Genomic DNA, 72,089 nt, shown 5'->3' with positions numbered 1-72,089 from the left:
GATGCTTTAATAGATGAGAAAAGGTACCTTTTTCCAAATTTTTGCTAAGAGCTGGAAGAGTCATAATGATTCTTAATTTTAATATATCTTATTCCAGTCAACCATCCTGCATAGTTTAATCCATTGTTTCACACATACAACCATTAATTTGGTGTAGGCTATTCTCCAGTTCAGTTGTGCTACATAATAGGAGTGAAAATCCAGCACTTCAAAACATACTGGATCATTTGGAGTGAGCTCTATAACTACTTTTTTTCTCTTTCATGCATTTGTGTTTCATTTCCCTTCACTAAATTGAATGCTTTGAAAATACCATAGAAGTTTGCAAAATATTTATGTATATACATCTATGCTAAAAAAGACGCATCTATCCGTACACTCTAAGTTATGTCAAGGGCATCAAAATATCACAAAATCGCTACCTAAACTTAACTATAGGGCAGCAATATAATTCAGCATAGGCCACTACTAACATAACCGACAGTAATGTAAAACTCTGCAGGAAGTTCTTGGTGTAACTCCCTACAAATAATGGAAATCGGATATTGAAAGCATTCCAAAACCCCGATATGATAAAATATTGCAAGTTTGCATACATTAAGGAAATGCTACATTTTGAAGTTTTATGTGGGGAAAAATGAATCATGTTCAACATTGCTTGTAGTGCTATAAAATACACAGAAGCGAGGTTAATTGAAAACCTAACGTAATATAAAAATATGCTCAACCTGTCAGAAGAATAAATATGGTGTGTAAATCTCTACTTAGCCTGATGGGATAGTGAAAACTTTTAATGAACATCAGTTAAAGAAATGAATGAGTAAAAGCATGTAATAGGTAAAAAGAAAAGGAGTACTTGTGGCACCTTAGAGACTAACCAATTTATTTGAGCATGAGCTTTCGTGAGCTACAGCTCACTTCATCGGCTGCATCCTGTAGCTCACGAAAGCTCATGCTCAAATAAATTGGTTAGTCTCTAAGGTGCCACAAGTACTCCTTTTCTTTTTGCGAATACAGACTAACACAGCTGTTACTCTGAAACATGTAATAGGTATTAGCCAGTTGGCATATCACTACGTCTTGTCCTACCTTCAGTGGACATGGAGAACAATTGATCACTGTCCTTTTTATAACAGTCCTTTACATATTTGAAGACTTAACAGGTCCCCCCTCAGTTTTCATTTCTCAAGACTAAACATGCCAGTTTTTTTAGCTTTTCCTCACAGGTCAGGTTTTCTAAACCTTTTATCATTTTTGTTGCTGTCCTCTGGACTCTCTCCAATTTGTCCACAGCTTTCCTAAAGTGTTGTACCCAGAACTTAACATATTACTCTAGCTGGGGCCTCACCAGTGCTGAGTAGAGGGACAATTACCTTCTTTGTCTTACATATGGTACTTCTGTTAATACACCCCAGAATGATATGAATCTTTTCCACAACTGCATCACATTGTTGACTCATATTCAATTTGTGATCCACTATAAACCCCCGATTCTTTCCTAGAGTACTACCGCCTAGCCAGATAGTCCCCATTTTGTAGGTGTACATTTGATTTTTCCTTCCTCTGGGAAGTAGTTTGCACATATCTTTATTGAATGTCATGGGTCTCCAGTTTTTTCCGCCAGGTTAATGCAAGTGTCAGTGATGTTTTACACATTTCAGGGATATTTCTGATGGGCAGCTAAACTGAGTTTATTCACCTAGTACCAAGCTTTTCCAGGTGTTCCTTCCATATCCAGTGATTTATTCCACAACATGACCACACCTCAGGAATTAATCCTTTCCCATATGAAGTAGCTGATTTAGCTTTCATCTCTAGCACTTTATCCCAATAGGTGAGATCTTCTGCCTCTAACTACTACTTGAAAGTTAATGCAACTAATGTGCTAGTGGCCATTTGCTCATAATCCTGAGAGTACCCTGAAGACATCAAGGTGGGACATTATTGTGAAGAGGAATTCACAATAGTCTGTCTTCATCAAAATTAGTGGTCCTGCATTTGGAAGGAGTGGGCCTACATCTATACAGAGGCAGTCTGTGCAGAGTTAATCACAAAAGGGAAAGCCGATTAACAAAAAGGATCAAAATCGCACTTTATACTGTACACTTTTATGAAGCCATTACTTGCTAAAATTGGCAGAACTCTGGGATAACATACTATAAGTTATATTTTTAAATGATAGCTAATTGAACAGCTTTTCTTTTATCACTCCCATATCAAAATATCCTTCACATCTTATAGAAATATTATTCTGTCTTACTTTTGTGCCTACTAGGCAATCGTATCCTTTTTCTATTTTAAGAAAACAGCCTAAAAGCAATAAGGACCGAATTTTCAGACTTTCATGTGTGTAAGAGTGCATACACATACTTTGTGTGCTCAGTTACAAAGATCTGATGTACATCTTTGCGTATGGAATTGTGTGCCTCTACACATCCCCATAGTCTTGGAGACGGGGCATAAACTGATGGCATGTTTTCTGTGCTCTGTCACTGAGGTGTTTTTGTCACTCCCAATTTACAGTGGACTAGCCTGATTCTGTTATTTAGAATGACAGTGTAACTGTCAATCTATTAATGGCATTTACCATTCAAAGCATCTGCAATATCTATATGGGCAAAAACATCAGCACCTTCCGAGATCCCTTTAATGATCTTGAATACCTCAAAGTCAGTCAACCCTACCCATTTGCTCTCCTTTCCCCAAAGCAGAGAAGTACACCCCCTAGACTGCCCAGTCAGCCAGTCTACACACATGTTGACAGTCATATCCAAATTATAGCAACACTTAATAAAATGCTGTCTAGTTAAAAACTAGAGAAAAAACACATAAAACAAAGCAAAACATTTAAACTTAATTTCATCTAGTCATGGGCTACAAAAAGTTGCATTAGCAGACTATAAAACTTAGGTTTATAGTTATAAACCTTTAAACTTGATAGCTAACACACTTGAAGGAATCTTTGTTTCCTAGAGCATGAACCTGTACCAATAAAATCAATGGAAATTTTGACATTTACTTTAATAGGAGTAGAATTAGGCCCTTAGACCCCCTAAAGCTGCCTGTTCCCAAATCCCAGCTCCAGTGTGGCAGTGTGCCAGTTAGTTGATTAACATCCCAAATCCATCTTTTATAATCTGAATCTATGGAGCTATTTATACAGAATATATATATTCTTTTGCTTTTGGCAGAGAGACATCAATGTTTTCAGAAGTGTTTAGAGCATCACTTCAGCCTTAATAAAAATAGAACTCTAAGTTTTAAAATTAAATTTCTACAGTAACATCAGATCTTCACAAATACTCCGTCTTTCAACTCCCCTCTGTATATTTTATTTGAAAAGACCTTTCCTCCAATGTAGAATATTCCTTTAAAAATGCAGTTGGAAGACTTCTGCCTATCTCTATCGATGTTTGGGTAAATATTTTTGATCAAGCAATTTTGTTTAGAATGGTAATGCAATCTCTACCCCGGGGGGCTCTTTCTGCACAGGATGCCTGCCCACAGCTCTACCTGCAAAGTTACATTACAACAGGCTTCATATTCGCTGCTAACTTACAGAGAACTCTAACTCACAAAGCAGGCACAATCATCTGTCATAGCCAGCCATAAAAAAATACAGTATAGATTTTTTCTTACTTCAAGCTAAAAATTGCATGTAGCCACTGTTCTTCAATAGTTTAATATCACACTTAATTATCGACATCATTAAGTTAGGAAATATGTTTTATTTTGGGATCAGTGGGCACAGGCTGTATTTGTCAGCTCATTTAAAACGGATAACTAGACTTGGAGTGTGACTTTCATATAACAGGACCAAGTAGAGAGTGTTACTGTATTCAAAGGAAAGGTGAAACAATAGTGATCATGCTGTGAACTGAATAAGCAGAGAGTCTATGAAGTGATTTACAATTCTTATTGAAGTCAGCATGCAACGAAGTCCATCTCTTTTGTTGTAGTAGTGATTAGTGAATATAGTTGACCTACAATACGTACTGTGTTTAATCCAGTGTTTTTCACATAAAGCTAAAGGCTGAACTCACAATGTATTTATTTCTTTGATACCATTCCAAGTTTTTCAGAGATATCTCTCTCTACACACTGAATTAACTGAAGGGGTGTATATAATTTAGAAGGTAACACAAGTAATTATTAGGAGAGTAATAGTACAGACCTAGTCCTGCTTGTCTTCTGATGCAAGGAATACTAGTAAAATGGCCCCAGATCTGAGAATAATAGAGCCATTGTAAAATAAACTTGAAAACAGTGTCTCAGATTGTCCAAGCCACCAAAGGGATTTGGATGCTCAACTCCCATTAATTTTAATAGGAAGCTGGCATCCAAATCCATTTTGCAGCTTTGAAAATCTCAGTGAAAGTTCTTTTCAATTTACATCTTTTATTTAAAGATTAAAGATAACTGACTGTCTTTGGAGAAACAGAAAATCTACAGACTCAACATTTATTAGCATGTCAGTCATAGTACTGGTGATTATTATTATCATCCTCTTCATTCATTATTTGTTTCTGGTAGTGCCCACAGTGTGATGGGTGCTTTCTGAACACTAAAGAAGGCATGGTCTCCATCCTCGAAAGTTCACGCCCAAAAAGGACAAAATAAAGTAAGAGACAGATGGAGAGAAAGTGAAAAGAAGACAACAGACAAGGACAGCGGACAAGTGGTGGAATGGCAATGGCCATGGCCCAATAACAAAGGTTTAGTGACATTTTATATATTTTAAATAGATACACACACAGAAACACACAAATTTACAGGCAACCCCAGATACAACCATTGCATTATCTTTACTTTTAGGTGTCGCAGGTGAAATGGGCTTTCGGGAGGGATTTGATTGACTTGGATCACCACCTCCCATGGAAATACCCACTGGAGTAGGTCTGCATATGTCATGGCAGTGCTCTCGCCCCCACTCTCTGCACAAACCTGTCAAGGCTCCCCCCATACACTGCTTCCTTTGTAATCCCTTCCAAAGAGAGGTGGGTTCCCCTATGGGAACCAAACGAGTTAGTATAGTCACAGGGTGTATTAACTTTCTCCTGTCTTTTTGCAGAAGTGTTGGGGTGGGGGCACATATAGGGACAGTGTTGTGGAGTTGGTTAATCCCCCCTCTCCATGTGGAAAGTGCCGAAGCACACAGAGGATGCCCTCCAAGCCTTTAATATCCAATGTGAACACATGTATCCTAGGGCTAGTCTACACTGGGAATTTATATTGGCATAGCTACATCTCTCAGTGGTGTGAAAAAGCCATGCCCCTGAAAGATGTATCTATGCCAATCTAACTCCAAGTGTAGATAGTGCTAGACTGAGGGAAGAATTCTTCTGTTGACCTAGCTACAGCCTCTTGAGGAGGTGGATTACCTCCATGATGGAAGAACCTTCCTGTCAGCATAAACAGTGTCTAGACTGAAGTGCTACAGTGGTGCAGCTTCAGTGTTGCAGCTGTGCTGCTGTAGTGGTTTAAGTGTTACTCCTGGGGGAATTCTGCACCACTGCATATGCACAGAATTTATGTCCCCTGCAGATTTGTTTCCCCGCAGAAAAATGACTTTTTGATGGGGAAGCAAAGGGAAACCATAAAAGTGGTCATGCGACCCTCCCCAGCAGTATGTTTTGGGTGCCCAGGGCAGCCCGCAGAGAGGTAAATCATTGTGCGGTAGGGGTGGGACTGGGGAAAACACAGCTGGTGGCTCCTATCCTGTGCCGGGCTCAGCAGCTAGTCCTGGCTAGGCTGGGAAGGATGGGGCTTCCTCTTTCCCTGCACAGCATCCAGGGCCGGGTCAGACACTCCCGCCCAGATTTCTATCCTGGCTATAGGAAGCTCTGCAAACTCCCCCACCCCACACTTACTGCACCCATCACTCCTCAGCTGCAGGAGGAGGGATCACTTTACGGGGAGCTGCTCCCCCCATGCATCCAGACCCCCTCATACCCAGACCCTCCCACTGAGCCTCACCCCCCCTGCACTGAGGCCCCACCGACAAGCACCACTCCCCCTGCACACAGACCACCCCAACAAGCCACCCACACCCAGATTCCCCCCCGCAACTGAGCCCCAACCAGTTGCACCTGGATCCCAACCCCACTGAGCCCCATTCCCCCAGCATCTGGACCCCCCACCACTGAGCCTCCCACACCCAGACCACCCTGCTGAGCTCTATCCCCCCCACACTCAGACCCTCCCACTGAGCCCAAACCACTTTCACCTGGACACCCCCCACACACACATTGTCTCATTACCATGGCACCAAGAACCCCCCCAACAAGCCTCTGTGCATCCAGACCCCACCCTAGCTGGATCCCCCACTGAGCCGCCCACACCCATATTGCCCCATACAGAACCCTCTCAACCTATATCTGGATTCCCCCCACACTATGCCCCTCTACACTGGCGGCTCATAATCATCCTATGATCAACCAATATTCCCAGGTCTTTCTCCTCCTCTGTCATTTCCAACTTATAAATCCATAGCTAATACCAAAAATTCTTGTTGTTAGCCCCTAAGTGCATGACCTTGCACTTTGCACTATTAAATTTCACCCCATTTCTATTACTCCAGTTTACTAAGGTAGCCACTTATCAAAAGAAACCACAGTTCAGTGGCAACTGTATGGAAGGAGGTCAACCTTAAGATAAATTAGAAGGGAAAATACATAGATTTTAAAAAACCCTGTTGAAACTAATTATTTTTGCTAAAAGTAAAAACTTTCACCTCACTTGAACTTTGTGCATTTTCAAGGGGTTGTTGTTTTTTTTTTTTTTACTAAAAGTCCCGTGGGTTTTATTTGTAATATAAATTCAAGTTGAATACTGTATGGTAACTCTGTACTAGAAGTAAAGTAGCCAAATCTTTACATATAATGGGCCAAATTCTGCTCTGAGCTATTTCGGTGTACAGACAGTGTTTCAATAGATTAACTCTGTACTTACACTGCGGAAATTTAGAGAGGATTTTAGCCCACCAATGTTCAATATACACATAGATTGTTGTGAATTTTCAAAATGTTGCCAGTATTTGCTTATATAGATCTTGGGAACTGCACACAAAAAGAGATCCACAGGATTTTTTCAAGATATCCCAAATACAGGGTCACATCCTGGACCAGGAAGCAAAGCATGAGTAAATGGGCTTTGAAATGTAGGGCAGCAGTAAATAGCCTGCTCAGTTCCTCCCATATCTCCAATACCCTCACTTCCGCCACCTCTACAGTCCATCTGACAGCTGTATGCAGAGGACTGCAAATGCATTGGGTGTGTTCTGCAAACTGGAAATGCACCATTTCCCATCGCTTCTGACCCAAAATGTCTGATTAAGTGGTCATAGCATGCAAATGCTACATGGTTTTTTTTCAACCCTGTTAAAAAATGGATAGGGAATGGGTGCAAAAAAGTTGCACAAATTTTGTATTGAATATAAGTCGGCTACCATGACAAATGAAATTTTCACTAAAACAGGTTTGGTGTTACAAAAGTGTTTTTGTTATAACAACAGTGCCTTCCTTCACTTATTTTTGCTGCTAAAATATCTTATTGTTTGGATTATTGGAGGATATTTATAAGGCGAAAGAGACTGGGTACATGATGGCAAATTGACAGGAATCCTGTAGCAAATTCCTCCAAACCTCACAGGGAATTGATTTTTAAACAAACACAATTTGAATACCCCATTTTGGAATAATAAAGAGATTTTGGAAAGTAAAACACAGGATCACTACTTCTATTCCAAGGCTTTCAAGATTAATTTAGAAAACACCTAGCTAAACTGGCCAATGTGGGATAGGAGGTTGGGTTCTGAACTGCGTGGGATGGGACTTCTGTGAAGCCAGTGCACTCAGTATCGAGGGTGCAAGGCCTTGCATTGTTCTAAAGAGATGCTCTCTGAGTAGCTCAGGTGTTCGTAAGTCTGGAGGGAGTTGCAGCCAATGGGAAGTGCCAGCTGGGCATGAAAGGCCTGATTCTCTGCTGCCCTGCACCTTGTGTAATCATTTACAGCAGGGTAAAGGAAATGCAAAGTGGGTGTACAATGCTACCATTCTGATTTAGTAGTATTTACACCCTCTTTAAACTAATGTCAAATCCTACATAAGGTGTAGGGCACTGGAGAATTAGGCCTGAAGGGTTTTTGATGATGGCATAGTGAATAAATAGGGGATCTGATCCCAGAGATCCCTCCCCTGCAACTCCCTTCAGTACTCAGTTGTTATCATCAACAGCACACTAAATGTGACTAACATATGATTATGTGTCATATTTCTTTGAAATAAGCAAATAGAAAGTAGCCTAGTGGAATTCCTTACTGGTGACTACACTAATTGAATGACTTATGACCTATTTCCTCTTATTAATTTTTGAATACTTTATTTAAAGTCCTGTTTGTAATGCAAATTATATTAGTGGGAAGATAGAAAAATACACATCTATCTAAAAGCTTGGTGAAATATTTGCATGACTTCTAAAAGCTACTATATATGAGTCTGGACATTGCCGCATGAATTTGGAGGTAAAGTATTGTAGTCTGGTACTATGAATATAATTGGTCAGCTACCAAAATTGACTGATCACCTTTCCGGCTTGAAAAAGCTATGATATATCTCATGCTATAATCAGTCTTGACGCATTCCAGAAATGCACAATAAAGAAACACAGAAAGAACAAATTATCTTCCATAGAATGCAAAAATATTTTAAAATGAAAATAATTTTGCTAACCAACCGTAATTTTGAAGTAGATAAATGGGAAAAGAGCAAACTAGTGTATATATTACCAGCATTTTAACCATGTATTTCATGTTGGACTTCTTCAACTGATTCTTTTTGAAGAATATCCTTATTCAGTTCTATAAAACAGCAATGAATGAAGGAGCAATGTGAATCTGAGTGCCTTGTAAGAGTTTTGAACATCCACAGAGCAGTTAGGGTTTACGTAAGGAGCGGATTCTGTGAGCTGCTGAGAACTTTTTCAGAATGGTGTCTTGGTATCTTCAACTCCCATTCATCTCCTCACCAGATCAATCCCTTACTCGCTTGGAGTCTGATTTCCAGAAGTAATGAATGCCAGCTGCTCTAGTTACAGTGAAGGAGTGCTGAAGGTGACCAGCTCCTACAAAAATCAGACTCTTACTGTGAGATAGCAACACATCTGCATCAGTAGTAGAAACAGTGCAGGTAATGTTGTCTATAGTTAAAGCTGCCCAACGCTTTCCATTATAAGATCTCGTTTTCAGTTGCTTATAATTTTGCCAAAATTAAACCATTTTCTATCCCAGGCATCTGCCTAAAGCTGAACTATTTTGGAAAGTTTCAGCTAAAATAGTTCAGTTTCATCCCAGAATGGAATTAGGGAGAAGCACATTGTTTTTTAAGATGGGGAAAATAACATTCTTACAGCTGCGAGAAACCTAGCAGCTCCGTGGGTTGGAGCAGCGCCTTAAATTTGCAGGGGAAATTGCCCTGGGATCAAGGATGTGCCTTTTGCTGTCCCTGTAAAAAAATTACCCAAATTTGGACACATCATAAGCCTCTGAGAAATCTCAGTTGACACATGCTCAGTGGAGACTTAGAGTTTGGTAGCTAAATTCTCTGAAGAATTTGGCTGCACAGTGCAACATCCCTAGGATGGAGAAGGATCTTCCCTGAAAGTGATTCTCACATCTTCCTGGGAATGCTATGGAACTGGAACTGAGAATAGGGAGACAGTCTCCCCTGCATTCAGTGCTCCCCTGGCAGAAGATAGGGGAAAACAGGAACAAGTGGGAGGGCAGAAGCAGGGCACATGGGCAGGAGCTGGGAGGGCGCTGAAAGGTGCAGTGGGCAGGAGAGGGGCAGAAGCCTTTAGCAGATTAAAAGCAAGCTGGTGTTTCCTTTATGGTAGGTTAGACCTAAATGAAGAAATCATCCCCACGGTCTTAGCAGCCTGTTGCATGCTCCATAATATCTGTGAGGCTAAGGGTGAAAAGTTTCCCCTGGGGTGGAGTGTGGAGGCAGATTGTCTGGCTGCTGAATTTGAGCAGCCAGTTACCAGGGCTATTAGAAGGGCACAATGGGGGGTTATTCAAACCTGACTTTTGTTGTTATTCAAATCAGGGAGGCTTTGAGGAAACATTTTGATAATGAGCACCATTAATGTGTCTTTCTATACAGCACTCTGCCACGCTTTGTTAATTTTCTGCCTTGCATGAAAATTGTGATGATTCCTGACCGAGATTTGTAGTCAGCAAATGATCAAACTGCCATTATGTATTACTATCAGCAGCAACCACAACGTACAGGAGACACATAAAGAGTGGTTACCTTTCAGAGAGTTTGTTTTTATTAAATACCAAATTGACAACACATGCAAAAGGCTTGGTGGGAAGGGAGTGAACAGTGCAGGGCAGCATAGGCACTCATAGCTGTGTATAAGTCCAGCTATCATTTTGGAAGCTGTCCAAAGGGATGGAGTGAATGGGGTACTGAGATGTTCTGGGAAGGAATGTGTGGGAGGAGTCTGGGGACGTCATGGAAAGAAGTTCTGTATCGGCTGTGGGTTTGAGGGGGAGGCAAGTATGCATGTGTTCTACCGGAGCGTGACCAGGGACTTAAACATCTGTTTGCTTCTCCATCACTTTTGTCATTCGCTCCTGGTCCTTTACAATGCACTCCTCACTCTCCTTTCTGTCCTGCCTTTCTAAATTTTTCCTTCAGGGTCTCTCTCCACTCCCTGCATTCTCTTTTTTCAGCCTCTGAGGATTGGAGCACCTCTCGGAACATGTCCTCTTTACTCCACCTTGGTCGCTTCCTTATCCGGCAGAGGTGCTCTGCTGGTGTGTAGGGCATTCTCCTAAAGGCCACACCTACAGAAACATAAAAAACAATACACAGAAGCATGATTGTTAGTTCATGCACAGCATTGAATCATTGTAGTAAAATACACCACTTTTAACATACCAATCACTTTGTGTCTGTTTCTTGGCAAGCACCCATCTCCGTGAATACCTTGAACATGGTGAGTTCAGCCTGGGTGGGATTTGGATGTTCCAGATAGGGAAAAGGGTCTAGGTGTTTTTTTAATGGGACCACTGAAGGCGACTTGGGACAATATCGTAAATTCTGCTACCATTTTCCACAGGCGGGGGTCATTGAAGCAAATATCTCACTCCTGAGGGTAAGCAAGGATGCAAAGGTGTATCTCCTGCAAGAGTGCAGTTTCAGACCCGGTCCCTATGCTGCTCACCTGTGTGCTGCTTTGGTCCCTGCACAAGTGGCACGGGAATGTTTCCTAAAATGGGGGAAGGAACAAAGTAGCTCTGCCAAGGAACCTTCAGCAGAGGTTTGGCAACTACCTCCAGGAAAGTTTCCTAGGGATATCTCTGGAGGAGTCCCATGAAATCTTGGTGTGCATTAACATGCTGTTCCACTGCACTGCTTAGCTGCACAGGGAAACACAGCTAGTCTTGTATATTTCTATCCCTTCACCCACTTCTAGACTATACAGAGTAAAGGATGGCACTATCTCATATAACTAAGCAGCAGCATCTCAAAAAGATCACTTACCAGGGCACTCCTCTCCTGCATCATGTACACCAGAGATGGACTGCTGGGACTGGCTAGACCCTTCCGGAAGTGCGAAGTCCTGACTCTCCGCATTACTGAACAACCCTGCCATGTGCTCCACATCATCCTCCAACTCAACCTCCTTGTCCACGATTTCGTCCTCGGGGTTAGGTCTACTGTCTGCCACCTTCAGCCCACCGAAGTATCCACAGGGGTTGCCGCTAAAGATGGCGTCCAGCTCCTTATACAAGCAGCAGGTCTTCGGCGCAGCACCAGAGAGACCAGTTTGCCTCCCTTGCCTTCTGGTATGCCTACCTCAGCTCCTTTATCTTCGCATGGCACTCCTGTGCATCCCATTTGTAGCTCTTATCCAACCAGCCACGAGAAATCTTCCCATAGGTATCTAAGTTCCTATGGATGGAGCGGAGCTGGGACTGTACAGCCTCCTCTACCCATAATGCCAGCAGATTCAACAACTCAGCATTTGCTGCATGGAGCCACCATAGTCAGCTGGAAAGATGCAATGTAAGCTGTCCACACCGAGCAAGCAGGAAGTGATATTTCAAAAATCCCCATGCCTTTAAAGGGTGAGGGGCAGATGCATGTGTACCTGGGTGCAGGACAGTGGAGTTTGAACTGCGGAACAAAGCAGTCAGGATGGGCATTGTGGGAGAACTCCTGGAAGCTATTTACAGAGACATAACCAAGTGTGGGGTCTACCCTGACACTTTGTCAATATAACTTTGCCACAAAATGCTCTACACCTCTCGTTGAGGTGGTTTTATTTTGTCAGCAAAGCAGGAGAGTTTTGTTGGCAGAAGAAGCATAGTAGTGTATACACCTCCACTGTTTTGTTGACGAAACCTGATGTTTGTTGACAAAACCGTGTAGTGTAGACAAGGCCTAAGGGCACATTTAGTATTTTCCTGGTGATTGCCTTGTGTCCAGTTGATATATATGTGGCTATCAGGTTGGTGCAGTCTGCGACTCAATCCTGGACAGAGAGTGGGAGGAGTTTGATAAGCACAAACTTAATTCAGCCATCTCAGAGTGGGAGTGCTTCCTCCTGATGAGTAGAGGAAACCTCCACAGCTGCAGACCCTTAACACTGCAAAGTGCAGGAAAGAACCACAAAAACAATTCGAGAGCTGGAGAAAATGCCTTACAGTGAGAGACTCAAAAACATAAAGAACTCAATATTTAGTTTATCAAAAGAAGACTGAGAGGTGACTTGATTACAATGTGCACCTATCGGGTACTAAAGGGGTTTTTAATTTAACAGAGAAAGGCATAACCAAAACTGATGTCTGGAAGCCGAAACCAGACACATTCAAATTAGAAATTAGACACACACTTTTAACAGTGTAAGTGGCTGACCATTGGAACAAAACTATCAAGGGAAGTGGTGTATTCTTCATCTCTTGATTTCTTGATGTCTTCAAATCAAGACTGGACGCCTTTCTAAAAGGTACATTTTAGTTAGTAAACACAAGTTATTGGGTTCAATACTTGGTAAAATTTTATGGCCTGTGATATAAAAGAGGTCAGCCTAGATGATCAACAAGTCCCATCTGACCTTAATACCTAGGAACCTATCAAACTGTTGATGGCTCTGTGCTGTGGATGCTCCAGGGCTCTGGATTGATCCCTAACTATTTGACAACTGAATGAGACTCCCTTAACATTGTATAGACATTTTTATATGTGTTACATTTTTTTCCTTAAAAAACTCATGTAGGAAATGGACTCTTGTGTTAGGAACTTCACCTTTTTCAGGTTTTGACCCTTAATGCTCACATTTCTATCATCTTTTCTCATTACTGCTTCTAGAAGCTCTGGCTATTTTGGGACATCCATGCCTGGTCCTCTTGGGAACCTCTTTCAAATATTTCCTGATTAGGACAAATATCCTTTCTGGGACATTACATAATAATTTAATCTCATTCCAACTGTTTTAAATACTTGAACAGAAACAGCCAAATACAACTGACTCAATAGTGGTTTTTTACTTCTATTACAAAAGTCGAATAGGATCTATTCTTTCCCTGCCACCCTCTTCCCCTCAAACCCCTCTTGTTTTAGAAGTTAAAGATAGTAAGTATCATAAATTGCCAGCATTCTGTTGACCTGACATATTGCCAGACTGGTCTTGATCAATGAAATTAACAACATTTTAATACCCGCTGCAATTAATTTTCCTAAAATATTTTCTTAATATGCTTAATAAAGCAATAGGTTTACCTGACTCAAAGTCCTTGGTTCCCATTTTAATGTTATACTCAGAATAGAGAAATTCAGAGATTCTAGAAGCTTTTGTTAACAATTAAAAATACCTACCCTCTCTCTACAAGGGGTACTCCTCCAATCCCTGCATTTTTTATACAAATCAACTGGAAGCACACGTGGGCTGCAGATTTTACCTCATCCAAGAATCAGACTGCATATTTAATGTGTGTGTGACAGAAATTTTTCTAATACTAAAGTGAGGTTAGGCCTAACTGAGCAAGATCTACTTATCTAATTAACTCTCTTATATCTAGAGAGTTATTACAAGCCTGTAAGCAATAAAAGTTATTGTAATAGTCTAAATCATGTATTAAGCAAGTTTGGGATTATATGTTATAGAGCCATAAGAAAGTTGGATCTTGTGTATACAGCAATTCTATTAACTACTTATCTATACAATAGCCATGTCAACAGTTTGCTGCTTCTATTCCCCAGACAATAAGTATTTTGTTTCACTGTTTAAATTAAATTTTCTGTTGTTCAGAAAGTAAAGAGATTGTTTCAAGGAGATTGGTGTTATCTGTAAAGCTGTTATTCATTTAGGATGGAACTCATCTCAATGTAGAGGGACCTCAGAAGGCCTTAAGGTCCACTCATGTCCTACACGGGCGTGAATTTCATCTTTCTGGCCCAGTGGTACCTGTTTCCATGTATGGCAGGTGGTAGAACCCAGTGAACCCCAAAAGAGAAAGTGCTGGCTCTACAGCTTGACTTTTCTTCTCTTCAGCCCTGTCTGGGCATTCCATGGGGTTTGTCCTTGTACAGTAGAGGCTGTGCACCGCAACCAAGTGGATGTGGATGCCTCAGGAGAGCAGGCATCTGTACAGTGGCTACATGACTATGCCAACTGTGGATCTCCAGGCCCCTTGTTCCTTGGTAGTCTGGTTCCTCTGGAGCTGCACTATCAGCATTACCCAGTCAGAAGCTACCTTGTGATACCCACAAAGAGGCTCCTCACCACACACGGAAAGAAGACTGCAAAAAAATAGTAAATTCTGAGGCTGTACCTTATGTCTATCCTGATCTCTGTTGGACTGGCAGCGAGGAATGATGTGCAACTCATAAGCACTGACCTGCCCCCTACCTCTCTGCAACAGATCCATGGGCCCAACAAGACCACTCTGTGGGGTCTAGAGGAAAGGGGAGTGTCGACGTGGAGGTGTTTGACCCCCTTTCTATTTGGCAAGACAAGGATGATAGCTGCATGTGTGTCTGTGGCACAACATAAATCTTGTATTCCCAGTTGAAATGACTTAAAATTGTACATTTCAGTTGAATATTTTTCCTGTCATAATCATCCAACCCCTGGCTGCTTTGAATGAAGCAGTTATTCATAAATTATATCCCCTGTAACACCACTAGGACAACAAAGGATCTGTCAATGTGACCAACTCTCAACACAAAATGTTTTAAAAAGAAATACTAAAAGAAACAGAGTTGATTGCTTCATTTGATTGCCCCATGTACAGCAGAATTGCAGGAACCTGCATTTTTCTGAGTCATGCAAAAAACTGGGCATCTCTCTTCCTTGCTTCTCAGCAAAGATTTAAAAGCAGAGTACTACAGTGAGGTCCCACACTACTAAGCCTTCATTATTTCCCACATAACAGACTGCAATATGTTTACAAGTACATTATGAAACATTATAACGGAAAATCAAAACCTAAATAGCAGTTGTCAAAATTAATGAACAAAATACATGTTGTGATGCATAGCCTTACTTTTTACTAATTTTGTTTGCTTACTTACTAGCTAATTTGCAATATTCATCTACTTGCAAAGGATCTCTCAGTTAATGATGTAAATTAGCAAAAGTCTTCTGTGCACTCATTAATTAGGTCTCATAAAATGTGTAATAAAAAAAACCTGCTCACCTTTATTAATCTTGAGCTGTAGATGCACTCCTGATTTATTCTTATTCTGTGCTAAGTAACACTCAGCAAAACTCATTGGTTATTCTGCATCAGTGGAAACTTTTATCTTCCCCTTCATATGCAAGTTTGCTGAAGATAAGCATTGACTATTTAAACTTATGGATTTCTCAACTTCCCCTTAACTTCAAAAATCATCTTTCCCTCTAGTATAAACACCTTAAGTATAATCAGAAAATAATTATATTCTAGCTGAGCTTTAAATTAAATTAGAATTAGTACATGTTAAATATGAATTGGTATCTCAGTCTAGATCATTACTGTACTAAAAAATTAACATGCAGAGTGGACCCCTCCTGGGCTGGGTATTGTGATGGCAGGGACTGACTAGCTCATGCCATTAAAGTAAAAGAATACAGAAATTCTGTAAATTGTAAAAAATTCATCATCTTTTCAATAAAATCTTCAACTTTAATAATTTTTGGTACCCTCCAGGTGCCCCAATGGATTAACACTGAGCTTGGAGTGATTCATAAAAACATCTTACTTTTCCTGAAGAAAAATATTACTTCCTGCGTAACTTCACTAGTCAAGATTTCAGGTTCATTTATTTGTTCTCTCAGTGTTATAAGCTGCTTTTCTGCCTCCCCAAGATAGGAGTTTAGTATTATTATTTTTGGTACTTCTGCTTGTCTATCATCCATCCTACCTACCATCCATTCTTTTAAATATTTCCCATTTCTTGGCCTTTATTAAACAACACTTGTGCTTTCTGATAGAGAAGGATCAGTTTCTTTAGAAAGCACAGCATTCTCAATGTCACATGTTCCCTCCCCTCCATCCCTCTCTTGCATCTCATGGACAAATACCTACCTGGCTACAAAGTTCCATGAGGTTGGGTTTGTTTTTGTTTTTCTTTGTCGTTTTCCAAAGAAAATTCTGCTGTTACTATTTGTAGTGTACAGGAACTGGGTAATAGCCCTTTAAATAGTTTGGGGGGCCTCCCACTTTAGTGGGGCTCCCGGTCTTCCATTGCAGAGGCCATCAGAACATAAGAGAGCTGCAGCGTATATATGTAGCTTGGCATTGTATATTTACAACATAGTTAGCAAACAGGCTTATTTGGAACCCAACTGTGTCTGTATGGTTTCCTCATATACTTAATTTGTATAAAGAGCTAAAATACAACAGTGTTGGACGCTATGGGCTGCTAAAGGAGCGAAAAATGTTAGTGTTCGGGATTGAGGGTTTTCTCGGCATCAACATAGAGATGGCCAGATCCTCTTGTTTGGATAAGCTGTGCTTGGCACAGGATGGGGAGAGGGAGCAAACCAGTCCTTTAGCATAAATTAGAGCACCCTGAAAGGGAACGTACATGTAGATAGTTGATCTGGCTTGTCAGCTGCCTTGCATGACCACAGTGGCACCAACAATCTGACCTGGAGTCTTCCATGTAAACCAGAGAAATGTGCAAAGTGCTCAGCAGCGTGAGTCAATCTCTCCACCCACCAGCAGTGAGCTGAACACTGGGGAATAGTGGGGAGAAGTAAGTTACGACGACGATTAAGATTCAGAGTCTTAGGGGACTTAAATCTCCACTGTCTTGCCCATTATGCAATTATTTGTATGTGTACAAAATGAGTATAAAATGCTGCCACATCAGAACAGTAGAGCTTCACACCCACTTTACACATGTGTAAATGAATGCACAAGATGTGAGGCAGTGGCAACTCACTGGCTGCGGCCAGGGAATAGCAGCTTAAACGTCTAGTGGGTGGAAATGATGTGCCCAGCAGGTCTTTGTTTTTTAGGATTTTTGGTTACTCCTACTCCTAATAAAAGCAATAGCTCTCTCAAGCGTGCATAAGAGCTATGCTTACAAGGTGAGAGTCTGAGCAGCCATGAGGGACAGCCACTGACAGAAACACTTTCCATTAAACTTTATCTCACAAAGCCAGCTGCTTAGTGCCTCATGGCTTACACTGGGCATAGTGTTCTCACTGAGCCAGTTCTCCTCAGGTTACCGACCTCTCCTCATTAGTGTATAACAAAGCACTGAGCTCAGCAGCTATACCAAAGGTTCTGTGCTGCAGTCTCACAACCTTCTCCATTCCCATGCAAGATAGATCCAAAAGAGTTTAAGGTCAAAATGGACCATTATATTATCTACTTTGACCTCCTGTATATCACAGTCTATTACATTTAACCAAGTCCTGTATTGAACCCAGTAACTTGTGTTTGACCAAAGCATATCTTCCAGAAAGGCATGTAGTCATGATGTGAAGACATCAAGAGATGGAGAATTCAAAATCACTTTGCTTGGCAGTTTGTTCCAATGGCTAATCACTCTCACTATTAAAAATGTGTGTCTAATTTCCAATCTGAATTTGTCTGGCTTTAGCTTCCAGCCATTGGTTCTTGTCATGTTTTTCTCCACTAGATTGAAGAGCCCTTTAGCATCCAATATTTTCTCCCCATGAAGGTACTTGTACATTAGTTTATCAAAAAGAAGATTAAGCGATGATTTGATTAAACAGATTGAACTTTTAAAATCTCTAACAGTAAGACATTTCCACCAGTCCTCAAATCACGTTTGTGGCTCTTTTCTGCACCCTTTCCAATTTTTTCAACATCCTTTCTAAAATGTGGGTCCCAGAACACAATGTTCCAGTATCGGTGTCACCAATGCTGTATATAGAGGTAAAATCATTGTTCTCCTCCTACTCACTACACCCATTTATATATCCAAGGATAGCATGAGCCCTTTTTGCCACAGCATCACACTAATTGCTCACATTGAATGCTTGTTCATTATGACCCTAAATTCTTTTCAGAGTCACTGTTTTCAGGTTGCAGTCCCCCATTCAGTAGTATTTCCTGAATGAGGTATTTCCTCATTCCAGGATGCAGAACTTTGAATTCAGTTTTATTAAAATGCATTTTGTTTGAATGGACCCAGGTTACCAAGCAATCCACAAAGAATCTTTAACATCCACAAATGTTATCAGGCACCATTGTAGAGTCAGCTTTTGAAAATCTGGCTGAGTCTGTGTGTATGTTATATTATAGACACCCCCCCGCCCCCAGTTCTCAAGTACGGAAGTAGCTTTCAGAATCATGCTTCATGTTCCCAAGATAGAATGTATAAACAGCTTAGATTAAAGAATATAACAGTACACCCTAGTGATTGTTATTATTTGCCTAAATTTTAGAACCAATGCGTGAGAGTTCAAACTTTAAAATATTATCCTGAATGCTGCCTTTATATTTCAAACTGAACATGATTTATTTAAAAATACTGAAATATAAAGTAACACTGATCTAATTTTTCTTCCTCCTATCAGAGTAATTTAACACATGTACTTCCCTGTAGTTATCCAATTCACATGTCAGCAGGTGATATGCAATTTTTCAGAGAGGGTTTTTCATTTTAATGAACAACATACTATGAATAAGACAAAGATTTAGTCATGGGCATTTTTAGTAAAAGTCATGGATAGGCCATGGGCAATAAACAAAAATTCACGGCCCTCTGACCTGTCCATGACTTGTACTATATACCCCTGACTAAATCTTTGGTGTTCTGAGCGGCTCCAGAGGTGCAGCTGCTGCTCTGGAAGAGGGCTCTGGGGCATTTCCTGGTGCTGGGGAAGGGGGTCCATGGCACCTGCTGGTACTGGGGTAGGCCTCCGGGGTGCCCGCTGATACTCGGGGTGGGGATTCCAGGGCACCTGCTGGTACTCGGGGTGGGGATGGCACAGGACCATCCCGGGACCATCGCTGCTGCTGCTGGCAGTGGACGGCCTGGGACAAAAGCAGCCGCTGCTTGCAGGGGGTGGCCCAGGACCACCGCTCAAGCTGCCTTGGGGTCAGTCACACCTGCAGAAGTCATGGAGGTCCCGGAAAGTCACAAAATCCATGACTTCCATGACAGACTTGCAGCCTTAACTGTGAGTCAGGGTATGAAATATTCCGTTTCAGAAAAAGTGGTAGCATAGTATTGTAGAACAATCCCAGGCTGTATAATTTATATTTTATAGAGTCCATGCACTATTTAATGACGGTTTTATTAAAGGAGTTTGATTTTATAATTCTACATGTTGAGTGAGTGGAAGATTAGAATATATATTCTGGTTTGAAACAGACATACCTATCAATATGTTCATTAGATGTTTACTGATATCGGTCATTTTAAATAACTAAGGGCCAGACTGTACCCTGAGTAGCAGGCTCAAGGACTTTCCCTGTTGTGTGTCCCTGCAGAGCAAATGGGTACAATCACAGTCCTTGCACACCCTCCTAATACTTTGTAGGTAGAGCTGTTCTACATTTTTCCAGCAAATTTTCTTTGTCACCGTGAAATAGCCTTTTTACTAAATGAAAATTTTGGAAAACAATTAGTTTTTTGAATTTTCTTGTTAATTTTCATTTGTAATTTCCCATTTCCTCTTCCTCCCCACACCTTTCAAATGGCAAATATAGGGGTGGAGGGCAGGGACACAAATTTTCAGCAAAAACATTCCAGAAAAATTTCAAAAAGAGAAAAAAGTGTTTTTCAAAAAACTTGACAGTTTATTATTTCTGTGCCCTCCCAGTTTTTTGACCAGCACCATTTCTAAGGTGTAAGACACTCAACTGGAAAAGGGAGTGGATGGCATCATGATTTTGTGCACCCACTCCAGTCCTGCACAACTGCACAGGCATGCCAGGGAATATGCTGCACCTCTGAAATTGACTGCAAAGGAGCAATTTGTACCAATGAAATGCAGCATAGAATTCTCCCAAAGCTCTCCCTGGGGAAGTGTAGTGCCAAGCTGATCTTGATACACACCAGTGCCTTTAGGGCACAACTGAACCCTATTTTAAATGTGGAAACTCAACAGGCTCACTCTGGAAATTTGTACTCAGTTCATCCAAATTAGAGTGCATAATTTGGATTAGGTATTCAGTAGGTGTGCACGAAAATGTAACACACAATGATGTGGAGATGGGCATGGAGCAGGCAAAGTAACAGCAGGGTATTAGTTAAAACAGGTCTCCTCTGTAGTTCACCCCACTTCCTCATGTAAGTTAAACCCATTTTGCTCCCCCACCACATAGAATCATAGAAATGTAGGACTGGAAGGGACCCCGAGAGGTCATCAAGTCCAGCCCCCTGTGTTGAGGCAGAACCAAGTAAACATAGACCATCTCTGATAGGTGTTTGTCCAACCTGTCCTTAAAAACCTCCAATGATGGGGATTCACAACCTCCCTTGGAAGCCCTATTTCAGAGCTTAACTATCCTTATAGTTAGTAAGCTTTTCCTAATATTTAACCTACATCTCCCGTCCTTCAGATAAAGCCCATTACTTCTTGTCCTACCTTCAGTGGAAAAGGAGAACAATTGATCACCATCCTCTCTAGAACAGCCCTTAAATGATTAAAGACTGTTATCAGGTTGCCTCTCAGTCTTCTTTTCTCAGAAGTAAATAGGCCCAGTTTTTTTAACCTCTCCTCATAGGTCAGGTTTTCTAAACCTCTTATCATTTTTTGTTGTTTTACCCTGGACTCTTTCCAATTTGTCCACATCTTTTCTAAAGTGTTGCAGCCAGAGCTGGACACAGTACTCCAGCTGATGCCTCATCAGCACTGAGAAGAGCGGGACAATTACCTTGTGCATCTTATGACACTCCTGTTAATATACACCAGGATGATATTAGTCTTTTTCGCACCTGCACCACATTGCAGACTTGTATTCAATTTGTGATCCACTTTCACCTCCAGATCCTTTTCACATGCCTATTCAGAGCAAGTTACATTACTTAGGCCTGGCCTACACTAAAAAGTTAGGTCAATCCACCTACATTGCTCAGAGGCATGAAAAAATCCACACCTCTGAGTGACATAGTTAAATCAACCTAACCCCCAGCGTAGATAGAAGAATCATTCAGTTGCCACAGCACTATCGACCTAGCTACTGCCTCTTGGGGAGGTGGATTATGTACACCAACAGGAGAACCTCTCCTGTCAGTGTAGATAGTGTCTATACTAAACTGCTACAGCTCTGCCACTGTAGCATTTCAAGTGTAGACAAGTCCTTAATACTTGCATTTTCTAGCCACTTTATACCCAAAGGGCCTGAATCTCTGCCAACTTGCACCTTGGGGAATAATTTACACTTATGAGAAGTATAGGTAAAATGTTGCCATTATGATTTGGTTATATTGACACCCACTTTATATTGGTGCAAATGACTACACAAGATCCAAGGCAATGGAGAATCAACCCCAATGTGTTACTGAAATAACTATTTCAGTCATTGCTGAATTTGTTTTTGACTCGAGTATGAGTTCCTTATTTCTGCATTGTCTAGGTACATTTGTTTATTGTCCTTTAGCAAATTATGCATAAAGTAGAATAATAGTTGTATACCACTCAAATGAAGAGTTTGGTTTTGAAGATAAACATTTTTGTTTCCTACAGTAGTAATTTCAGGAGACACTAGGAATTAGCTGGAAAGCTAAGCACAAACTATAAACAATCATATAATCACTGGGTGGACACTGTGTCAGAGACCACTCTTATGTTCAGCATTTCCGTTGTAAAACAAGTTTGACTTTTTTTTTTTTAAAGGACAAATCAATTTGTAACAGAGATTACAGCCGTTTGTTTCCTATTACATTCAGGATCAAACTGAATTAGTGCTATTGAAATACAGGTAGCAATGAACAAAGGAGCCAAAAATGAGAACTATAGAAGTAAAGATGTGTCAATGCAAAATGAATAGCTGAATGAGAAAACCGCAGCAAAAAGAGCATGGGTTAGCCAACCATTCATCCTTCTAATTGTCTACCATTAATTCTTAGTACTGTAGCGAATTGACCAGGTGTTAAACACACCTTTTAAAAAGATAGCTCTCTTTTGTGTTCATTTTGAAGCAAATGCTATCTACACTTTTGGAAAACAATTCTGGATACCCATTTCAGACCATGTCAATTCTTTATCTCTGGTACACTTTGTAGTTATTCCACCCAGATTCATCCCCTACTGCTTCATACAGACAGACATTATCAAGGGATCTGGCATCATTGCAGAAACAATACTGCATCTCTAAACAGCCTATTTACAAAAAGCAGTTGGCTTGCAACTTAGTTTTGTTCAGCTTCAGTTTAGGGCACTGTCAGTGCATATGCATATTCTCAGAACTTTTATTATTTTTAAAATGAGTAATGAGAGTCTAAAATGATAAATATTTGTGGCTACAATAAATTGCCATCACACTGAGCTCTCCTGTCAACTCAGACTGTGTCAACACTAGGGCATTTTGCACCATTTATCTAGCACTAGTGCAGCTCCATTTGTGCTAGCAACAGTAGAAGTGCTGGAGTTGACAGGGTTGCAGCATTTTTACCATCATGCTGTCTACCCGTGCTCTGAACAGGTGAGCACAGCTCGGTGAGGCAAAGCTATCCTAAAGCTGACTTAAGTACCCAAAGGAGGAAACTACCAATGTATAGGATCTTTGAGTGGCAGAGCTGTCTGAGGTTCCTTCCCCATGTCTCTAAGTGTGGGTGGTAGAGAAAGGGGAAAAGGAAACATGGCTAGAGCATGTATATGACACAGCAATCCGCAGCAGGAGTAACAAGCCTGTGAGGGGCATTGGCAGCTGGTACACATTAAAGCAACTCATGCTTTTCCCAACTTGTGCTGAGGACTGGCCCAATGCAGATCAGTCCAAGGTCTGCCAAAAGTTAAATTCCCTCTTTAAGCTGCGATGAATGTTCTTTGTACCCAGTTTAGAATCAGGGCCTAGTAAAGACAATAAGTCTACATGACGCCACTTTGTATCTTTGCCTTGTATGGATAGAGTGACTGCTGCTTCTTTTTCTCTCTCCTTGTGTGGAATGAGGTCAAGTGCAAGGGCTGGACATCTTCTAGTTTCCTTCACAGCACAGAGATGGTCCTTGTGCTCTCATTTTTGGCACTAAATTTGATTTTCTCTTCATATCTTAAGAGAAGCTTGGGAATGTCCTGATACGGCCTGTACCTATCTGTCAGAATAAGCAGCATAGGATTTTGACACATCATCTACCAGAGCCTTAACTAGTGGTATCAGGGTACAGATTACAAATTGTGGAGCTGAAGTCTGATGCGGTTTTTCCTTCTTTGGGACAACATCAGTTTCCCTTTGGTACAAGTGAGCTGTATTGTACGTAATAGATGAGTGAATTTATTTAAATGGCTATTTCTCCATGAAGCTATTCAGAAAAAACATATGAGGAAGTGACTGTTATGTAATTTATAGCAGTTATGTAATTTATATAATTGAGGGTCGCAAAAGAATAAAATATCTAAAATAATCCCACATACTCAAACAAAATGCCCTTAAATTGTTTTCAGTTTAAAGCTGATTGGAAATGGGAAAAATATGAAAATCTATCAACATTGGATCATGTATTTAACATCTCCTTTGCACATTTTTGAATATTTTAGAATTCTATTGACAACATTTCTTCTTCTACTGTGCTAAACTCATTAGTTGTAGTAGAACTTGTTACATTTATAAAGGATAAGGATAGAGTCATGGAAGAAGTATTGCATGGAATTGAAAGGGTATTCTGAAACATAATGAAAGTTTCTATTTTCCTAGATTTGGTTGGGGCTAACTAATTACCACAAAAAGGCTCAGATTACAGGTCAGAGTACAAATATGTAGAGTTCCTCAGGTATTTGTTAACACAACATTTTTTTTGGGGGGGGGGGGGTGTCAGTAAATGCAGATTTGTCAAAACTGACACAGTTGGGAACATGTATCAGTTTTGATGAAAATTTTATTTGGAAAGGCTTCTTAGGTACAGATGAAGTATCTGGTCAACATCAAAACGATCCTAGAATCCTAGAGTAGCCAATATCTCAGGTTCAAGCCCGTACTCTGCCTGATTTAGAGCAGGACCTGAATGTGGGTCTCCCACGTGAGTACCCTGCCCACTGAACTCACTGTGGGGTTAGGAATTCTCTCTCTCTCTCTCTCTCTCTTTTTTGTTGTTGTTGCAAAAGAAATAATTTAGAAGGTCTCCATTTCATTCCACTTCAAAACAAACAAATCCTGAAACCTTATGGTTTTTTGTGTGAAATGGAAATCAATGGAAATGATTTGGGGGGAGGGATAGCTCAGTGGTTTGAGCATTGGCCTGCTAAACCCAGGGTTGTGAGTTCAATCCTTGAGGGGGCCATTTAGGGATTTGGGGCAAAAATTGGGGATTGGTCCTGCTTTGAGCAGGGGGTTGGACTAGATGACCTCCTGAGGTCCCTTCCAATCCTGATATTCTATGATTCTATTCTATGATTTTTGCCAGGCATATTAATATGCCTTTTCTCCTTGCAGCTAAACTGCAAATCACAGCAGAGTTAAAAAAATATAATGTGGTGATGTGGTGCTAAAACCTCTCTCAATGAACTTTTAAAAATGGGAATGGTGAGGTACCTGTTAATAAATTTAAATGGTTCCGATGAAGGAGTCTGTACTTCCACTTTATGATTAATTGTGTACCATGTACCCGTTAGTATAATTCCTATAAAGAAGTAGAAAACAGTTCTTTTTTCGATAGTGAGCTGTATTTAATATGTAAATTGAAAAAATATAGAGCATACGCTAACAAATTTGGCCACTGACTGTGTCCCTCATTATTTCAATGAGCAGTCTCAATTAATATTCATTTAAATAATAGGCCAGATCATCTGCTGTAAAGAGTTGGTGTAGCAACTTCAGTGCAGCTGTGCTGATATATCCCAGCAGAGAATCTGGCCCAGTGTAATTTCAGGGACAGTACTAATCACGTGCTTCATATAGTCTTTTCATCTTGAGAGCTATTTCTACTAATAGGAACATGAAATAATGGCTTTGCTTTAGTAGATTGTGTATAACATAAGTCTTATGAGGAGCTTTGATTATTGGCTATTAGGGGTAGGAGGGCATGGTTCTTTGGTATTTTAAGATGTTATAGGTCAACATGCCATGTGGAGCATTTTCTCTTTCAGGCCATGGTACATATTTTTTACATGCGATGTTTCTCTCTTTGGGATGTCCATGAACAAACAGCCCAGTGGGAACTGAGGGACGCACAATCCTTCCCAGAGTTCCCGATGTGCAGGGGCACTGAGTAATTCGAATGGCGCAGCCTGTTCCCCACACAGTGCATCTCGCCCTCTGTGGATAGAAGTTGGAACCACATCAATAGGCCTTTACTCAGGCTGCACAAGGGAGAGGATACTCCATGCTGAAAGTTCCTCCTGGTGCACATGCACCAGGACCTGGCTCAGTCTGGGTATAGTGTATGTGTACCAGTTTCTCACTCATTTTTTAAAGTTTATCAGGATTAATCTACAATTTTATTAATGTTTCAATAATAATAAACATAAAGTAAGAAACTAACAAAAAGCCAGCAGGGAGCTGTTAAATTTTACATACTTTGGGTCATTTAAAAGGACTTACTTTAAATGAGCTTTGCTAATAAGAAACATAGTGTGCAGTAGATTATCTTGGGTTGATCAAACTACCTTCATTGTAATGCCATCATTGTAAGCCAAATAATTTTGAGCTTTCCAACTTGAGAGGTAGGATGGTCGTGTGGTTTAGGCACTGGACCAGGACTTGGAATAGAGCTAGCTAGGAATTTTCTGACAAAACAATTTTCATCAGAAAATACCGATTAGTCAAAATACTGATTAGTCAAAAATGATTTGCAGAAAATATCGGTTTCAAAGAACTTCCGCAAAAACACAGGCAGTGTTCTGATAGACCCCTGCCAGCCAGGAAACCTGTCTGGCTTCCTGCCAGCTCACTTGGCAGCTTTACTGGGGAGCCCAGGCTTCCAGGGTCCCTGGCTCCAGGGCAGCCCCATCATGCTGGCTGCCTCAGAGTCAGGGACCCCAAGGGTTTCAACCGCTCTGTTATGCAGCTAGGACCCTGGATGCTCAGGATGGAACTGGGGCTCTCAAGTCTTGTAGGCTCCCCACTATATGCTGGGAGCTCCCTTGATTCCTGGCTGCTCCATTTTGTTTCAGAGAACTCAAACGGAAATGTTTTGATTGTTCCAAAATGAATTTTTCAGAATTTCCTTTCTGTGGGAAATTTTAAAATTTCTCGGTTTGGTCTGAATCAGAACAAAACCCTTTTTAAAAAAATGTCAGAATTTCCTGCAGAATAGAAATTCTGAGTTCTGATCAGCTCTACTCAGGAGATCAGAGTTCAGTTCTCAGCTTTGCACAGATGGTCCTGTGTAACCTTGGGCAAGTCATTTAATATCTTTGTACCTCAGTTGTTCATCTGCAAAATGGGAATAACAACACTTCCTTTCTCCCACGCTCTGCCTTGTCCATTTTGATTGTAAGCACTTATGCGTGTGGACTGTTTCTTACTGTGTGTTTGTACAGCACTTAGCACAATGGGACAAGAATCTCAGTGGGGTCCTCTGGGGACCTCTGTGATATAAATAATAAGAGCAACATAATGTCAGAAGAAGGTAATTATAATGGGGTTGAATTTAGATGGAACGAAGGAAAGGCACACTGAAGTATTTTTATATCTCAGTGTTTATAGCATGAAAACGTATGTGTTTTTCACATGCTCACACACCTGAATATGTAAGATTTCCATAATTTATCACTGGAAGGCTTTGCAATTAAAATAATTTGTCTTAAAAATACGACACTTCCCTTTTTCCTGATATTTAGAAAATGTGCTTTAGCAGAGATTTAAAATCCAAAAGGTATGTTTCTGCTAAAATACAGTAAGTGATTATTATAATGATCAGCAAGGTTCAGAATGAACCTCATTTCAACATAATTGTTATATTTTAGTATAGGAAAAAGAGAATTGTGCTTTTGCAATTTCAACTGAAGTATTTAAAGCCATAATAGCAGATTTGGCTTCAGCTCCTCCAGTGAAACCCAGTACGGTGGGTGAAACAGCAGGGAAAATATATGGCAGGGCTATTTTCTAAGATGACATTATAGGTGTTATTAACTATTATTGTCTTTCTCAGTAAATGTTTAATGCATTGTGAAGGTGTCAAACAATTTGGAAGAAGTTACATCAAAGTCTTTTGAACTCTATAGAAGATCCAACTTATTTTAGTAACAACAATTGTGCAGACCTCCTACCAACAGATCAGATTTCATTTAATATTTACTTTGAACTGCGAGAACAGTACCAGAAGCAGAGAAATACCAGTGAGTGTATCTACAGAGGCAGATTTGTAAAGTTGGTAAAAAGTCTTTACTCCTATTAGGCTACATTATGCCCAAACAATGTTCTAGTCCAGGGGTGGGCAAACCACAGAGCTCGCGGGACTGTCCTGCCCAGCCCCTGAGCTCCCAGCTGGGGAGGCTAGCCCCGGTCCCTCCCCTGCTGTTCCCCCTCCACCACAGCAACGCCGCCGTGCGGGCAGCGCTCTGGCCTGCCGCTCCTGTCAGGCAGCACGGCTGGCTCCGGCATGGTAAAGGGGCGGGGAACGGGGGGTTTGGATAAGGGGCAGGGGGTCCCAAGGGGCAGTCAGGGGACAGGGGGTAGTTGGATGGGGCAGAGATTCGGGGGGGGCAGTTAGGGGACAGGGAGCAGGGGGAGTTGGATAGAGGGTGGGGTCCCGGGGGACGGTTAGGGGCTGGGGGTGTGGATAGCAGTCGTGGCAGTCAGGGGACAGGGAGTGGGGGGGTTGAATGGGGGAGACCCGGGGGCAGTTAGGGGCAGGGGGTCCTGGGAGGGGACGGTCAGGGGTCAAGGAGCAGGGGGGCGTTGGATGGGTCAGGGATTCTGAGGGGGGCGGGAAGTGGGAGGGAGTGGATAGGGGGCAGGGTCCAGACTGTTTGGAGAGGCACAACCTTCCCTACCCAGCCCTCCAGACAGTTGTGCAACCCCGATGTGACCCTCAGGCCATAAAGTTTGCCCACCCCTGTTCTAGTCAGATGGTAAACATACCCATTCCCGTGTGAGGGAAAAAACTGAGCATCAAGCTACAGGAGACACTTGCTCTCAGAAGAAGTGGGTCTCATCTTGTCAAAGCTAAACTGGAAGCTGTTGACTGTGAGCCAAGCCTTGTCGTCAGCCATAAGAGAGAGACACAGAGACTGCTCCAACATTATTTAATTGAAATGTTAAATAGATGTCAGTGTTGTCATCATAAACACAGGAAAATGCACCATTACTTGCCTAAGGTAACAGGCATATTTAATAACACAGGGACCACGACAGACTCCTGGATTAGTAGGTACAGCTGTCAGTCTACAGCCCTGAAACATTTCCAACTGAAAATTCCCCAGCTGCTAAGAAAGTAAGCACTGAAGAAGATCACCTATGTGCCCAGTGACAGAGTAATCTCCATCCATTCAAAGTAAAATATGACTCATTAAGATTAGACAGAAATGTATGGGGATAAAAACATCGATAAGATCTGCATCCAAGACATTTGTTTTAGAATAGAAGTAATAATGATCTCAGCCTCTAGAACAGTAGAAAATTCATTAGATCAAAGGGACACATGCTGCTGATCTTTTGCAGATCTTAACATGGAAATTACTGATTTCTACAAGGAAAAGTGCCTCAATGAGCTGTCCTACTAAATTATGGCATATCTTTTTCTTACATACATATACAAAATATACAGCGGATGCAGCACAAAAACACACTGATTGCATCTGCTGAAGATGGTGAATGTCATCACAACAAAGTCCTGATGTCTGAAAACAAGCACACACAAGGCAGAAAGACCCTAAATTACTCCCAAGATACTGCAGCATTGGTTGGCTGCATGGCTGACATGAACCAATGATTGTTTGCTGATTTGTGCCATGAAGGGCAATGTCACTGTCAGACTTTATACTACTTGCATAAGTCCAATATCTCATTTACTCTGGCTCTTCCCACTTTCCACAGACCACACCCCACATCCCCAATATCTTTCTATTGCATATTGAATACATTGCACATATTTTGGGTTATGTGGTAGTATTCCACTGTATCACATAGGTGTCTGTCTTGCGTGTGGTCTTTTCAGCTACCATTTGCCATTCCTGACTCATCTTCTATGTGGCCAATTTCCTCATTTTTAAAGTGGGGATAATACCATCTGCCTAACTCAGAGGGATGTTGTGAAGCTTAATTAATGTTTGTAAAGTGTTTCACCCTCTTATAGTGTCTTTAATTAGAGTATTTAAAATGATTATGACATGTAATGTGATTCTTTGCTCCATGGCAATGCAATCAATATCTAGGTAAAAGATAATAGTTACTATTTTATTTCCTTTATGATGGTCAGTGCCAGTTCAATCTTCAGTTGACAAATTGTAAGTGAAAATACAGTGGGTCATAAGCCTCTCAGATATGCTAAGGAAAAGTGAAAGATACAAACTGATAAAGATCCTCTTGAGCATTGAAGCATGTAAAGAAAAAAAATTACTAAAGATGTGAACAGGTGAATTCTGCACATAAACTGCAGTTTGCAAATTATGCCTTTTAAAAACAATCATCATTCAGAGCATTTGTGATTGGGGCTGTTCGTGGTTTGAGAGAAATATGACCTTTTGGGGATTATTTTCCAATCATATTTTGAACAGCCTCATCTCTCATTTCATTTTCAAGTGTAGGATGCCCGTTTTCTGGAAATTTGCTGCTAACTGAGGGCTTGTTCCTGAGAGCCACAGACAATTTGCTGCACTCCCACTGACTTCCTATAAATCCTAATGGCAGCAACTGAGAGTGCTACTTATGGCTATCAAAGCTGCAAAAGTGATAATGAGGTAAGGCTACTTTTTAATTCTCTCCCTGTTTTTCTTTCATTATCTCCTTGCTTTCTTTCTCTAAGACGCTGGTACTTGATGGACAATGGGGACATAAAGAAAGGGTAATTTCTTGCCTGTAATGCTTTTTTCTCTTGATCTTTTGTGGTTTTATTTTTGTACTTTAGAGTGAAATATTCGTACTGTGCAGCCAGATGTTCTGTTAATCCTATTTTTACACAGTCCAAAGGACACAAATCCCAGGTAATGGCTGTTCCATGACATCTTGAATGACAGGTATATTCAGACTGAAAAAACAGATAAGAGTTTAAGGCAGAAAGAAAATATGTTTTTGCTAAAACAAAAATCAACTGTTAGTTTCATCCACATGTAAATAAACTATTTTTTTAATCAAAAGAACAGGGCACAGATTTGTAGTGGACTGGTATAGAAAACAAATTAAGCCTGTTAAAAACAAGGCATGCAACAAAAGATATAAATAAATTACAAATATTTCAAGCCAAAGGTGCCTAAAATTACAGAGGTGTTGAGCACTTGCAACTCCCACTCACTTCAATGGGAATTCTGCCCAAGTAAAGAATTCAGGATATTTTTATTATTTTGGGCAATTCCCAGTATCCATATGTTACCCCAGGACTTTCATATGTATGCAGAATATGCTCATAGATTTGCTATACATTAGATCTTCTCATCTGCTAAACTGCAATGATACAGTAATTCATCATCACAGCAATCTGTAAACGTATTGATGTATCAGTACATTACGTTTAAGGCGAGATTTTTCAGAAGTGCTCAACACCAGCCCAAATGTGATCCCTGTGAAGTCAACAAAGTGGAAACAGAGTTAGGCCAAAGCTAAATGCTTTTAAAAATCCTACTCTTAAGATTCTATTTATCAGTGTATTGTGTACATATAACTACATCTTAATTTTGTTATGTTTGGTGGATCCTCCATGTTTATACTTCTGTATTATTGAGATCCTCAGTGTAACCATCATCCTTCTGACTGAGGAGGACTAGACAGGACTCCCTTCAGAGCCGATCAATGCCATGCTCTAAGCAGCAGGAGGGGTCACTTCTGAATGACAAAAAATTCCTTTCTGCAGCATGCTCAACCCTTGACAACCAAGTGAGCAAAGCACTGGGACTGGGAATAGAACTCAGGTCTCACATACAGCAGAGAATGAAAGCCTTTATGCAGTACATTCATTTGGAAGTGAATTCTCTACATGACCGGGGAACTGAATTCACTGTATACTAGTCACCACAAAATAAAGAACTATACAGTAGTGAATTGGATCAGTCACTCAACTGAGTATGAATCCCAAACCAGGGAAGAAACACTTTTCCTTTGACCACATACTGTGTCATAACTGCACATATTACTGTGAACTGAAAACTTTATTCCCTATCCCTCATTCAAGAAACAGCCTCCTTCAGCTTGTGGAGAATAGGAATAGGTCAGGTTTGTAGAAGAAGGCCAGTCAGAACACGGAGCCACTTATGATAACCTAAATGTTCCTCCTTCACATTATAGCTGCTGATGCCTCTATTTACTTTAGAATGACAGAGTTAAATTTCCCAGGAGGAAAATCAATAGGAAGACCCTCAAAAAGAGCCCTGTCATGGGACTGGGATCCTGCAGGTCCATAATAGCAGAAGAGGGTAATTGTACTTTGTTGTCGATGGGACTGGGTGGGCAAAAAAAAAATGGACTGTAATTTGCAGGAAAACACTAAATCTCTCGTCAGTTTGTCATAAATAGAATGCCAGCAGTGCAAAGCAAGGTTATTTTTAAAATAAGGGGTTTAATACTTAAATTTAGGTAAGGGATAGAAAGATTTGATGTCTATTATAACAGCAGTTAAAATATTTTTTACATGGTTTAAGCAAGATTTGTTTTATTCTTTTAGTGCTAAAAATTACAATGTGGGAGCGGGTGGGAGTGGGAGTGGGAATTGCAGGGCGGATGGGAGCGCGATCAAAAAAACAGTCCCGCACAGGGCTGTATCCTCAAGGCTGAACTACTAGTGCAGTTAAACATTACATGGCTACTATATGGCACTCGGGTTTCTAAGTCTTAAAAAGAGACATAGGTTTTGGACAAAATCTTCTTCCTGCTTTGGTATAGAGTGTGAAAGAAACAAAAGGATCTCATACACAAGTGGTGAATGGGTTCTTATTTGTTAAAAAAAGATTTGAGCATGACAAAAATAGGCGAGAGTTCATGTATATCTGAAGATGATGAAATTCATTGGCTAGATTCAGTGCCAGTATACTAACTTCTGTTTGTAATCTTTCCTCTGGAGGGAAGTTGGGGGGGCGGGGGCAGGCATGGCTACCCAATACTGCCCCAGACATGTGCAGCTCTGGCTGGGAAGTGTGAGACCAGCATATGCCCTGACTCATCACTGCATCACTGGATGGCCTCTACTTGTGGAGCTGCAGTGGAGACCTGTATTCAACTTAAAACTGGCTTTCAGGGGTTCAGCAGCCCCCACTACTCTAAGAAGGTACAGTTTGCAATTTGCAATTCCTTTCACCAGAGAGATTGAATTGGGCTCCTGTCAAGGTTCCTTCCCCACTCTGAACTCTAGGGTACAGATGTGGGGACCTGCATGAAAAACCTCCTAAGCTTATTTTTACCAGCTTAAGTTAAAACTTCCCCAAGGTACAAACTATTTTACCTTTAGTCCCTGGACCTTATTGCTGCTACCACCAACCGTCTAACAAAAATAACAGGGAAAGAGCCCACTTGGAAACGTCTTTCCCCTCAAAATCCCCCCATGCCCTACACCCCCTTTTCTGGGGAAGGCTTGATAAAAATCCTCACCAATTTGCATAGGTGAACACAGACCCCAACCCTTGGATCTTAAGAACAATGAAAAAGCAATCAAGTTCTTAAAAGAAGAATTTTAATTGAAGAAAAAGTAAAAGAATCACCTCTGTAAAATCAGGATGGTAAATACCTTACAGGGTAATCAGATTCAAAACCTAGAGAATCCCTCTAGGCAAAACCTTAAGTAACAAAAAGACACAAAAACAGGAATATACATTCCATCCAGCACAACTTATTTTATCAGCCATTTAAACAAAACAGAATCTAACACATATCTAACTAGATTGCTTATTAACCCTTTACAGGAGTTCTGACCTGCATTCCTGCTCTGGTCCCGGCAAAAGACAACACAGACAGAGAGAACCCTTTGTTTCCACCCCCCCCCTCCAGCTTTGAAAATATCGTCTCCTCATTGGTCATTTTGGTCAGGTGCCAGTGAGGTTGTCTTAGCTTCTTAACTCTTTACAGGTGAAAGGGTTTTTTCTCTGGCCAGGAGGGATTTAAAGGTGTTTACCCTTCCCTTTATATTTATGACAGCTCCATTTTTGTATCCAACATGTTGGGCAAAATGTTCAAGATCAGTCAATCCAAATAAAACTATTTATACCTCCTAGGGATAATTTCTCTCTTAGTGTGCATGTGAAATTCCACTCAGCAGTCATGCAATTGGGTCATGAAACATTACCAGCCCTAGCATAAAATCTCACCCACCCTTACCATGACCATGACTGATAATGAAAGCTAATGGTATTTTACTCACCCATAAAAAAAATTACTCACCCTAGCAGAATGGGCAAATTGAATTTTAAAAGGCTGAATTAGCTGCAAGAATCAGTGATTTAAAAGACTGGATAAGAGGCACACTGTAAACTGTGTAGATCAACAAAGCCTTTGATAAGGTCCCTCACCAACAGCTCTTAATCAAAGTAAGCAATCCTTGGATACGAGGGAAGGTCCTCTCATGGATCAGTAACTGATTTAAAGATAGGAACAAAGGGTATGAATAAATGGTCAATTTTCACAGTGGAGAGAGGTAAATAGCAGGGTCCCCAAGGATCGGTAGTGGGACCAGTGCTGTTCAACATATTCATAAATGATTTGGAAAAGAGCGCAAATAGTCAGGTGGCAAAATTTGCAGATGATACAAAATCACTCAAGATAGTGAGTGAGAGAGAATTACAAAGGGATCTCCCAAAACTGGGTGACTGGACACTAAATGGCAGACAAAATTCAATGTTGATAAGTACAAAGTAATGCACGTTGGAAAATATAATCCCAACTACACATACAGAATGATGGGGTATAAATTAGCTGTTGATCTCAAGATAGAGATCTTTTGAATCATTGTGGATAGTCCTCTCAAAACAGCTAAATGTGCAGTGGCAGTCAAAAAACAGAATGTTAGGAACCATTAGGAAAAGAATAGATAATAAAACAGAAAATACAATAATGCAGCTATATAATCCCTGATATGCCCACACCTTGAAATCAGTGTGCAGTTCTGATTGCCCCATCTCAAAAAACATATTAGAATTGGAAAAGGTGCAGAGAAGGGTAACAAAAATAATTGGGGAATTGGAACAAGCTTCCATATGAGGAGAGATTAAAAAGACAAGGACTGTTCTTTTTAGAAAAGAAATTACTACAGGGGAATATGATAGAAGACTATAAAAATCACAGAATATTAGGGTTGGAAGAGACCTCAGGAGACCAGTTAGTCCAATCCCCTGCTTAAATTGTCCCAGCCAAGGCTTTGTCAAGTCGGGCCTTAAAAACCTCTAAGGATGGAGATTAAATCATGAATGGTGTGGAAAAAAGTGTTATTTACCCCTTCACATAACACAAGAACCTAATGAAACTGATACGCAACAGGTTTAAAACAAACGAAAGGAAGTATTTCTTCACACAATGCACAGTCAACCTGTGGAACTCATTGCCAGAGGATGTTGTTAAGGCCAAACATATAACTGGTTTAAAAAAAGACTCAGATAAGTTCATGGAGGACAGGTCCATATACGGCTATTGGCTAAGATGGGGGATGCAATCTGACTGTCAACCTCTGACTGTCAGAAGCTGGGACTGGACAACATGGGATGGATCACTCAAAGTAACTGTGTTCTGTTCATTCCCTCTGAAGCATCTGGAACTGGCCACTGTCAGAAACAGGATATGGGGCTGGATGAACCATTGGTCTGACCAAGCATGGCCATTCTTATGGAATGTGCAATGCCAGTTTAGCTATACTTTCATTGCAAGTCTTAGACATTACATTTACCCAGGGGTTAGTCTCATCTGTGAGCCTTACTTTCTTCCCCAAGATTTTTTTATTAAGGATGTTTGCTTTGTTAAAAAATTTTCTCCCTCATTTTTAATCCCCCCTTCCTGACTGCCTTATCTTCCTCCGTGTTGCGAACTCATACGATTTTTATTGCAAACTCATGATGTTTCGTGATCTTCTTAAAGCCCCAGGTTCTGCAGTTATGTGATTTCATGGGAACCTCAGCTTTTATGGAAACAAAAAACCAAACAACAAACAAAAAGAGTAAGTTTCTAGCTCTCATGGTTGTGGAGAAAAGCTTGAATCGATGGCCTGAGTGCACCCTAGAGCTTTAAAACCAGAAAGCAAAAAACAAAACAAAAATCCCCATTTTTTTTTAATTTCATAGTTTTTGAATGCCTGGTGTTGGCAACACAGATGTTCCTTCAAATCTCTCTTCATGTCCCACTTCTATCAGAATGCTTACAGAACACTTCCATCTGACCATGGCTAGACAAGGGGGAGACCTGGGCTTTCTGCTACTGATGATTTACATAATCCCACCCTCCTCCCCAACAATAAGAATATTTATACCCACAAATTGTCCATGCAAACATATTTTTGCATACACTAGCTGTATTACTGTTATCCTTTCCTCCCTTCCACCCCCTTCCACTCCCTTCCACCTATCCTTTCCTCCCTTCCACCCCCACCCCAGATGTTATACCCATCTGTTGCATTTGGTCTTAAACAGATTGTAAACTCTTTGGGGGTGTCTCATGCTCTGTTTTTGTATATAGTGGGGCTCAGATCTCTCTGGGGCCTCTAGGAGTTACTGTAATATAAATAACAAACAACCATAAAATAATAGAAACTGTACTGTCATCCCTTGTTGATAAATGAAAAGCCCTATTTATTTACTTAAAAAGAAAGAAATGACTCTTTTTTACCATTATGTAAATAATTTTTTGAAATCTTCTCAGTTCTAGTTCTGGCCATCCCAGTAACTCACTGAGCAAATTCAGGCAAGCCACTGAATATTTCTGTAACCAAAATTTACCTGCCTGGGAAAATGGGGATAAAACACATCATCATATCAGTGTCGCCAACCCCAAGCATACAAAAATCATGAGTCAGCCCCCACCCCGCACCCAGTAGCATGAGATTTGCTTAAAAATAATGAGATTGTCCTAAAAACAATAATATATTTTGAGTTTTGGTGACTTTTTAGCCTTCTGGTACCTAAGTCTGTAGGTCACACTTTGGCCATGTTTTCAAGCATTTCTGCACAACCACAATAACTAGAATCTTACTATTCTTTTTAAATGAAAGCGGAGGTTCTCATGTAATCACTAGCATCCAGGACTTGGGGCTTTCAAAAGAACATCAAATATTGAAAGAGTGTGCAACACTGGTATTGTGAGGTTTAATTAAGTGATGTTTGTAAAATAGTTTGCAGTCCTCATCTGAACACACTATAAGAATTACAAACTATATTATTTTTTGTAATTCATTACAGTGGAAATTCTATATAAAAGTACACTTAGGATTGTTTGTTATACAGATATTAAAATAAATCTTGTCTTGTCTGTGAAGTTGTGAGCAATTTAAAAACACCTTCAACTGTATAAGAACATATAGCATTACTATACTACTAAGCAGGTTAAATTTTAACTGCTGCCTTATGTCATGTCAAACAGCTGGCACTTCTCATTAAAAATCTTTTAAATTAATCTTTTATTTAATGTACTCTGCACAATAAATCCTAACGTTTTATAACCAAAACTTGTCAGAAAATACAGGTTGACAGAGCTGTCAGTCTCTAGAGAGAGAAAAAACTGGATTTCTAATCAATAGGAGATTCTAATTTATCTACATAACTTCTAGACTTCTCCCACACTAACATGTTGGGGAATGCAGCTCACTACTACCGGCGTTGAAATAAACTCACCCCAGTTGAGTGGGAAAACTGAAGTCTCAACTTCAGCTTTTATAGTATTGAAGTGTAAGATTTACTTGTTTACATAGTCTAAGGGTGAAATCCTGACTAGAATTGGGCAATTTTTCCCCTCGCACTATGGGAAATCTAGGTTCAATTACCCTCTCTGCCTGATGTAGAGATGGAATTTGAATTTGGGTCTCCCACAGCACAGGAGCATGCCCTAACCACAACGATAGTCGGGTGGAGGGAGGGGGGAGAGGGGTGTGTGTCTGTCTCAATTTTTTCTGTTGAAGCTGTTCCACTGTGTATAAAATAATTAAATAGTAATTGAAACAGGAAAGTGACTTTGGGTGTCCCACATTCTAGGTGAATGTCCTCACCACGAGACTATAGAGTTATTCTCACTCTAGTTCCCTGGCAATGACTGTTATGAATTTGACCCGAAACTAAATTTTTTTGCATTTTTCAGAATTGGTAGCAAACCAGAAAATCCATTATTTGCCCAGCTAATCCTGACCCAACTGAAATCAATGACAAAACGCTTATTGACTTCACCAGGGCCAGGATTTCAGCCTATGGTTTTAATAGATCTTGGTGTACTCCAAAACAGCTAAATGTGTCACATACAAGTCCATCACAATCATATTTTCATGTGTGTGCATAGATATACTATTAGCAAATAATGGCAAGGCATTTAAGGTGTATGTGCAGAAGCCTGCTGAAAGTTTGTGTCATGGTGTTCAATGACTTTCATATTTACATTTCCACATCTGGTGGTCTGACATACACTGGTGTGTAATAGGAAACAATGCAACCAGATACACAGCTATTTTGATAGCAATGGTATTGTTAAATTCAGGACTATTTGTGCAGGTAACCACCTGAGGAATAGATTTTTAAAAGGAAACTCTGCAGCACTTTCACTTTTGCACCAGCAATTAATTATGGGTGCATATAAATAATGGCATTTGGACATCTTAATACTTGGTTTATGGGGGTAAGCAGTAGGCTGATCAACATTTTCCATCAAAACTGTTCCTATAGAAAATTGGTTGTTTTTTGTTTGTTTGTTTTGTTTTTTTTAACAAAAACAAATTTTAGAGAAGAATGCCTGCTTTCTGCAGAAAACTGATTTTTTCCCCCTATAAAAACCAACACCCCAAACCTAAAACCTTTCAGTTTGGAAATGTTGCTGCAGTGCCTCATGCCCCCATTCTCTTCTATAGACTGGGTTCCCCAGTCAGGCTGCATGTCCCATGATGCACCAGACCCATGGGACTCCCCTGATTCACCACAGATACTCTGGAAGAGGGGAGCCCACGGTGCCTCATGGGAGATGTAGTCTGGCCATAAATAGTGGGGCATGAGACACCCAATTTATAACATCAATTAGGCACCACTATGGCATTTATGAATTAAAACTTATTTGTGAGAATATATTTTCAGTATTCATCCAGTTCCACTGAAAGCACTGATAGATCCCGAAAAGTGACTCAAGAGGGGAGAACATTTTCAAAGTGCTGACCTCTTTCTTTCATTTCCAAATTAGATTGCAATTTTGATGCCTATACACTTAAATGATAGGAACACTTAACATGCTCTTAAAATATATAAATGTGGATTTTGCCAGGCTTGTTTTCACTACATATATTTTAGGGTTAGTTTCTGGTTTTGATGGGACTACTCACAATTTAAAAAAGTGAAGACATCACACACTAATATGATGCTTTTCCTTGTGCTCTAGGAGCGGCACAACAGGATAAATGCTGCAGCAAATCTTAAAACTGATAGAAATTCCAATTAGACATTTAGTTCTGCATAAACACTCTTAGAATTAGATGCTAAACTTCATACTCTTATCTGCTACCCTATAGACAAACTTACTCATAATCACCTCTCCAGCATGCTAGATGCAAGATCATTGCAGAAGAATAGATGAGAACGTGGAACCTTGGCTGGCAAGTCGGACAATGATTTGGTGCCTTTCATGGGAAAATCTAAACCTTTGCCATCTTCAATCAGATATTCAAACTTTGCTTTCCTGCCTATTTCTTTGCTAAATAGGTTTTAAGGGATGTTCAAAATCTCTGATGATAAACTTAGAATGAATTCAGAACCTGTTCTCTGTGCGTTTTTATTCCATGTGGATAGAAAACTGGACACACACATTTTAGGCAGATTAAACTGTTAAATAAACCCACTGCAGCTCTCTTTTCTATACTGATGCTGCCAGCAGTTGAGGCACAATGTGGATTTTAAGCCCTTTTGAAAACCAGAGAAGTTTTTCTTTTAAACAGAATGGCAAGCAGCCATTTCTAACCATAACTACTATCTGCTTTTATCTCTGATGACAACCATACAACTAGTTTCCCCTGCAAATAATGTCAAGATTTAATGGCTAAATACTTAAGTAGGAAACAACATATTTGGGGTAAACATGTTTGTGTCTTTTTACTAGAAAATTACCAAATTAAAAAAGAATTTAGAAGTATAATTGTACATGAAATATTGTGTATTAAATCCAACAAAATCAGTATAAATCAAGATTAAATCATACAGTGCAGATCAGAGTGCTCTGAGTCATGTTATTTACATATTGCTGGGCAAAACCCATAATTTTTTTCAATCATAATCTTTCTATTCAGTTATTTATAAGATAATAGACAAGCTGCTATTGCCAAAGTGATTTTCCACAATGTCGTTTAGTTCACTTCTCAAAAATCCTGCTGTCCATTTAATTTTGTTTTTGCAACCAACTAGATTCTAGCTTTATCAGCTTTATTGTTAGTGTATTCCACTATGTCTTGTTCAAAGCAAAACAAAGAAGCATGAAAAGTGTTTCAGACTACATTAAAACCTTGAAAGAAGTAACAGAAGGGAGTAGTGGAGCTGAATTATATTTTTTCCAAGTCCGATGAGCTACAAGATTGGATATTGGCAAATGCCACGCCACTTTTTAGTTCTGCTGTACAAACTCATTTCCTGCTTCACACCAATCACTGTACTGTTACTATACCAAACACTGCTGGAAGCTTTCATTAACAAACTCAACAGTAAACTATTTTGAAAAAAAAAAAGAGATTATCATACAATATCCAGCATAGTTTGGAAAAACACAATTAAAAATAATCATGATAAACAAACAAGCTTTTGTTAAGGTCAGGAAAAAATTGTAATATATGTGGAGAGATGCAAACATTTTAAAGTCCTCTCCCTGTTAGATTTTCTAAAGAAGTTTTCCTTATAAAAGGCTTATTTAAAAATAAGAGCACAAAGGAATTGTGGAAGAACTCCAAGACAGTGAAAACTGTCTTAGAAACTGTAAACAAAGAACAGTTATCAGTGAGAAATACTTCAAGAATCCCATGGAAACAGACCAAATAATATTTTATGAATTGGCTCCTTTAATCCACATTTTGTAGACTTTCAACCAGTCCTTTGGAGCACATGTTCTTGAGATCTGCTATTCATAATAGTCAGCTTAACCTTTCTCACTATGCTAATAGCCTAAATTAAGAGGAGTAAATCTGAATGCAATAGTCTAGAGATGAACTCTCACAATGTCACACATTAGTTGTACAGCTTTGGCTTCCTTGGGACTTTTATTCAACTACCCCAGGATCCAATTTATTTGCTTTGCTTAGTTCCCAGAGTTAGCAAGATCTCATAGGAGCTGAGCTCAGACACTTCCCCACCCCCCCACCCCCAAAGATGCTGAGCATTTCTCCCAAGGAGAAAACAAAATTTCCATTGTTACAGTAAGTTTCAAAAAACCAAATTCTGCAATCTTTTCTCACACAGAGTAGCATGGATTTTTATGGAGTGTACTCATGTTAGAGCTACTCATCATGAGTAAAAATTGCAGAATCAGGTCCTTACTGAACGAGAAGAAAATGAGAAAAGATAATTTAAAGCTCTGATCATCCTGTTTCTGTATTGCTTTCCCATATTTTACTTGACCTAACACTTCAACATTAAAAATAATCCACAACCTTTTCCCTACACTGATCTCTAGCTTGACTGTTATCTACTTCCTAGAGCCAGATTCTCCTCTAACTTACATCAGTATAAATCACATGAGAATCTAGCCCCTAACTTCATAGTTAGAATTAACAAACCAAGAAACTTCTAGTAAATAATAATGAACTTATTGTCTGAGTTTTAACCCCCACATGTATATTTCACTATAAATAGATCAGCTATATCTTTAACCTTCTTGCATAGGTGTATTTTCCTACATTAATACTGTAGGTAAACTATACAAATATGTTTAAAATACATTTTTACAATTATTTTACTCAAGAATATTCAAAGAATTCATAACTATGAACACATACGGATTATGACATTTGGCCACTATCATTGGAGAATCTAAACGCCTCTCAAGTACTTAAAATGAAAACAACAGTACTCGCTTTCTTCTTAATCTTCTTAGTCTGTTAGAGAAATAGCTTGAATAATTTCAATATTTTTAATTTTTTGGCTGGTTTATGTTTATGTGTATGAGTTGGCTGTGCGTGCAAGAGTGAAGAAGTTATTGAGGAAAAGCTAAGTTGAAGAAAAGAGTTTTGCATTCAGTTCTGAAAGTGGTTAGCTCCATGATAATACTTCTCTTTTGCAGCCAGGCTTCCATAAAAGTTCTGTCTCCTGCAGGTTCAGATATCAGTCTCATGAAAGTTCTGTCTCCTGCACTGAGTTTCTCATTATTGGTCAATTGCTGCATTGTGCCAGTGGATTGCAGTTGCCATAGGAGGTCAAACACAGAGGGAGAGAATCTCCCTGGTAGCTAGCACTGATCCCACTGAAGGTTTGACTATCCTGGTAAAAGCCTTAGACAGGACTCTGTTTTCAAAGGGGCACCAGTCCAGACAGCAGAGCAGCAGGCTGAAAAACTAACAGTAACCTGTATTGCTAAGCAGAGGATCTGCTGCATTTTGTATCAGCTAGGATTACCATAAATGAACATTCAAAAGAGAGGACACTCCATGGGAAGGGGGCGGGTATTTGCTCGTGGCCCACTGCTCCCGGCCTGCCCCAACTCCACCCCTTCCCTGTCCCCATTCCAACCCCTTCCCCAAAGTCCCTGCCCCAACTCTACCCTCTCCCTGCCCCATTGGACCCCTTCCCCAAATCCCCGCCCCGGCCTCGCCTCCTCCCCTGAGCGCGCCATGTTCCCCTTTCTCCCCCATTCCTCCCAGCAGCATGAAACAGCTGTTTTGCAGTGCAAGTGCTAAGAGCTAGGGGGTAAAAGCGGGCACTCGCTCGAGTGATCAACATTCACTCTCTTTCTCAAATGATCAACATTCACTCTTTTCTTGAATGATCAACTCTTCTTTGGGGAAAAATAATAATGGCAAAATCCCAGATGTTTTTAGATATTTAAAAATTCCTCCCGGACAGCAATTTAAGAACCAAAAAGCCAGACATGTCTGGGAAAACATGGACGTATGGTAACCCTATATCAACTGGAGCTTTTCCAGGGTGTGTAGTTTCATACCTAGATATAACAGGTTGCAATAATCACCACAGTCAGATCAGTGTCTGATAGCATAGGGAGAAATCTTTGAACTTTGATCAAATAAATAAATAAATAAATATACAGACACCTACATACACACAAAGAGTGGCCAAGGGTTATGTGTTTCCAAAGATGTGTTCACTTGCAATTTTATAAAGCTGAATTCTTGTTATTTTCTATCCTCATTCATGATCTTCTTTTATTTCTCTAACTCCTCATAATCTATACTATCTGCAGATTTAAAATGCTGTTTATTCCTTTTTTCAGGTCATTAACAAAGATATTAAATAAGGCACATGAAGTAATAGGTGGCTATTTTAAGGTACAGCTTTATGTTAATTGAAAGAGACCCTTTCCTTCCAGAACCATCTTGTAGCCCAAAAGCTCTCATGTAGATTTGAGCAGAACAACTGTACAGTTTGTGCTATAGCAACGTAAATTTTTTTCTTAGGGATAATTTCTATTTTCTTCAATCTTAGATTGTTAAAAGTGTATTTAACAAAAATACTTACAGTGTAAACACATAGAAGCATATATACATGTACACACAACTATTACCTATAGCTCTGTGTGGCTAGAAAGTGGAGAGAATACTTTCTTCCCATCTTGAATTTCCTGAGTTACTGGATCTTACCATCATAATATTGTGATGTATAGAAAAATTATTTTCTAAATATTTATTAGTTATAATTTTTCTCTCTTTCCAGGGTTTGGATGGATGGTTTCATGATGCTAAATGAGGCTAACTTTATTGGTGGAGGCAGACAAAAATATTTTTTAAAACACGGTAAACTAGCCTAAATATTTCTAAATGAGGTTTTCAGTACAAAGTTTAGAGAGAAAGGGTAATATCTTTTATTGAAGCAACTTCTGTTGGTAAAAGAGACAAGCTTTTGAGCTTACACAGAGCTCTTCTTCAGGTCCAGGAAATGTACTCAGAGTGTCACAGCTAAATACAAGGTGGAACAGATTGTTTAGCATAAGTACATTTCCCGGACTTGAAGAAGAGCTCTATGTAGCTTGAAAGCTTGTCTCTCTCATCAACAGAAGTTTCTCCAATAAAAGACATTACCTCACCCACCTTGTCTCTCTAATATCCTGGGACAAACAATACTACTACACTGCATAGTACAAAATTTGGTATGTGAAAAGTGTATTAAGATATACCATAAATGGTTAAATTATATGTAGTTTCTCAGAAATACTGTATTTAGTGTATATTTAATTATTGCTTCTACTGCGGCAGCGGCCGGAGCCCCGGGCTCTTTTAAATCACAGCCGTAGCCTCTGGTGGTGTGGGCCTGGCAGTGCAGATGGGCTGGATGGGGGAGGATGACCCCCCCCAACCCCGCCCCTTCTGGCCGAGACCCCGCCCCTTCTGGGGGCCTGAAACCACGCCCCCATACCGGTAAGAGTTTAATATTACTTTCACCCCTGATAAAAGGCCTCCCACTGACTGTAAGGGACCCTTAATAGAACCCACAGTTTGTTATTGCTTCTTCTGCTGGCTGCTCATGTGGCTATTATCCAACCCTCTATCCTTGAATAAATGAATCATTAAAATGTAGGATGTCCTAGTCATGTCTAAGATGACATACCAACTCCTATGCCTGTTCCTTTATCACTTGTGCTTTGAATTTTCAGAATACAATTGTGGTCTACATAAACTAAGGAAAATATCAGATTTGTCGTCACCTTATCAATTTTGTATGATCTTAATGTCTGGAAGGACTTGAAACTTAGTTGTATGTCATTTTTTGATTGCAGTGTTATCCCAACATACCCTTTACAATTGATGTCTGTACTTACCAGAAAGAAAAGCACTGCTATGCACACAATACAAATATTCATTTTAAAATGTTTCTTCCTATACCATAAAATTTCACTATGCAGCGATCATTAAATTCTCTTTAAGAAAGCATCATTCCATCAAAACAAATACAGAGGTCCAACACAAGGTACTGAAAAAGATTGCATTTTAAGCCTGAGTGTTTATTTCAGTGGAACAATACTTTCTTAAAGAAACAGCAGGGATACCTGGCATCATGGAGCCCATCTAGTCAAGCTAAGATGGAGTAAGTGGAGTGTTTACCAACTGTTTCCTACCCTCCAGCTTTACACAAACAATTCTGATTTGTTTAGACAACTGGCATCTTCACAAAACTCATACATTAAGGTGGAACACAAGAGTTGTACCATAAATAAAGACTGGCATCTATTGCAGAGAAAACACTCACTAGCATCTGATGAAGTGGGCTGTACCCCTTAAAGCTTATGCTCTAATAAATTTTTTAGTCTCTAAGGTGCCACAAGTACTCCTGTTCTTTTTGCGGATACAGACTAACACGGCTGTTACTCTGAAACTAGCATTTCTGGAATTAAAGTTCTGCTATAATCATACATATTCCAGAGTTTATAATCTGCCCACAAAATTTAATTTGGTGTCAAACTTTGACTTGCTACCCTTATAGGTGGTACACAGGGGAGGGACTCAGTGATTATGTGTCTCTATTAACTGGAAATCTACCTGTTTTCAGTATCTCCACTATAGCCTCTCCCCAAAAAATGTTTTGTCGTGTTTCTTAAACCTCCCCCTGCAGGATGGTCACCTAAGAGAGACCCCAGGCAGATGAGTTGGTGAAACTGACAGGATGTTGTCAAGTTATACCTGAAGAAGAGCTCTGTATAAGCTCAAAAGCTTGTCTCTCTCACCAACAGTTGCTCCAATAAAAGATATTACCTCACCCATTTTGTCTCTCTAATATCCTGGGACAACAACACTGCATACAGGGTGCCTGTGTGTCTCAAAGACCTTCCACAATCAGGCCCATTGTAAGTTGCCACCCGCCCCTCTCAAGTCTATGCAGCAATTAAACACCTGTGGCTGGCCCAGGTCTGATTCAGGCTTGCAGGGCTCTAAAGTTGCTGTGTGCACATTTGGGCTTGGGATGTAGCCTGAGCTCTAGGACTCCACAAGTGGGAACAGTCCCACAGCTCAAGCTCCAGTCCAAACCCGAATGCGTACACATCAATTTCTAGACACTGGTCTTTTATTCCAGTGTGGACATACCCCAACTGTGCAACCCCCATGAACCATACATCCCTCACACATGAAACTTTGAGCCATTGTTCTCCCACCCCCCCATGCAGTGTCAAATCTATGTACAGCCAGGACTCTACTCTACTCCAAGCAGTGCTACTTTGGGCAATCCAGTCACACCTCCAGTTTGTACAAGCAACCACAGATTTAGCCTGGACATGTTCCTTCCCATCTCCCCCACCCTAGAAATGGGCCATGGTTTGTGGCAGAGCATTGTTTCTATCGGGGGGTAGGGGGGAGAGGAAGGGGGCAGGCGGAAAGGGTGCTGGGGAGACAATTTGAGACTAAATGAGATGAGAGAATGAATTCATGTGGCAGTGAGAGTGAGCTAAGAAGTAAAGGGAAGAGGAAGAGGTTGTAAATGAAAGGTTCGAGAGAGAGAGGGGAGCAGAAGAGTAGAGAGAGGAGGCGCATAATAAGGCAGGAATTGGAGCAAGGGCAATTTGAAAACAAAACAAGCTGGAGTACAGGTACCAGGAAGAAAATACCAACATTTATGTCCTACCTTTGATTTTTAAAGTGGGGAGATTGAGAAGGAAAGAGAACAGGAATGACTGGCTTAGGTTGGGGGGGAAGGGGAGGGAAAGAGAAGTAGGCCTTTTTTGTCCTCACCTCCAGCTCTGAAAATAGCAAGGACTAGTGAATAAAGCAATGGACTGGGAGTCAGATGACCTGGATTCTAACTTATGTCAGTCTTTGACCAGTATACAATGGTTCCAAGACTGGAGATGTGCAAAAGGGACTTAAGTGGCTGGAGCAGATTGCACACCCCTCACTTATCCCCTTTGTCCCTGTGCACATGGAGAAGTCCAAGGAGAAATTCTGCTTGCCTAAGGGCTGATTACCCTGGTGCTCCTCTTCCTGGAGCAGTGCTTCATCACACTGCCCCCTATGCTGGGCTCTAAAAGCCATGACCTAGCCTAGAATTTTAACCTTATATTAAATATAAATCACACTAACACAACATACTTTTGGGCTTAACCATTAACAATGGAAGAGTCACCACAGGTGATGTTCTGTGTTTGTTCTCTGAAAGGGGAGGTCACAGTGCATACATGCACAGACACACTCAAGCATTTCCTTTAAGTGAACATGTTTACAGTATAACAGCGCAAAAAAAAAAAATGAAGTGGGAACAATGGCTCCTAAGAAAGAGCAAGTAAAAAAAAAAATCTTACATAATGATCAGATTTATTTGTACCGCATTCTCTCTCCTATCGTTAAGGTATTGAGGGAACGCCCACATACTAATACCTGGAGCGTGTTAACTTCCAAAAATAATGCCATCAGCCACAGAGTGTTCTCTGACATATATTTGCAACTTAAGCAAAATTTATCCTCACATTTGGAAAGCTAACAGCTGACTGCTTAGTCCACTAACACTTCTAGGCTATTTTTCCATACTCCACTCAGATTGTAGCTTTCTGTACACAAACCAGCCACAGATATATTAGCTGACAAGCAACTGTTATGAGCTTTAGTACACATATTTGTGTGTGCACAAGCTTGTATTATCACACAGTGAATATATTCAGTATCTATCTGTACATATTCACAAGCACGTATAGTATAATGAAAATAATAATGTTTAGGACCAGAATAATTTATCTGATAATAGGTCTAGTAAGTAAATAAAATGCATATTCTTTTAAAAATTACACACGAACAACTGATACATTTACATGGCTTACTTGTTTACTGAACTCACGTAAAAATAGATACATACATATAGCCACTACAGAAAATGGAATCCTTCCACTGTCAAAGTCGCTAATCTGTCAGTACTGATTTTCAGGTGGAGCTCCTCAGTTAAAACTCTTCAAGGAGGTAATATTAAGTGAAAACTGCTCTCGCTCTCACTCTCTCTCTATTACAAATAACAATAGACAGCCATAGACTGGAGTGAATTTATAGCTGTATATCACTCTTGGGACTCTGCTTCTGTTCATAAACAACTTGATATATACTCTCATGGTTTATGCTGTTGGCAGAGACCCTAGAGGGACTTAAAACTTTGTATTCATACAGTAACTTTCCATTATCCTATATATTTTAGATGATGGAATTAACACCCAAGAGATACATTTTCAAAGCATTGCATGGGGTTTTAGCTCTGTGGCTCCCATTGACTTAAATGGTATGTGTAGTTAGGCTCTTTGCAATGCTTGGAAAATTTGCCTTAAGATACTAACCTACAGGACAACATCAAGACAATTAAGTTCTAACATGCTGCCATCAGGTGCCTTTGTTTAATCTATGAGCATGATTCTTCACTGCACATCTAGTGATGAACCATTTTATACTGCAAAGCAGCATGTGACACCTCTCTATGCTGCTCATGCCCCTTGACTTATGCTTGACCATTCCCACATTCCCTTTCAAATCCACTATCTTAGAAATATTGGAGAGCAGAATGACATTCTGCCCAAGAAGTGTGTGGAAGAGGAAAAATTAATAGAATAATATTGGCCTTCACAGAAGGCATAATGTGATCTTCTACTGTCTAGGCTCTAAAGTGCTTGGCCTGGCCCTCAGTGTACTGACTTGGGCTCCCTCCTCTTTTCTGGCAACACAGCTGCTTCGGTGGCCTGGCTGCTCTTGGTCCTTGTGTCTTGCCTATACACTTGTTCATTAGAGAGAAAGTAAAATGGAAATTTATGCTGCAAAGACCAGTATTAACTTAGGCAGGGAACTGCTCCCCAAACTGTGCTGTATTCTCAGGAGAATGTTTTGCCTACTAGCATTTGTTCCCTCTGTCTGCCAGGCCCCTTAATACTGTTAGTCACGTACCCAGATTTTCATAGAGCCCCAAATACACATTGTCACAAGGGAGTTTTTGGCTCAGAAAGAGAAAGGACAATGTAGTTATCACTCCCCTAGACAAATTTCACATGAGTCACGCACATTTATCTCCTCTGTACTGTGAAACAGAATAAAGGATTGGCCCATTTTTTGATATACTTTCCATGTCCCCACTTCTCCCTTCATGTAAGTAAGGATACGCACAAACTGAAGAGGTGGACAGAATGTGTACACATGCACTTTTTTGTGAAGAAAGAGGGGAATTATCATAATCTCTTTATTTCTTGTGTACTTTTGCATGTTCACTTAATCCTCCCCCTTATGGCTGAAAGCCTAAAAGATTGGGAAAAGGAATCAAGCTTTAGACAGCGTGTCCTGTACATTAAAAGATCCTGGGAATATTACAGAACAGCAGAAGAACCATTTTAGTAATTAAAGGAATCCAGTGAGCCTTCACAAGCCATTAATTCTTTGTTTCAAACTAAACAGTATCTCTCTCTCTCACACCCTCCCCCCACAATCTGAACTGAACCCTTCTCTTTGTTAAGTCAAAGCATTTATTTTGTTGGGCAAAAAACAAAATAGCATTTATTAATAAATGTTCTTAAGTTACTTGCTTGCAGTAGCTGCAGACTTCAGATTCTAAGTATGATTGCACAGAAATTTAGTTCCAGTTATTCTTCTGCCCAGCAGCTAAGAAATTAGTGGAAATTGCATTAGAAAATCAGTTTCCTCTAATGGTTTTTCACAAAATAGCTCCTCTCAGATGCTGTACTGCTTATGGAGGTTTTTCATAATGAAGAATGGACAGCTGCACTAGTTTGGATTCCTAAATGTTCAAAGTAATTTAATACCAACTACCATTCTTGAAAGCCCTCTAAATTTTCTACAAATCCAAATTCAATTACCTTAGTAGGAACTAATCAGTGACTACACAAGTGTTTTCTTGGTACCTGGGACACTGCTTAAAGCAACAAATCCATGTCACTTTCAAGCATTTTTCTCCAGCTGAGAAGCAGAAAAATACAAGAACTGTATACAGAAATATCTTAATACAATCCTGCTCCTTTGTCATTCATATATTGCCAACTGCAAAGGGTGAACAAAAGGGAAGCAAAGTAGGGAAGAGAATATCTACACAAGAGATGGAAGAAGGTGTCAACTCTGCAGCAACATGGAAAGTTTGAAACTACAAGAGGCTATGTAAAGCACCTGGGTTATTACTAACATTGCAGTACAAGGGGCTATAAGGGAAATAAACTCTAATGAGTGGACTGCGAAGCAGAAAGACACCACCAATGTATTGGAACGGCATGTGGACAGGGGAACAAAAGATGGAGAATGGGATGTTAGGTTAGCTTACCTAGAAGTAATGCTTGTTGGGGGAAATGGCACATTTATTAAAGATACTCGACATGCATAGGCAGAACAGATGGAAGATAAATCAAATAGCCCACCTTAAGCTGTGTGAAAGAAATAAAGGTTTGGTTTTGCAAAATGATACTGGTTTTTTCATGTTGTAAAGCAAAAAGAAAAAGGGGGGGGGTGGAGGGGCCTCCTGGTTCAGACCCCACGTTCCACTTGATCATGATCATCAAAATTCAGTGCTTTGGGTTGGGACTGTTGAATAACAGATTCCAGTTTTGGAACATCAGTGACCAAGACGCATAGGTTGGGTGATATAAACTAAATTCGACCAACCACCAGCTCTCTTTTTTATTTGAAAACGAAACACAATTTGTACAGGATGCTTAACCAGGGACTGCTACATTATGCATATCAGTGAGGTAAAGGGAGGGGGAGGAGATAGAGAAAGAGACAGAGAAAATGGTAGTCAGATACAGTTTGCTGTTTGTCACCGTCTAAACGCATCAGTGATATGGGATTATGGGAGACACCTGAAAGACAAAGGGCTTTATTGGAACATTTAAGAATAGTATTAGTCAGATTTGCAGCAGTACACTTAATGAAAATTAATGTTTACCCTCTAGCTGACATGGTGCAGGGAAAGAATAAGGAGGCCTCAGGCTTTCCACTTTGATCCATCTATCATTCAATATCACCACCTGGTTTGGGGGCCTGATCCTAAGCAACCTGGCTCCTGGGTGGAAAGTAAGGGTGACACATATTGCCCTTAGGGTAGGAACCAGGAAGTTGGTATCACTTCTTTCTTATCCAAAGGCTGAGAAACATCCCTAATATTTTTATGCATAAATACTATTCACAGACTTATATTTGAAGAGAGATTTTACAATTTACAAGACTAAATTTACAAGACTAAATAAACTTCGTTCCATGGAAAAATACTGTAGTCATAGTACAGAGTGTTATGAAAAAGGGGTCACTTGTAATTGTTAGAGGAGAGAGGTATATACTTTTTTGCCACTCTGGGTCCAGATTACTGCAAATATAAATCTGGAAATGGTACTACCTTAATAAAAATGGAAATAAGACAATCTGAAATATTCTCAGCCTTCATTCAGGGAGGAGGCATTCCTTACTTGCTCATGCTGCATAACACCCTCTTTTTGAAGCACAATACAACTCTGGTTTTCCAAACTCACATTAACTCAACTAAAGGTGGTCGTTATGGCCCTTGTGTTCACATTGACTGAAGCGCTGCTAGATGGGAACTTCACCACTTCAGCCTTGCAGAGCTATGAACTCTGCAGGACATGATCTTCTAAATTCAACAGGAATGCAGCTTCACTGCAGCTCTGCAGTTTACTTTCAGGCTTGAGTCCCACAGAGTTTAGAATCTCCAAAGAACTGAAACTCTTGGCTTTCAAACTCTCAATTTAATAGAAGTGTTGGATGTCCTCACTAGACCTTCAAAAATCAATCAAGACAGACCTGGTCATCTTCCCCCTTTTCTGCACACTAGCCCTCCTCCCACCTCAACACTGTCCCAAAGACAAACATAAGTTCCCAATCCCATATACCCCATATCTTGAAATGAACTGCACTGCAAAAGATATCTGCAAGCCCCTTATACCCCACGCACCCCACAGAGACAACTAGAGGCCAGATTATGGTCACCTCTCACCCTACCCACCCCACTATACTGCTGAAAAAGTGCCCCCACCACTTCTCACTGTCTGGCTCATGAGGGGCTAATCCTATATAAATACTGAGAATACAGGGGGCTAAGAACAGGCATGTTCTCCTGGTTGTTGCATCTTCCAGACTTTGCCTGATGAGAACTCTGGTTTGTTTGTCCGATTCACACTTGGAGCTCAACAGCAACACCCTCTCAGAGTGCAGGCCCTGTCTCTTTTGCTTGCATAGCCCCACCGCCCTCCCTTACTGGGAATTCCTATCCTTCTCTCCTCTATGAGGGCTTTCCTGGTTGCAGGCCAGTGCTAATACTGAACAGCACTTCAAAGTCTTTGAGAACCTATGGCTTGCAGCTAAATGTGGGTGATAAAATGCTTTCTATAAACATGGGGATGAGGATCATAATTTGCGGATGAGTTGTCAGGTATACATTTGTGGTGCTCAGCACCTTGCATGAAGCAGAGTGCTCTTCATGGTATCGGGCCATTAATGCACAAATTATATAGCTGCCTGTGTGAAGCTACATAGATTGAGAGTGGCAGTTCCACCCTAATATTGAGTGATTTCAATTACAATTTCCTTAGCAAAGGGTCCATAATTTTGTCTGTGCTTTGCACGGCACTAAGTACACTGTGAGCATTCAAGAAATAATAATAAATAATACAGTTATGGCAAGAGTTGCCATATGGTGCTGTTACACACAGATTTACAAATGCTTTTCTTGCACAAGCAAGTTTATAGTCTTTGAAGAAATGCTGTGTTGTTGTTAGCTGTGTTATGCAGTGGTCCTCTGAGAGACGCTGAGGCATATAACAGTTTGTTCTATGCCTTATTTTCGATATTTTTCAGGCAATTCTAGAGACAGAGTAGTTTCCTAGGAACCAAGCATTGGTGTGTGGGCTGAGATTTCTGGAAGAGGGGAGTGCTTGGGGGATTATTGTGACTCCCTCTCTGCCAAGACTGATGTGTAAATAAAGAAAGTTACACTTAGAATATACCTAGATTCCACATTACTGATTTCTCTTTCCCTGGGAAACCAAGCTACAAGGCCTCAGAATTCTGCTACCACACACATGACAGAGGAGTGACACTAGTGTGGAAGAAGAGGCAACAATACTAATTAATGAGACAGTTCTGAGGAAAAGAAGAACATGCTGCCTCTGAAACAAAGGGGCAGCGCCAGAAGACAAAAAAAAAAGGGAGAGAGGAAAAAAAAATGGATCAACTCTCCTTCACCTTTTCTGTCTTGCTCTCATTGTGCTTTGTACTCTTCCATCCTTTTTGGTGCTCTTCTCTCCCTCTTCTGTCCCTCATTTAAAGAATAAAACCCCTGTTCTTTAAAAAAAATATATTCTTGTACTGCAATTTTATTCAGCTGAACCTATAGGCTGTGGGTGCCTTATGTTGCTTAATCAGCACTCCTGGAAGCAATTCCTCCTGTCAATTGATTGACAGGAGGAATTGCTTCCAGGAGTGCTAATTCAGCAGAGTGGGGTCTGGCAGACTAGCAGTGACTATGATAAATATAAACGCTGCAAATGGTTGTTTTAAAGAAGTTAGATACTGCGCTTCTACCAACATGCAGCACTAAGAGATGACATCTGTGACAAACTATAGGTATGAAAATGGAGAGGTGGGCTTCAGAAAGGATGGAGTTGGGGTGACGTAGCTTAAAGTTTGGCTTCTTGAAAGCACGGACATTTATTAACTTGTCCCCACAGCCCATGGCTGTTGGCAGACAAGCCTGTTTGCTGCTGCAACTGCCCACTACTTGATGAAGTATGAAATTATCTATTCTTCAAGAGGGAAGAAAAGCTAGCTGGGGAGATGGAAACCCACTATGTTACAGTTATTAAATTAGAATTCTTCCTGCACCAAGATTGAAAAGGTGCAAGACAGTGGGGGCTGGTCAGGGAGTCAGTTGCTACTGTTTGATTCTCAGGAGGCTCTGGCCCACATGGCTAGTCTGGTATAAGGTATCAGGCTATGGTCCATAAGGGATCCAATGTCAGCTGTGAACTGGCAGTAGGGAGTTATGCCCCATCTCTTCTCCCAGACATGCCTCATATGCCAGGGTGGGGGAATTTCGGGAAGAGGTGGCACAGGTGCCAGCTGAGAGTTCCTCTTGGCCAGTGGAATTTGCAGCTTCACAGCTTCAGTTAAGTTCTAGTCCCTTTCTACTGCTCAGGCCAGGCAAAGAAGCCAGATCAGCAGAGAATATATTTTAAACACTAACCAAACTTATTCACTCTGACTGGCTCTTCTGAAAACTGGGGATTAGTTTGGAAGGAGGGGGAATACAGCAAAGCTTTAAACCTTTTTCCCATCCTATCTGATAAATATTTCTGAAGTTAGAAGTTTAAACAGTGTTTCTACAGTGCACATTTGTCTCCCGAGAGATTTTGCTGTTTTTTCAAAAAAAAAAAAAAAATATATATAACTGGATGGCAAAGTCTAGGAACAAGGAGAATGTTTTACTGTGGAATTTTTCAGAACGATGGGGGGTGGGGGGTGTTTCTTCTTCATAAGATCCAGACTAGCTGGCTCCCTTGACTTCACAGTGAACGTATTTTATTTGCAAATGAAGTTATTTTTTGCTACAGTGTTTCTACAATGATCAGTAATAGAAACACTAAACCCCACAGCCAGAGATCTTACAATCCAGTGGAAATGTGAGTTGCCTTAGGTGTATCTTTGGTTGTGTTGATAATTCCTACACTGAAGAATATAGGCTTAGATTTGACTTCTTTTTCAGAATTTTTGTTTCTAAAAGCATAACCTTATAATTAATATTTGCACCAAACAGAATGTGTTTTTCAACAGCGTAAACACTATTGCACCAATGTGTCTCCTACAGACTAGGAGAGTTTTACAAACAGCAATTGAGAGCAGTGTTTCATCTCTCTGTTACACTACTTACCTCAGAGGCCAATTCCAGACACCTCAGAGAAGAAGAGAGAAACCCATAATGGAATAACTGGCCTATACAGAAGTTTCTTTCTAACCACCTTCAGTTAGTGGTTGGCTTATGCCCTAAAGCTATAGAGTTTAAATTTCTTATAAAAATGTTTTATCCTGTTTATTGTAAACATAGGTGTTTTCATTTTACAAAGAAATATCTAATCCATTTTTAAATCCTACTAAACTTTTTGCCACAATGATAACTTGTGGCAGTGAATTCCCTCCCAAAAGTTCTTGTTATTCTGCTATAATTTTTTAGAAGGAGTGATCAGAGCTGAACACAGCATTCCAGGTAAGGGCATACCATCGATTTTGAATAATGGCATTGTAATAAATAGATTTTAAGGCCAGAAGGAACCAATTCAATCATTTAGTCTGACCTCCAGCATACCACAAGCCTTAGAACATCCCTGTATTAATTCCTGCTTTAAGTTCAAAAGCTGTGCCTGAACTAAAGCACTTCTTTTAAGAGGAAAAAAAAAATCTCAATGTAACAATTTCCAGTAATGGAGAATCCACCACAACCCTTGGTAAGTTATTTCAATGATTAATTACCCTCACTGTTTAAAAAGTGTGCCTTATTTTTAGTTTGAATTTGTTTAGCTGCAACTTCCAACTATTGGTTCCTGTTATACTTTTGTCTGCAAAACTGAAGAGATTTCTATGATCAAATATCTCTTCCCCATGTAGGTACTGACAGACAGCGATTAAGAAACCCCTTTACCTTCTCTTTGATGAGCTAAAGGACTGAGCTTTTTGACTCTTTCACTAGCAAGCATGTTTTCCAATCCTGTAATCTTCCTCATGGCTGTCATCTGAACCACTCCATTTTTTCAACATCCTTCTTGATATGTGGACACAAGAACTGGACACCATATGGCAGCAACTAAATACAGAAGTAATATAACCTCTCTACTCCTACTTGATATTTTACTGTTTTACACAGTGGAGCAGAAACAAAAGGAAAGCCAGAGAACTACATCAGAATACCTCTTTGCCAAGTGGTGAGTGTACTCTCCTAGGAAAGGTACACCCAAAGTTCAAGTCCCTGCTCCACATCAGACAGAAGGAGAAAGACAGGTTTTCCACTTCCTGGGTAAATGCACTAACCACTAGACTAAAAGTTACAATGGGGGAACCACCACAATCACCTCCTCTTTGTTCTTTGCCAGAAAGATCTTAGGCACTTTATTCCAGGAGAGGGGTCATGGCTGTGAATCCTTAGCAGAGGGAGATGCCTCCCTCCAACCAGATTAAGACACCTTAGTCCCGTTGAGGGCAGAGTTTAGGGCCGTTCTTAATCCATTTACTGTGACAGACATGTTGATTCTGTATTGTTCTATTTTCTGAATCAAATGTTGTGTGGTGCCAAGTCGAAGTATATTACCTCAACATCATTACCCCTATTAACCAAACTTGTAATCTAGTGAAAAATATCAAATTATTGTGACAAGACCTATTTTCCATAACATATGTTAATAGGCATTAATTATATTAGCCTCCTTTAATTCTTGATTAATCAAGTCTATCAGCCATTGCATTATTTTGCCTAGGATCAATGTCAAAGTGAAAGGACTATAGTTACCAGGGTCATCCAGTTTATCCCTTTTTTTAATACTGACATTTTTTCAGACTATTTTTAAAATTGGTTTTTATACTTATCTCATTTTGTTAACTTTTATAACCACCACTGCCCATTGTAAAGATCCTTAAAATGAACTTTCTGTAAACACATCCCGGCCATTTTTCTTGGTCATTATAGTTTAGAAGATTGTAATATGTGGTTTAAACGATTCCTTCCTAATGTGCACTATTTCGCATTAGCCAACATTGTATTTCATCTGCCATTGTGCCGTTCGTTCACCTAGCTGAAGTTCCCCACAGTCTTCTTTAGTCTTGACTTCACTACATAACTGAGTCATCTGCAAATTGCATCGCCTCACTGTTCACCCATTTTTCCAAAACAGGGAAGTGTTTGACCTGTTGAGCACAGATAATTCCCATCAGTTGCTAATCAGAGGTTATGTCTGACCATCAAAACTGGACTACAGAGCATGAAATTGGAAAACAAGTTGATTGTTATGTCTCTGAGAGCAAGCTTTGACTTGAACAACACTGAATATTAATAATTTAGGTCCCAATCCTGCACTCCGTTACATGAACAGTCCTTAAGCAAATAGTCCCAGTAAGAAAAATGAGCCTACTTGTGAATAAGGCTTTGCAGCATTAACCCCATAATTTTCATACAGCTTTTCTGGATCAGTTTAGTGTTCATGATAGCTGGAGCACTGATTGCCCTGGAAACTGATGTCCTCTGTTTATCTAAACAACAATCTTGTCTATACTTTGCCCTGCCAACAGCTTCCCAAACATAACCTGAAGAGACCATTTGTATTCTGCAGGCCCATTCAAACCTTGACATCTCTACAGCAATTGCTATCATAGACACCAAGTAGTCTGAACTGTGACTGTGATGGTAGCTTTGGTGATGAGACACCTCCCCACCACAAATTGGAGTGAGACTACAACTACATTTCATGTAGGCCACTGAAAAGCCATTATACAATAACTTTAGGTCACTATCAGCCTGAACTGGATTTGACTCAGTGTATATGGAGCCTTTCACCTATAGGTCAATGTCAGCAGCTAGACTCTAGTACAGTACATACATTTATTTAAATGTCTGTTCAGAAATCTGCACAGTATAAAATGTTTACAAGCTGATCAGCGCTATGTGACGATGTAATACCTTTTTACTATTGAAGGGAAAAAGGAAAAACTGGGACATTATATGCTTGAAAGAAAATTGTATTTTAAGAAAACATCAGCCATTTTTTTATTTTCTGTTATTCCCCAATGCTAGCAGCAACATACATTAAAGCCTTTGAGGAAGGTGTTTTGCCTAACAGAACGGCTTGGTATATCCAGTTACATCTAAAATAAAAAGAGAGTGTTCAACTGTTTTGTAAAACTAAATTGCATATCATCATACCCTGAACATTTTGAAAGCAGAAAATATTATGGTAGATGATTCAATTATTCTTCTCCTTCATTTCAAAGCTTTCTATTATAACGGTCTAACCAATATAAGCTTCAGTAGTTTCTACATTCCCAAGTATACTGAACCCCATTACAATAATTCTCGTAGCAGCACCTCCTTAAAATGTTCAAAAGCATAGCTGCTGAATGGTTCTATAATCAGTGTTAAGTACATTATACAATCAGCAAATGTACTAACAACATTAACATGCTACACTAATGGCTTATGGTAATAATAGAATAGGAAACAAAAATGGTGCAATCGGGAGAATTCTATATTAAATTATTTCATATCAGATTTCTGGAGTCAGTGTTAATCATTTAAGGTTAGCTCTTTTATTTTACTGTCTCACTATAGCAAGTACAGTACTCCAGAAATATATTAGTAACAACTGCCCCTTGGGAACTTTGTAGTAAATTGCTTTAGGAAAGAAGCTGAAACACACAGCCAAGTTTATTTCACAGTAAAACTAGTCTAGCTAGGATTAGTGTCTTTCAAAATGGGTTTCTAACCTAAATCTTCTGGTATACTGTCACACTCATATGGACTTTTTGGGTTTGATTCAGCCCTCTGATTCACGGCTCTCATTACTGTGCTATTTTTGATTATTGGTTTACTGAGCATGCATGTACAAAAGCATCAGCAGCCATCTTTCCAATATATTCACGAAGGACAAAGCTGAGACCTTATAAATTATTACAAAACTCCAAAGAGGCATAAATCAAATTACTGCCATATCTTGCCCATCATGCATTAGCAACTGTTCTGATGAAGAGATACAGTTGTGGCGCAAATTCAGTATTGGTGGCTTCAACACCAGAGTTTAACAGCTGTTTTTATTTGGTCCCCAAATTTCAATCCTTCATAAACAAAATAGAATTTGATTGTGTTTATGAAGGAGTGTGGAAAACTCCAGCACTTTCATTTCCATAATTTTGCCAATTCTAGTATGGGAAGAACATTCAAACATTGGTACACATTGGCAAAAAGTGTCTGCTCCTCTTGATAATATTTTAGAGTAAGTTAACTATTTGCCCATTTTAACTTTCTCAGCTTCTGGAAATGAACAGACACACTGGTAGCAATTGTGATCTTAGGAATACCATAACAAATGCCTCATAGTATGTCAGAGTAATAAAGGATTGTTTGACCCCCTCAGCTGTGCTGGAGAGAAAAAAATGGCCAAGTACATTTCTGAATACATCTTCAGGCGCAAGAGTCATATAGAAACTCATTAGAACTTCTCTACTCATCATAAGCATTCCGATTAAACGGGAAAACATAAAATGCTTCAGGCCAAACAAGCAAGTGTGTCATTATATATAGATCTCTTTTATGTAATTCTTGTAAATCATCTTCCAGAAGATGGTTTTAAATGGTGAAGTGTAATTAGGATAATTGCTGCTTTGCAAGTAGCTGTAAGTTTTACCCAGTAGGGATAGATAAACCAGCTTAAAGGGGGGGGGGGGGGGGGAGAGAATGCAGGTTGAGAGAAAAACAACAGCCCAAACTCTGGTTCTGAAAACATTCAGAATTCATTTCAGAACCATTTGAAGGGTTTGCATTAGCTTCGTAATGTTTTGTTTTGCTAACACCTTTGTTCACAGGGTTGCTGATGATTTCCTCCCTTTCTTTACTGAGCTCATGGGTAGCCCTGTTAAGGGTCTCAAAAAAGTTGGAACTATAATAGAGTTGGATGGATTGTCAACAATAAAGCCAGAGTGAAGGATTTAGGATAGTGTTATGATTTAGCATACTGCTGTGACAAGAGAATGGCAAGGTGAAGCACTAGAATCATGAAACAAACAGTAACAAAATGTTTAATTTATTTTTTAATTGAAAGATACCCAGACATAATAAGCACCAGGTAACGTAGAGCAGAATCAGACCTACAGGGTGAAAGGCCTAACAAATTATAATAGCAAATTGTGTGTGTCTTTTTATGATACTCAGGTTTTAAAAGAAATAAAGACCAAGCACTATCTATGAATATCATGTCAGTGGGATAAGAAAATGCTCAGCCCTTCCCAGAAAGGACTCAGCAACTTGCAGGATACAAGCCTCAGAGAGGGTGCAAGAGGTTTCAACAGGGAACATGGCCGCTACAGCTTTATAAATTATTTTGTGGAGTCAGAATATTAGTACAAAGTAGTAGACAAAGAGGAAAGGGAGGGACAAAGATTGATGTGCAGTGTGGGGAACATGTGTGAGCGCAAGCAGCCTGAAGGTTTTGACAAGGCTCCGATACATGTTGGAACCTACTTGATTTAGAATATCAAACTCTTTTGAGATTCTTAAATAGCTGCATCAGTGCTAATTTTATGTTAATCTCTTACTGTGTATATCCATGATCATTAAGACTTGAGGAGATTGGCTATTATACACAATTACTGATAATTTGTTAAATAGAGAGCTAATGGAAAATATCTCTGATAACTCTAAACATTAACATACTAGCTTCCAGTGCAGCTGCACACAATGAAGAGTTATATGGCTAGCATTAACATATTCTATTTTTTCATGATTGCTTATGTTAAATAATACCTCATAATATGAAAATAGATCTTTTTAGAGAACACAGGTTCTTCAAACCTGGGGCGATATATTCATATCTAGTTTGTGTATTTCAACAGGAAAAAATATTGCTTCATCTACAAGACTCAAATAATTCTCTCTCTCTTTGATTTACTAGACATCACCTTACCTGGTTTCATCTCCCCAAATTAATCCCATCTCCACAGATTTTTTTTTAAAATCATCTGCCCACAACAAAGCACTCCTGCTGTTAAAACTGAAAGAACTGTTGTTTCTTGGCTGTGCTGATCAACTTTAGTCTTATTGCCAAAGTTAAATATCCCAGAGCAATCCAAAATTACACTGCATGAAAATCTGGATGTGCATCATTTGCTCTTTAATTTGGGTAAATGCAGCCTTCAAAGGTCACATACTCATCTGTTAGTGGTAGTCAGCTTTATAAAAGCATTGTTTAAGTTTCCACAATACCAGTGTATTTCTTTTCCTTTCTTGGAGATTAAAATATAGCTCTGCTTCCACAGCTAGGAAAAAATAATTTTGTCTAAATTCAGCTGTGTTTAGAAATGTGTGCCCTGGAAGTAAATAAAATAATTATGTTGAAAAATCAAAGATACCTTGTGGCCAGTGCTTAAATTCAGCTTATGAGCTAAGGGGCAGGGGGACTACTTTCACTCAGTTTCACCTCTCACGGTTCAAGGTACTGGCTCTATTTTCACTATCGAGAGCTCAATCAAGGTGGTTGCTGAAATAATTCCCACCGTGTTTGCAACAGTTATTTTGAATGGGCACCTTAATTTGGCATGGATATACCCACTTTGCCCCCTCGTACCAGGGTAAGAATGTGAATTGTTATTACTAGTACAAGTTTCCAGGCAAAACTAAATTCAAACTTAAGCCTGCACCTAAAAATAAGGTATGGAAATTTTAGTTAGGATCATTTGAAAGATCATAAGTCAGCTCCTGTCCCTGACCTACTGTCAGCCCTGGGCATCCATCACGCCATGAGCCAGATTCTGACCTGTGGCATATAGAAGCAGCACAGAGAATGGAAAAGCCCCCCAGGGAAATTCCCCCAATGCAAGGTTCCTCACCCTTTTGTATCTACTGTCACTCACTCACATCTGTCTGCCCAGACCCAAGATCTGGGTACCCACATGTGAGTATCGGGGGGAGGGGCTGTCTGACTCCCCCTTTCTATACACCCTGAACAGGCATGTAATCCATCTAGACCTAACATATTAAGACAATTTTAGAGTGATTGCGCTATGCCACTTTTGGAGTATGCTGTAGAATAAAGGTCTTAATCAGTATGACTTTAGGGTGATCGCATTACTCACTAGTGGAGAAACTAAACTATGAAGAGTTTAGTGTCTCTCCATGGTATCATGTACTACTATTTATTTGATTTTCTATGCAGCATACTACAAAAAAGGAAAACATAGTTATTAGGTATTATTAATCTTCTCCCGCTCCTTCCTAGCTCTCAGCTCAACCACCACTTCTTTTTAATCTACTATACCCAACTCTGTTAACAGGAAAGAAAAACGCAGGTGTTAAAAAAATCATAAGGAAACTGTTCTGCAACATGTTTATTAACTATACCTGGTGATCATTTGTGTGGATAATTATTGGACTATTTACGCATCCGTTAGAGAAAAAAGGGAGTATTTCTTGTTTCAAGTCCTGTATTTTGATAAAATACTACCACAGTCATCTATTGTGCCTTTTTTAAAGAACATACTCATTAAAATAATACATGCAGTTCTGTAGTTTTTACATAGTTGTAAACTATGTAAGAGCTCATAAAGTGTTTTTCAATTAACATTTTCTCCCAGTTTATTTTCTGTTTCATCTACTCAAGCTTCAATGAATAAGAATTTACATAAATACCAGCTGGTTATAGGACTACTGGTCCTTCTGTGGTATGAAGGGCAATGTTTTCTCAGGCCCAAATTTAATTGTTGACAAGCCTGCCTAACCTCCCTCTCCCCGCCCCACATTTTAGAATATGAGCCAGAAAATGCTCATTTTTAAAAGTGGGGGGCCCATTCTGATCTGACACTAGGTCTAGGAGTCAAGCTTGATTTATCGTGGTGTAAGTGAGATCAGAATCTGGGCTGCTTCTGTATATTTTTCAAAATTCAACAACAATGTCAACGGATGTGTCAGTATGATTCAATTTTTTAATTAAATAAAAATATTCAAAAGCTGAAGCAAAACTCCTAATATATTATACATTCAACCACATTTTCTGTAACAATTTATTGTAAGGCCATTACGATTGTAATCCGTATTTTTGTTTTGAGAATTATAAAAAACAGAGCCTGACTCCCCCCATACTACATGCACCCCAAACGTTCACAAACATGAGTGGGAGTTTGGGGCGAGCAAAAAGTGTAGGTTTGGGCCCTGGATGAATAGCTTTCTTGGGGAAGGGGGAAAAAATACATTGTTACTATTTGTTTCCAGAGATGATGTAGGAGGATGAGCATACAAAACGCACATTAGCTAACTGTATTATTATACAGAACAAAATAATACCATTATTTCTTAACCAGAAATCCCCTTTGATATCAACCAACGACACTTGCTGACCCATGGAAAAGTATAGTCAGAGTTTGGTAACACCTGCTACATTGAAAATTGCAAATTGTCCCAATGCAATGGAAACTATTTAAATATTAATATTATGCAAAGAAAATTTCTTTTTCCTATTATTTTTAAAACAGGGAGATTAAATGTAGAGAACCTATGTTCATGCAATGATAAGGCTGAACATTTAAAGCAACAAAAAGTCACAAGATGCAAGTTCCAGCAGCAATGCCAACTTGGCCACATTGCCATACACTGTATTTCCTATTCCTGTTGGAATTTCAGCTTTTGCATTTCTGGACTGTAATTTTAACCATGCAACTTTAACATGCGGTTCTATTTTGAAGAATGCCTTTGTAAAAACAGCCTTGTGTGATTCCATGATTACTCTCCCCCCAGTAAATGTCCAGATCTAATTAGCTTACAAGGAAACAATGTTTTTCTAATTGCCAGGCCTGCAGACTAAATCTGGTATATGAAAGTCAAACTAGGTTCTTTCTGCCTCATGCATCACCTCCAGTAATAGATTCTGTAGAGCTACAGCTGCCCTCATTTATACCTGGACAACCACACCAGCCTCAAAATCTGTTCTCAATGACATAACTACCATCTTGTTGATTTCATGGTCATTGAAGGCATAAGTTGAAGAGAAAGGACTGTAAAGGTAGTCCTAGAAATGCTACGCAGTTATACAAGACAGAAGTTATTCCAGTTCTCACCCAGGGCTGTATGACCTGAAAATAGTGAAAATCATACTGACTCCCTGTCCTCCAAAGTAAGCATGTTTCTCTCTGAATATAGGCAGGGAGCAGATCTGCCAAGTAAAAAGGTGCTGTTTTCAGTCACCTTTCAGAACAGAACTGCACTTTAATGCCACATTAACATAGCTCTTTCTGTTTAATTATAATATAATAGAAAGACATATTCAGTCACACAGCTAACACAGTCTTGGTTTACAAAACTTTAGACCTTCACACTTCTAATATGGTGCTACCTAACTATTTACAATTAATTCTTTTAATAGTAAGGATCACAAGTGATTGAGATGCTAATAAAGTCAAATGGAATTTTTACATTTTCTTCTCCACATCTTTAATAATGGTGTCTAATAATTGTTCTGTATGTTCACAGTCCTAGCACAATCAGGCTTTTCTTGTCTGTCATTCCATAAATTGATTGGTTACAATAAGGTGGATTGTGTACCTCTGTCTGCCTATCTGTGACTAAGAGAGTGCATACACACATGCTTGGAAACTGTTCTTTACTGGGATTAATTCTTGCCTTTTTGGCTGCATAACAGGTCCACGTTCAGAAAAAACTCACTTGAGAAAATATTTCTCTCTAACAGGCAATTTACAGCAGATGGTTTCTATACCGCCTGGATTTCTAGATGGATTTCTGCTGGGCACTCTATATGCCCTTTCATTTCTAATGGGTGATCCATAATATATGGTATGCACACTGCATATATAGAGAGATTTTATCATCATAAACTACAGATCTGGCTTTATTCCTGAATATTTCAGTTGTAATTTAGTACTTTGTCACCCTTCCTTCTGCATCTATTTTGTGACATCTATTCTTTCCCCATCTACAGATCCCCAAAGGTATCTATTCTGGATTCAGTACTGTTAGTATGAGAGTTCTTTCACTCCATCTTGTTATCCTAAAGCCCAATTTTTATTTCAAGTTAGTTCACCTTCAAAATTATTTCCTCCAGAATCTGGAGATCATCATTCAGTGGGCCAGCCTGTATATTTGGGGCTTGTGTCCATTATGACAGGAATGATACAGACAAATTTGCAGAGAGAGAGAGAATTCAGCTTACAAAGCTTTGGGCACATTGTTGCCTGTTGACATTGTTTTAACTATGAGTGGCACTCAGTCATAAATGGAAGAGATGAACTATCAAAAACAAAAGACATTAAATTAGCACGTTTGCTCACCTGCTAAGTCAGGCCATGCCCCACATGTTATGCTTTAATGTATCTATGACTTTTAGTTCTCTATTAACAAACATTTTTATGGAACTATGAGCGACTGATACCTGCATGATAATTTCTGTAAAATGTTTGTAATGTTTAAGAGCCTGATCCTACCAACACATATGCACAGGAGTAACATCATTCCCATGAAATCAGTAGGGCTACTCAAATGAAGAAAATTGCTCAAATAAGTGTGTGCAGGAGCACGCATTAAGGAATTACTCTGGGGGTGGGGGGATTCTGCACGACTGCATGTGCATAATTAATAAACCATGCATATTTAAAAAATTTTGCGCAGAAAAAAGCTTCTGCTGAAATGTTGCTGCAGTTCCGCCTTATGCCCACCACAGGGCGCGGTGGCACAAGAACAGCAGCAGGTCCCAGCAGAAAATAATTCCTGTGGTTCTGTCTTTTGCCCACCAGAGGGGGCTGTGGCAATAGAACACAGCAGCAGCTCCCAGCCAGTTAGGGAAGAGAAAGAGCCTGCCTTCTTCGCAGTGCCTGTCAGGCCACGTCAGCAGATAGGGGCTATACGGAGATAGACAGTGTGGGCGCTGGGGGATCAGGGGGGTGTCAGACAGGGGCTCATAAGGACTAGTGTGGGAGAACAGATTAGGGCAGGGGCTGAATGGGAGTGGAGTTACAGGGCATACTTGCTGACAGGTATTTTGAAATAAATGACCAAAAATAATTGAAACTGTTTTGATTATATGGTGTTATTTTGACAAATAAAATATGCAGAAAGTTAAAAAATTGTGCGCAGAATTTTAAAAAAAAATTGGCGCAGAATTCCCCCAGGAGTAAGGAATGAAAATAAAATATAGAGAGAATAACATCTGGAATATTTCAAAATTCTCTGTGCTGGTCAAACCTTTATAGAATTTCTTCTACAACTAATTTCTGAGTTGTCTGCACCTAGTATCAGAGTATTTCTGAGATGAAAAGAAGTATATAAACATAAGTTATTGTTACTTTTAAAATTTAGACAATCAGTCTTCTAAAAATTCCAACTGCCTATTTATTTGGGACAAGTATATTTTGACAGTGTAGTAACATATTGTTAGTTTTTTCCTTATCATGATAAAAGGCAGAAGAAAAGATTCTTATGACCAGGTAGTAAATTCCGATAATTACGTAAGATACGAATAACAAACCTGTGAATAAATCCAACCCTATTGTAATAACTAAAGAATTATTAAAGAGGGATTGAAAGCAGAATAATGAAACCATACAGCAGAGTTATGGTCAATATACAGACCTTTAACAATAGATAAGAAGGAAAATATAAAATTATATAGACTCACCTTTGGAGAAAAATGAAGGGCAGTCTCCAATGGCTTGGAGACAGGAGGAGAAACACCAGAAGGAATTTCCATCAACGTTGTGTCATTGCAAACAATGCTTGCTATGGATTTTCCTAGAAATTCATAAAAGCCAGAACTTTATAGCATCCTCTGTAGATGCTGGCACATATTCAGAGACTCAAATGCACACAGCTCATGGCAATAAAGAATTGCTTTTCAACTCCCAGTTTACCATTGAAACAGAGGCGATTTGTGCCCTGCCCCACAACTTCTACCAGGGTGCGAGTTGGGCTGAGCCCGCTGAGGGGGACATGCATGGGAAAGGCCCTGGCACCTAGTGCTCCCTCTAGGAGGCGCCCAGAGCAGGGAAGATAGATGGGGCTGGTAGCACATCTTTGCCAGAGGGGGCATGGTAAAGCCCTCTGAGTTGAGTCCCATCCCTTCCTTGCCCATAGCTGTAATTACCTGCTCAGCAATAGCTGTCTGCTCCAGCCCGTGCTGTGCCAGCATCAGGGAGGCAATGGGAGAAGTAAGTGGGGAAGGAGCTATGAGGGGAGTGGTGCCGGCTTGCAGTGGGTATGGGAGGCACAGGAGTGATGGAAAAGGGACCAGAGGCAATGCGAGGGTCAGTCATATGCCCCTGAACGTTTAAATTGTGGGGGGCCCCCCCCACCATCAAGAGTTACAGGTTGTCTCTGCTTTGACAGGTAAGCAGTTGAGCAGGAAATTCAAGCAGTGAGAAATATAATAAAGAACTCATCCTCAAGACTGCTTGGAAATAGGCCTTCCTGCCAAAGAAATGGAACAGACCTTGAAGAAAATTGATGATTCTGCAGATAAAAGTCATGATGACCACAAGATATCTGCTGAGTGCCAAATCATCAGTTTTCCTCTCTGGTAGGCAGCTGCTGCTCCTCCATTCATTCTGCCCAAAGTGTCACAATTTATCATCAATTAAATTGCAGAGGCTGAAGACAAAATTCAATATTATTCAGAGATTATTATTATTGAATAATATTATTCAATATTATTAATTATGATTTATATATGAACAGAAAAATGAATGCAAACCCCTCATTGTGATGAGAAACCAGTGATTCTCAAACCAAAGTGTTTGCTGGTTCAAATTCTCCAAATCTCTCTAATACACTACTTATTTTAAGACAAACAGTTGTTAATGCTGGAATGGTAACAAAATATGTTGCACTCATAGCTTTGTATTTTGCCTACTAGCATTACTGTCATAACAGAATATATATTGGCCCACACCCACAAGGAAGTAGATTTTTTTCTTACAATGTATGCTTTTTGTGATATTTGAGCATCATCCTCAACATGGATGGTAGTTCATTGCACTGGTTTGTCATTCTTTAGGGCATAAATTTATTGAACATTGTAGTGTACTTTAACAGTAGTAACAACTAGATATTCCTATAACAGTCCATTAAAATGGACAAAAATCTCTTTATAACTTCTGCATTAAAATTATGCTGTTTGTCTAGACCAGGGGTCGGCAACCTATAGCACGCGCGCCAAAGACGGCACGGGAGCTGATTTTTAATGGCATACTGCTGCCTGCTGGGTCCCAGCCGCCGGCCCCGCTCAGCCTGCTGCTGAACCCAGGCCGGGACCCCGGCAGGCAGCAACATGCCATTAAAAATCCTGCCTGCCCCAGCCCGCTCTTCTGTGCTCCCCCACACGCGGGGGCAGGATGAAGAAGCTTGGTCCTGCTGGCTGCTGCTGCAGGGCAGGCAAGTTCCCCCTCCCCCGCCTCTTCCCCCAGCGTGCTGGGTTCCTGCCCCTCCTCCTCTCCCTTCCTGCTGCCCATCAGCTGATGGCCCTTGGGAGGAGGGGGAGAAGCGGAGCCGCAGCGCACTGGGTGCTCCGGGGAGGAGGCGGAGAAGAGGTGGGGACAGGGCCTTGGGGAAGGGGGATGGAATCGGGCATATCCCCTCCAGCCCCCTGCCATGAGCCTCTCTGGGAAGGGGGCTGGGACCACCCCCACGACCCTAGCCCACACCCCCAGCCCTCTGCCCTGACCACTGCACCCCCCTCCCACAACCCCAGCCTTGACTCCAGCACCCCCTCACATGCCCCAACCCTTTGTCCTGACCCCTGCACCCCGCCACGACCCCAGCCTTGACTCCAGCACCCCCCACACCCTATGCCCTGACTTCTGCACCCCCCTCAGATGCCCCCAGCCCTCTGCCCTCACCCCACACACATACCCAGCCCCCCCACCACACCCCATGCCCTGACTCTTGCACGCCCCACATTCTCACCCCCACCCTGAGCACCAAATGGGAGTTCCTGCACCCCGCCCCACATTCCTACCTGCACCCCTCGCACCAAATGAGAGCTGCCCAGCTAAGCACTCCACACCCAAACCTCCTGCCCCAGTCCTGATCCCCCTCCCTCATTCTAGCTCCTGGCCAGACCCTACACCCCAACCCCCAGCCTGATCCTTCACCCTCAGCCCTGTGCTCAGTGCACTCCCACCCTCAGCTCAGTGCAGAGAGAGAGGAAGAGAATGGGCTAGAACCAGGGAGAAGGTAGGTACCCACTCTATGTGGGCAGGGCCGGGATCCCAGACCAGCAGCGGGCTGGGCAGGGCCGGCAGCCAGGACCCTGGCTGGCAGGAGCCGGTGGATGGAACCCCAGACCGGCAGCAGGCTGAGTGGCAGCGCGCAGAGCAGCTCAGCCCACTGCTGGTCTGGGGTCCCGGCTGCCGGCCCCGCTCAGCCCGCTGCCGGTCTGGCTGCTGGCCCCTTGCCAGCCGGGGTCCTGGCTGCAAGCCCCGCTCAGCCTGCTGCCTGCCTAGGTGAACGGAACCCCAGGCTGGCAGCGGGCCGGCGGTGTAAGATCAGCATTTTAATTTAATTTTAAATGAAGCTTCTTAAACATTTTGAAAACCCTGTTTACTTTACATACGACAATAGTTTAGTTATAAAATATATAGACTTATAGAGAAAGACCTTCTAAAAAACGTTAAAATGTATTACTGGCACGTGAAACCTTAAATTAAAGTGAATAAATGAAGACTCAGCACACCACTTCTGAAAGGTTGCTGACCCCTGGTCTAGACAGTTCAACAAAATAACCCTCCATTGTGTCTCCCTTAATGCCAGGTATTACAGGACAAAACATGTGTCTAGCATTGGTATGAAGATGGTACTCTATCTAATCTACCACAAAGAGGATAGACTCGGACAATAATGTGTAAAGTGAGAACATATTTTAAGAATTTGTTTGAATTTGACTTATGTTGAGTGGAAAGGCAACAGAAGAGTTAGCTTGCATCATAGTTCCCTGCAGGAAAAAGAAGAGAAGAAAAGGAAAGCAGGAAAGGAAGGGCATAATATAAAGTTTGAACAGGTAGTCAGGAGCCTGGTTGTACTCATATGATAGCAGTGCCACATATGCTGGCAAAGGAGGTATCTTCACCTGTTCTTGCTAGCTCTGCCACCGAGATGGAGACCATCAACTGTGACTACAGACATGGATATAATGCAGAAGATGGAGCAAAGACGTTTTTCAGTGAGTTAGTCTGTTACATTCTTTTGGTCAGTAACCTCTGAAACAAATGAAAGGAAATCAATTTCTTTATTAAGAAAAATATATCATTGCAAGCTCTTTGTGCATAAACCATGGTTTATGGTCTTGTTAACTTCTTTGGAGTAAAGGAAACAGAGGCTGCAAAGTAAAAGTAACTTGAAATGAACAAAAAAAAATATTTGGATTGGACACCCAAGACGCAAAAAACTCCTTCCAATAAAAAATACTGATGATATTTTCACTCTATAAAAGGTGTTATCCACCACTGAATTATTTGTACAGGGGGCCCATATGGTGTAGACTAAATGTGCCAATCTTTATTTAGTGTAATATTTATTTATTATAGTTTGCCAGGCTCATCAGCAGAAGGTTGGTTGTTCACTATTACTGTACATCATGAAAGACGACTTAATTCACTAAACTGTATTGATTTAGGTCACAAACTGGACTTCACGACATTTCTCATTAAAATAAATGGGATCTAAAAATGAGGTTTAGAAGTTTCCAGAGGCAGTAAATGTAATCATTGTTTCTGAGTCTCATCAGCTTGAAATAAAAGATGGAGAACTGCCAAAGGCTGCTTTAAGAAAAACAAGCACAGCTTATTTTTTTCTACCTTACCTTACAGCTGCCAACTAAACTTAATAAGTCTTTGTTTCACGAAGAATCATAAAAAACAGTCCAAAAAGAAATTTCATGTAGCCAATAGGTACTAAATAAAATATACCCCCATAATAACCTACATTTACAATTTTGGTATCATAGAAGTGGATTCCAATAATCTCACCTTTCATTGTCTCCTGTTGGTAGAAACTAGATATTTTTTCTGTTAATGTGCTATGTTTCCCTTAGTTAGGTGGTCTCTGGTTTCTCTGTTGTGGAGTTCCACCTGTATGACCATCATCTGGTTCTTTCAGGATCACTTTTCTGCCCCCTTGATCTCATCTTCACCCAGCCCTTGTGTGACTTCCAGCCTACCAGCACTGATGGTTTTTCTTCCACTCTCAACCCTCTCCTCCCTGCTTTCCTTTCCCTTTCTTCCACTGACATGTGTTTATTTTCTTCATGTTTTACTTTTCTCCACCCTTCACACTTGTGCCCCTCTGTCCCTTTTCAAGGGCCAACCAGCCCTGGTTCACTTCCAACATCTGCTTCGTTTACTCCTGCTCTTTCACTGTGAAGCATCCCTGGTGGAAATCCCATGGACCAGGCTGACCTCTTCCACTTCAAATTTGTGTTTTCCTCCTTCAGTTCTGCCATCTTCCAAGCTATGCAACTCTCCACTCTAACTGAATCGCATGTCTGCAATCCCCACCAACTTTTTGCTATCTTTGACTCCTTTCTCAAACCCTCCCCTCCTCTTGCTTCCACTTCTCTCTGTGTACAGGATCTCAGTGATTTCTTCAAAGAGAAAACTGGCAAAATATAACCTTCCCTTCCCTCCTACAACTCTCTCCCTCTTCTTCCATGTTATAGACAAAGACTTTTCTCATCTGCTCTTCTCCTCTAACTCCTTCTCTTGCTCCAGCGACCCCATTCTGTCTCTTGACCTCCCTCATGTCCTCCTTTAGTCGTACCCTTAATCTTATTCTCCTCTTGTGCTTTCCACTTACAATACAAGCGTGCTTTAGTTTCTCATATGTAATCCTCCCTCCACCATTTACCTCATTTACCAACTACTGCCCCATGGCTTCCATGACTCTGTCCTCTCCTGGCTCTCCTCCTAAGTCACTAATCACACCCTCAACCTGTCTTTCAGAAGCTCCTCCACATTCTCCCTCCAACATTCTGTGGGGGTTCTGCAGGGCTCTGTCTATGGTCATAGTTCTCTTCTCCCTCTACACCTTATCACTTAGTAATCTCATCCACAAACACAAATTTACCTATCATTCCTATGCTGATGACTCACAGGTCTACCACTCTACTCTAGACCCATCTCCTCTTGTCCAAATTAAAATCTTCACCTGCCTTTGACAGAGTGACTGGGTGGGGTGGGGTGTGAGGTAATATCTTTTATTGGACCAACTTCAGCCGGTGAGAGAGGCGAGCTTTCTGTGTAGCTTGAAAGCTTCTCTCTCTCACCAACGGAAGTTGGTCCAATAATACATATTATCTCACC

The sequence above is a fragment of the Eretmochelys imbricata genome, chromosome 10 (genome assembly GCF_965152235.1).
Source record: "Eretmochelys imbricata isolate rEreImb1 chromosome 10, rEreImb1.hap1, whole genome shotgun sequence".
In the NCBI taxonomy this organism is placed as follows: domain Eukaryota; kingdom Metazoa; phylum Chordata; order Testudines; family Cheloniidae; genus Eretmochelys; species Eretmochelys imbricata.
The sequence above is the reverse complement of the archived record's forward strand: the minus strand, read 5'-3'. Positions refer to the sequence as shown.